This window comes from Quercus lobata, chromosome 7 (genome assembly GCF_001633185.2).
Source record: "Quercus lobata isolate SW786 chromosome 7, ValleyOak3.0 Primary Assembly, whole genome shotgun sequence".
NCBI lineage: Eukaryota > Viridiplantae > Streptophyta > Magnoliopsida > Fagales > Fagaceae > Quercus > Quercus lobata.
This window is the reverse complement of record NC_044910.1, coordinates 7577965-7650053: the sequence shown is the minus strand read 5'-3', so window position 1 is coordinate 7650053 and position 72089 is coordinate 7577965. Positions and strand designations below refer to the sequence as shown.

Sequence of the window (72089 nt, the reverse complement as noted above, 5' to 3'; positions counted from 1 at the left end):
TCCCATCAGGATTTAGTGTCCCTCCCCCTCCTTCTAGTGTGGGCTCTACAAATTCAGCTACTAGATCCGCGAGAACTTGACCTTTCACAGCGGTACGAGGCATGTATCTAATGTTGAAGGCGCCCAGAATCGTCCCCCATTTTGCTATTCTACCCGTGTAGTCGGCGCTTCGGAGTATGGATCTCAGCGGAAGTTAGGTTAGTACAACAACAGTATGTACCTGAAAATAGTAGGAGAGCTTACGCGTGGCTTGTACGATTGCCAAGACGGCCTTTTCGAGGGAGGTAACGGATCTCTACCTTGTGCAGCGATTTGCTTACATAGTAGACGGGCCGTTGTGTGCCGTTGTCTTCTCGGATCAGTACTAAGTTCACTGCGTGAGAGGCTACAGCAATGTAGGCGTATAGCATCTTGTCGGCCTCAGGACTAGACATAATTGGTGGTTGGGTCAGGTATTCCTTAAGTTGCTAGAAAGCTAAAGCGCACTCTTCAGTCCACTCGAAGCCCTTCCACTTGTTTAATAGGAGGAAGAAAAGCCTGCATCTGTCCGCCGAACGGGAAATGAAATGGTTTAAAGCGGCAATCATGCTGGTGAGCTTTTGGACCTCTTTGGGGGTTCTGAGGAGGCTACAGGCTATGGATAGCTCTAATTTGGTCGGGGCTGACTTCGATGCCTCTGTGGGTCACCATGTAACCTAAGAATTTCCCTGATCCCACCCCAAATGAACACTTGGACGCGTTTAGGCGCAGCCTGTACTTTCTCAGAATTCGAAAGATATCGCCGAGGTCTCCAATGTGGTTGGGCACTAATTTGCTTTTTACCACCATGTCGTCTATATAAACTTCGATACTCTTACCCATCTGCTATTCGAACATCCTGGTCATCATCCTTTGTAGGTTGATCTGGCATTCTTTAAGCCAAAGGGCATTACTTTATAATGATAATTTCCGACTAGGGTGAAAAAAGCCATTTTTTCTTGGTCCTCGACAGCCAGGGGTATCTAGTGGTAGCCTTGGAAGACGTCTAGAAAACTCATTCGAGGGTGTCCTACGGTTGAATCCACCAATTAGTCTATCCGCGGCGTGGGGAAAGGATCCTTCGGGCAGGCCTTATTTAGGTCTGTGAAGTCTACGCAGACCCGCCATTTCCCACTCTTCTTTTTTACCACAACTGTGTTGGCCAACCATTCGGGGTAGAACACCTCCTTGATAGCCCCTGCTTTCTTTAATTTTGTGACCTCCTCTCTTATGGCATTTACATGCTCTTTCGACGGTTGCCGAGGAGGCTGCTTCTTGGGTGTTATGGCCGGGCTAACATTAAGGTAATGGCAAATGAAATCTGGGTCAACCCAGGGGCCTCGTAGGTGTCCCAAGCAAACACATCCACATTCTATCTGAGAAAATCAATCAACATCTCCTTCTTTTAGGGCGATAATTCTGAGCCAACTTGAAAAAACCTCTCTGGGTCTGATCCGACAAGTATTTTCTCCAAATTCTCGCAACTTGCTTCCATGGTTGGTCCCCCATTACCCGAAACTGGGGCCGGGGTTGTTAATTGCTATAAGCCATTCTCGGCTGAGGTGGAGGGCTCATTATTTGGTCGTCGCGAGATTGCTGACACTATGCATTGCTGGATCATCGCCTGGTTCCCTATTACTTCTTTCACTCGACCTCCTGACTGATATTTCACCTTTCGGTGTAAGGTTGATGACACAGCCCCCAGGGCATGAAGCCACGGTCGGGCCATGATGGCAGTGTAGGGGGAGTATGCATCTACCACAATGAAGTCCACCTCCACCACGTCTGAGTTTGTTTGTATAGGCAGCCTAATCATGCCTTTCGGGGTGACGGTTTTTCCTTCAAAACTGACCAAAGGGGAGTCGTATGCCGTTAGGTCCTCTGGCTTCAACGTCAGTCCTTTATACAAGTCGGGATACATTACTTCCACGGCACTGCCTTGGTCAACTAGCACCCTCTTCACATTGTATCCTCCAATTCTGAGCTTGACGACCAAGGCATCGTCGTGGGGTTGAAGGGTTCCCAGTTTGTCCTCATCCGAGAATCCGATTAAGGGCGTGGCCATCCCTCTAGCCCTCTTGGATTCCCTGTCGTCAGCTTCAGCCGGGAGCTTGGCCACCGACATTACTTTGAAAGGATTGGAGCCGGTCCTTCCCGATGCGGCAAGAATGACATTTATTGTGCCAAGGGGTGGCCTCAATGTGCTTTGCCTAGTTTCGACGTTTGACTGCTCCTGCCATCCAACAGGCTGATGTAATAGATGTCTCAACTTCCCCTCTCGAACAAGCCGGTCCAAGTGGTTTTTTAGATTCCTGCAATCATCGGTGTTGTGGCCCGGCTCTTGGTGATATGCGCAATACAGATTCTAGTTACGTTTCGAGGGGTCACCTGCCATCCTACTTGGCCATTGGAAGAACGGTTCGTTCTTCACCTTCTCTAGGATCTTATGTAATGGTTCTCGGAACACAGCATGGACTGCCTGCGCCCTAGTGGATCCAGACTGCTCCGAGTAATCCCTTCTCGGCCTATTATTGTTGTTAAAGCGGTCCGACCTGAAGCCCCTCATCTCCTAAGGGACAACCTTCGCTTTGCCCTTCCTCGTTTGTTGGTCTTCCTCGACCCTTTTGTACTTGTCAATTCTATCCATGAGTTGGCGCACACTAGTGACCAGCTTTCCAGTCAGGGACTTTCTTAAACCATGCTCTGTCGGCAGGCCCCTCTTGAATGTGCTAATGGCGACGTCATCATAATTTCCCTTTATCTCATTATACATTTCCCAGTACCTGTCCGAATAGGCCTTCAGTGTCTCTCCTTTTCGCATAGACAAGGATAGGAGGGAATCTAGGGGTTGAGGGACTCTGCTGCTAGTGATGAAGCGGGAACCAAAAGCCTGTGTTAGCTGCTTAAAGGAATTTATGGAGTTCGACTTGAGGCCGTCAAACCACCTCATCGCCATAGGTCCCAAGCTGGACGGAAACACTTTGCACATCAACGCCTTGTCCCTGGAATGGACGGCCATCCTCTGGTTAAACTGGCTTACGTGCTCCACTGGGTCCGTCCGACCATTATATATGGAAAAGGTTGGTTGGTGGAACCGCTGAGGAAGCTCAGCCCACTCTATCCTACGCGTGAAGGGCGATTGGAAGATGCGGTCCAGGCCTTACTCATGGCGTCATTTGCCAGGCCTTGGTAAGATGGGCTTTTGTGACCGCGTTTGCGAGGTTGTTCTTCCTCATAGGAAAAAGGTTTCACTTGGAGGAGTTCTTGATCTCCGCCTGTACTCATTATCTTCCTCATCGCTAATGTCCGAGCCGGGTGAAGGACGTTTTCGTTGTGCTCGGCGTAACATTTCCTTCAAGTCGTAGATTTCTTGCTGTAGAGCCCTGTGATCGTTTTGCTTACGGGATGCGTGACCTTTCCCTTTTGAGCGACTTTTGCTCGTGTGGGAAGTGTTTACACTATCCTCTTGCTGCTTGTCTTGATCTTTCTCCTGTTCGAGGTTCAAAAAATTGTCTTGCTGTTGGGAGTCTGTGTGTTCGGTTTGGCGCGAACCTGATCCTTCCATTTCTAACGTTTTCACTTGTTGAGGCACAAGTTCTTCCCACAGACGGCGCCAATTGTAGGGTCACTCTTTAGGGCCCAGGCCCAACAGGCAGGTGATTCTGGCCCAAGGTGCCCCAGACAATGAATTTGTAGAGAGCGGGTTACAGAACTAAGCCCTAATGAAGTGAGTGTTAGTTAACTTTGGGCCATGCAACGATTGAACATAAGAATATCTCATTCATGTCCACTAGATATCCGATCCGAGGAGACGTGTGGGTGCACTTCTGCTCTTGATCTAAGGCTGTGATCTATCTCTCTCTCTTTCTTCTGTTCTTCCTTTCCCTTTTTCTCGTCCCCTTCTTCATGGGGACTCCTTTCTCTTATATAGCCCCCTTCAAGTCATCAGGACCTTACACTTGTTGATCATCTAGGCCTTCACTTGAGTGCCCGTCCCATCGGACCTCTCCCCTGTCTTTTTGTGAGTTGTTGTGGCCAAGGCAACACTGTTCACCTATCTTCTCCACATTAATGCAGTCAGAAAAGTAGCTGCCCTGCATTTAATGTGGCAGCTGTGGAGTGATTCTTTATTGTTCGCAGGATGCATGTCTGAGCCATATCTGGCACATCCTAGGAGACATCTCTCCTCGGATCGTCTTTAAAATAAGCTTAGGCCCATAAGAATTGGGCTGGGGGCCCTTTCTGGCACCCACACTTTCTCCTCGGACTGGGTTGAACTCTATAGAGGGCCCAAACCCACTGTTTGGTCTGGGGACTTTACCCCTACAATTATTATTATTATTATTATTATGATTATGTTGAGAGAGAGAACTTTGAGATTTCAGTTTGTGGAAGATTTCATGTATAATAGATCTAAGATGAGTTATGAAGTCCCTTTTATGAATCTATAACTCTTTCTCAAATCTCATGTTTTTCTCCTAAATACAAACCAGATATGAATTTTCTTCTAAAAATTACTTTATTTCTTCTAAATAAAAATTGATATTAATTTTCTTCTTAAAACTACTCTTATTTCTTCTAAATAAAAAATAGATTTGAATTTTCTTCTTAGAACTATTGTTTTCTGTTCATAATAAAAACAAATTTGGATTTTCTCTACAGTACACTCTTATTTCTTCTAAATAAAAAATAGATCTAAATTTTCTTCTTAAAACTACTTTTTTTTCTTTCTAAATAAAAACAAATCTGAATTTTCTTCTTAAAACGATTGTTTTTTGTTCATAATAAAAGCAGGTCTAGAGTTTTTCTTTTTAATCAAATCTAATGCTTTCTTCAAAATAAAATAGATCTGAATTTTTCTCCCCAACTTTCTTATGTTCTAATAAATAAAAATAGATCTTGAATTCCTTTTCCAAAATTTCCTCTTGTTTTAAAGAAGGTAGATTCATAAAGCTCACTTCTTGAATTAATCTTAGATTTATCATTTAAACACATGTTGCATTTCATCACTATATGTTAATGGGTACTTAAATGGTCGTTAGAGTCTAGAGGACCAAATTTTATCCAGGTAGGATAGGTGCCTAACACCTTCCCATCTTGTAAGCTAGCCCCTAAACCATAGATCTTAGGTTCGTAGAGTAGTTTTATTGTTGGTAGATTGTAAATAGGACAGAGCTTTGTAATTTTTTTAGTTGGATTGTAATTAGGACCAAAGCCTTGTATAGTTTATTTCTATCAATTGTAATCGTTCAAATGAATGAGAACTTGAAGTTATTCATGTCTTTTTTTAGTTTTTTTTGTTATTTTTTGCATTATAAAATAAAAAAATAAAAAAAAAAAGTGGCAACTCCACAATAATCAAAACCCCAAAAGAGAGGTGCCAATGCTTTCTTTTTTGTTGAGGGCGTGGTCTCTCACAACCATATAGTACCTCTTTTGCATATGGTTTACCGGCCCTGCCTAGTCTCATCCACATACTCAAGGATTTACCTCTTCCTCCCCTGGGCAACAAGGAAGGTCATGTTACACAGTACCCCTTTTGCATGTCGTCTTTTGGCCCTATGGGCAGCAGCCTCACCCACACACTCAAGGATTTACTTGCGTCATGCAAAGTGAGAAGCTCTAATTTGACTCATTGTCACAAAGACGGGGTAACCACATGTCACACAAACGTCATCACAAAGACGATGTAATCACCAATATCATGGTACAATCATCCATAAAATTCTCAAGGTCCTTAAAATCATTCATTGCAATAAGATTTTCCATTATTAGCCAAGGTAAAAGCATCTTTAGAAATTGCAACAATACAATAATTTCATGAAATCCATTATCAAAGATGCTCATATTTCCAAGTCAACAATTCATGCTTTTCCCCATATGCAATACCAAATATGATGCACTTTTCATAAGTAGTCATATACATTAAGGTTATAACACGATAGCTCTTAGGAAAATACAGTTTCCATAAATAGTTTCCCCAAAATGTGTCTAACCCAAAAACAACGTTTTATGCAACATGGTTATATTTTGCAAAAATCTCATTAAAGAGCCACTTACCTTGCTACCTACAAAAAGCATAACTCCCAAAGCTCCAAAGGAGATTAGCTAGAACTTAAACAATACCAAGCAAACCTATCATGATAAACACAAGGCTTGACATTGTGTCTAGCTACGAATTAGAGATCGCTAAATAAGCAATTAATTAGGCAAGCCTAAGTATTTAACCCCACAATTAATGTATATCACTTCCAAAGTTACCCATTAATTTGATTCACAAGGCATAGACTCCAATTTATAAAATTAACCCATTCAAGATCATCTCCCTAATACTAAAATCTTAACAATTTACTAGTAACTTCCATAAGATTTACACATCATCATCAAGAGAGACCTATGAAACAAATTCACAATATCTACCGAGACAGGAATTTTTAAATCTTCAACTAGCTCCAAATAAACTCAATAGTAAGGTTAGACTACTCCATGTTTACTAGAGTTCAAGATGAGATGATCATTGTTATTTTGGTATATGTGGATGACATCTTGGTTGCTATCAACAATCTTCAAGTTGTCATAGATTTTAAAGAATTCCTGCATGATCAGGGGCGGAGCCACATAGTGGCTTGGGGGGGCCCCGGCTCCTGCAAAAAAAAAAAAAAAAAAAAAAATCCATTAGAGTAGGTAGAAAAAAAAATTGGGCCCCCCCAATATTGGACAGTCGGCCCCCCCATGCCCAATTCTCAACTATTCTCCCAAGCCCAACTTAAATTTTCTCCTAAGCCCAGCTTTAGTTTTAGGCCTTATCACCTTATGTACTCCAAATAAAACAACCTGGCCCGCTCAAGTTCAAACACTAAAAACAAAACTTCACTTTCTCTTCATCTCAAAAAATCTACCCACTGACCCACGGAATCCCTTTCTTTACTTCTTATTCTTTTGTTTTGTCTTCTTTGATACACTTTCATTTGCACCGGTACCGTTGCCCACCCAAAACTCCAGTCCTCTGTACTCACAGTCTGAAAAAGAAAAAAAAAAAAAAATCTTGACCAATTTTTTCTTTTTTCATCAATTTTAGTTTTGGAACTTGGTGACTGGTGAGTTTTCTTCTCTTTCTTAAGCATTAGACATTCATCTCTTTTCAGTGTCTTTTTTTTTTTCTCAACTATCTACACCTAAATATTCACATGCTCTTTATATTTTCATAGATTTTTAGAGAAATACATGATTGAAGGCATGAGGAGATTATTTGTGATGGGTCTTGAAGGGAAGATCTAAAGTTGGAGGCAGTCAGGCAGAGACATTAGGCATTGCCACATGGGTGACCCATCTTTGCACTTTGTGAAGACAAAGTTTCTAAGGTAAAATGGTTTTGATTTATTACCTATTTTTGATTAGTTAGATATCATGTGGCTGTGGATGTGGCCTTGGGTGTTGTTAAATTGTTTGGTTTTGTGTACCAATACTTGTGTGTTTAATTTTTGTTTTTGTTTGAGGGGTTATTATTAATTAAAGTTGTATTAAAAATGGGTTGTATGTTTAAATTATAGTGGAAATTTTTTTTTTCTTGAGTATGAATAACATCCATATAACTAAGTAAAAATTTCTAATTAAAATTTTATTTTTTAAACTTCTTTACAGGTTAATTTTTGAGTCATATTCTTAAAGCTAAAAGAATTATGAGCAAATGAAAAACAATTGATGCATTCTTTAAGAAAAAATATGTTAGCAATTCAGAATTTAAGACACCTGTAGTTGTCGAAACAAATGTTGATACTTCGATACCTGATGAACACCCTGACCTCTCCAAATGTTCAAGAATTCAATCTGAAGATATAGATCGTGATCCAGGATCACGTAAACAAATATGTGAATTTCCTATCAACAAACAAGATGAAATCCAACGAGCTTATCTTAAAGAAAGTCCATATCAACCTAAAAATATAGACTATCCATACAACGATGATACTCATTGTCGTCGATTTCAACCTTCATGGTTTAAATCGGCCCCCCATGTAAAAATTCTTGGCTACGCCCCTGTGCATGATCGATTCAAATTGAAGGACCTTGGTTCCTTAAAGTATTTTCTGTGCTTGGAAGTAGCAAGAAGTTCTAGAGGAATTAGCTTGTGTCAAAGAAAATATGTGCTAGACCTTCTTGCAGAAGCTGGGCAACTAGCAGACCCTTCACAGTAAGAGGTTGATTGGAAAGGTGCTATATTTGACATTGACTAGGCCAGACATAGCCTTTAGTGCTCATCAACTCACTCAATTTCTTTCACAACCAAAGCAGCCACACCTTCAAGCAGCTACCAAAATACTCAAATACTTGAAGGGCACACCTGGTCAGGGCCTTTTCTTCTTTGCTGCATCAAAACTACACCTCAAAGGCTATTGTGACTCAGACTAGGCCAGCTGTCCAGACACAAGGAGATCAATCACTGGTTTATGTGTGTTCTTAGGTGAGTCTCTCATATCTTGGAAGTCCAAGAAACAACATACAGTCTCAAGATCTTCTGCAAAGTCAGAATACAGATCTATGGCAGCAGTAGAGAGTGAATTTGTGTGGATGATTGGCTTGCTTAAAGACCTGGGAATAGAACATAGCCAGCTAGCTTTGCTCGACTACCGTGACAGTCAGGCTGCAATTCACATGGCAGCAAATCCAGTTTACCATGAAAGGACAAAGCACATAGAGCTGGATTGTCACCTTGTGAGAGAAAAGATCCAAGACAAAGTTGTGAAGACCTTTCATGTTTCTACCAAGTATGAACTAGCAGAATTATTAACAAAACCCCTTGGACATCAGCAATACAACAATCTTCTCTATGAGATGGGCGTAAACAACATTTATGCTCCATTTTGAGGGGAAGTATTGTGAAAACTGCAACTAAACTGCAAGTAGCTTATGCTATCAAGCAGTATATTTATCTAAACTACATGTAGCCTTCTATTCTATAATAAGTGGCTTTGTTCCTCACGTGCTGGTCATGTGACTGATTAATTAGTAAATCATAATTTGTTATTCTGTTATTAGTGGAGTTAGTTTAGTTTGCTAAGTTGGTTATTTTTTATATCTGTATTTGTGTATATAAGACCATGTTAATCAATAAACATTATGAGGCATTATTCAATCTCTCTCTTCTCTAAATCTAATAAGTTTAATTAAAAATATAACGAACCATTAATTGCATTGTGCACACTCTAATAACATTATTACAATTCATCTCTTGTTGAAAGATTCAATCCATTAACTTCAAAAAACTAAAATCAAATATAATCAAATTTGTAATATCAAAACCTTTTTTTGTTTTTTGATTTTTTTTTTTTTTTTTTTTTTTTTTTTGAGAAACGTAATATCAAAACCTTAATGCCTTAAATATTAATCAATTTCCAAGTCCATAAAAATGAACAGGAATTCAAACTTTTAAATAGAGGGAAATTTCAAAACATGGAATGACTACCCCTCTTATAATTAAAGTTATTGACAATTCGTTCATCAAAAAATAAAAAAGTTATTGACAATTCCTACCGATCCAAATAAGAGCTTTGATCAAATTTTATTATCATGTCTCAATCCCAATGTCACAACGCCCACAGACCTATAAAACAAAACTTGATAGTTTATCATTATCTGATAGCCAATAAATCATTGGTTAAAGACATATCCTTTTTTTTGAGGAACTGGTTAAAGACATACCTAGAAAACTACAATTGACAGAAAAGTTTACAGGTTTCAAATCTTCCAATAATCACTACACATTGTTGTCTGTTAGGTTCTAAGAAATTAGGAACTAATGTATTAGAACTTCAATTTGTATTATGTTGGCAAACCATGATCAAAACATAGAGTCTAGGTTTAGGCTTGCTCAAAGTATGTTTATTTGTGAAATTGGAATCGAGTGATTGCAGAATATATTGGACAAAATCTGCAAGGCTCGATCGATCGAAAATTAGACTCAATCGATCGAACCACTTGCAGATTTATTTTTCTGCAGAATTCCAGTTCAGCCCAAACTCTACTTAAACCTATTAGGGTTCAAGTAAAACTCTCCTATATATAAGGGAAACCCTAGAACGTTTTTTGAAGTGGTTTTTTAGAGAGATTAGAGTGCCTCTTGTGCCTCTTTTTGTATTTAGGGTTTTGTACCCAAAGACTCTCTAAAGGTTGCTCATATTGTGGTTTGTGTAAATCTCTTGTGAGATCTAGAGGAGCTTTCCTTTACACAAACTTAGGGTTTTCAAGGAGGAGATATTTTCTACACCTTGATGATCAATTCAGTTGCTGCCATAAAAGCTTAAAAAATACACAAGCGGGGGTGCTTGTAGCTGGTGGGAATCCAAGAAAGAAGGAGTCCGTGGATTCGGAGCTTGCACGTGATCATGTCAGTAAGTTTTACTGGTTGGTAGCATTAGGAAGTCGAGCGGGGGTGCTTGTAAGTCCTTTTGTATGAACTTCGATTCTTTCAAGATAGTGGATTCAAGTTTACCTTGAGGATAGCTAGGTCAAATCCTCCCCAGGTTTTTACCGGTTTGGTTTCCTGGGTGATCATATCATGTGTTATTTATTTTCCGCTGCTTTGCATGATATGATTGTTTGATTGTGATAACCTAGATTTGGAATTTGGACTAAGTAACAACTTGGCTAATTACCTAGGTTAAATCAATTGTTTTAAGGGGTCTAAAAACTGTCATTGTCAAATCTTAATGATCTTGTCACGTGCACGGTGCACCACCTCAACGATAGCCCAAATTGGCTACACCTCAAAAAGCTTTAAATAAGAAGGAATGGGTGACCTTGACAGCTCTACAAATAACCAAAAGCATATTTATTCTTAGGTTTAGGGTTCATTTGGTTACAACTTATTTTGGTGAAAACTGAAAACTTAAAACACTGTAGTAAAATAATTTTTAAAAGTATAAAAATTTACTATTCCCTTTTTTTTACTGTTCATATGCCTTGGTGCATTGTTCATGTCCCATGAAAAGTGCATTAGGCGCCGATCAAAAAAAAAAAAAAAAAAAAAATGGAGAAAATGCGCAAATGCGCAAACGTGGACGTAGAAATGTGGATCCAAATTCCAACTTTGTCCTTACATTTTGACTTTTTTTCATTTTGGTCCCTATATTTTCATTTTATCACTTTTAGTTCCTAAACCAATTAACACGTGATATTTAAGTCCTTACCACCACCCAACTAACAGAAAAAACTGATGTGGTTGACGACACATTAAAATAATAATTAAGAAAATCTATTTTGGCATTAAAAAATGCCACAAGCATATAAATTAAAAAAATTAATTTATTAATTTTAACTAAATAAAAAAAATTACAAACAGAATTAAAAACAAAAAATCACATGAATTGAGATTAAGAGTGCCTTGAACAAGAACAATAAAAACACAAATCCAAATTTAAGAACATGAATTGACATTTTCTCTTCTTCTTTTTTTCCTAGAAAACAAACCCAAGATTAAGCAAGAACACAATCACAAATTTAGTAAGAATACAAACATAAACACAAATGCAGACAAATCTAGCAAGAACACAAACACAAATCCAGCAAGAATACATACACAAACCTATCAATCCATCTTCAGCAAAACCAACAACAACCCAATTCGCTTACCTCCATCTATGCAAACTCCTAGTACAAACAAGTTCAAATGAAAAAAACCCAATAACAAAAGCCAAATCCCAAACACCGATGGCCAAATAAAACAAAACACTCTCTTTGATCTACCCATAAGCCCATGGCCGAAGACTCCAAGCTCTACCTCTCATGACCACAAGTTGCCGAGACTCGATTAATGAGGACGATGATGAGACGGGGTGGCCGAGGAGTCGTTTCGTGGTCAGGATGGCGTCGTTTGACGAGTAGCTGAGGAGGTGGATTATGTCGTTTTGGTGTTGGGGTTGGTGGTGTGAAACGATGCTGTTGGTTTCGAGGAGGCAAAAATGGCGCCATTGGATTTGCTCCAAACCCAGATTTGCTCCTGATAAGAAAATAAAAAAGGAAAGAAAAAAAAAAAAAAACCATTTAGATCTGGGTTGGTGTTTGTGTACAATTGATTTTTGTGGAAGAATTTGTATACAAATTTTGGAATATTTTTGGCTTCTATTCTTTTGTTCTTGGGATTGAATATTCTAGGTTTGTTGTTCTTGTGTGTTCATGATCAAGATGAATTTGGAATAGGAATTTGATAATTTGAATGTGAAATTAATGAGTTTATGGGTTTTTAATCTTATTGATCTTGTTTAAGGATCTAAGATCTCTATTCATATGATTTTTTGTTTTTAATTCTATTTGTAATTTTTTTATTTAGTTAAGATTAGTAAATTATTATTATTTTTAATTTAGATGCTGATGTGGCATTTTTTAATGCTAAAATAGAATTTTTTTTAAATTATTATTTTAATGTGCCGTCAACCACGTCAACTCTTTCTATTAGTTTGGTGACGGTAAGGACTTAAATGTCACGCATTAATTGGTTTAGGAACTAAAAGTGGTAAAATGAAAATGTAAGGATCAAAATGAAAAAAGGTCGACTAAAAGTACATTTACGCCTTGTTCTTATTCTCCTTTTTTTTTTTTCTTTTTTTTCTTTTTCACTTTTTGGTCCCTTGCCTTGTCAGTTATTCGGCCCTCGTGTGAACGGTTTATTCTAAATTGAAAGGGTTGTCCTAGTTTCAGTTGTATTTCCTTTTTTTTTTTTTTTGGATTATAAGTAAAACAGTATATATATGTGCGTGTGTATATATATATATATGTATAAAATTAATAGTAATATCAAAACTGTACACTAGTATTAAAATCCTTGCACCAAACCGAAGCAATTTTTAGTATATATGATATTGATTCCATAGGATGAGACATTTGTACTTTGCAAAATGGTTGCCAATTATTGGGCTTACGAGTGTCCAAGGAACTTGTCCACCTGCCCGTACTCGACCCACTACCACCCGATCTAACAACTCCGGTAGTCAAACGTGGGTCCCGATGTTCCTAAACCCGACTCTCTTTCAAAACTTGTGAAATCTGACCTGCTTGAATTTTTCAATTATTTGGGCAATTTTTCAACCATTTCGAACTAGACCAGTAGATCATGTCCAAATCCTTCAAGATCTTGTTGTTATTTGACGAAATCTAGGCCATATCTCGACTGATCTAGCCAAATATTGGTCGGATCTCGATGGATCCGGCCATATATCAGCCCCGGTGATAAAACTCAAAACCAACTCGATACAACTCGAAACTGATGAGACATGAACCGACAGATCCAATGAGATCTTTTGGGTCAGTTTCGGGTTATGAATTTATCCACCTGAATTTTTTGGGTTGAGTTCGGGTTGGGCACAAACCCGACTTGTGGACAACACTAGTTGAGCTATATGGAGCCTAGTTGCGTTTGATTCAAATTATTACCTGACCCGAAATAAAAGTGCTACAATACAATTGTTTTAGATTAGGGTATGTTTGTGTTGTTTTGAAAGAAAAAAACTATGGTGTCGCATCTTGTACTTTTCCTTGAAAATAGTGAGATTACTTCAAATCTATGAAATTAGGTAAATTGCCAAATCACATTCATATTATTTTGTATGATTATTTTTCTTTGACACACATTTTCTCTCTATGTTTGCATCTCATAGATCTGAGAGTTTGTGTATATTCCTTACACCAATTACCTTATAAAATCCTCAAATTACAATTATACTCACAAGTAATACTAGAAGAAAATGGGCAAATGCCCCTTTCAAAAAAAAAAAAAACTCCAGCATTTTACCCCATTTTCCAAACTAATTAGGAAATTGCCTATCTTTTGAAACTCAATTTGCTCAAAATCGAGTTAAAAAAAAAAATTCTAGAGCCCTATAGTGGCATTTTAAGGAGCCTATAATGACGTTTTAAGGACCTATAGTGGCGTTTTGTAACTCAATCTCCATGAAGTCGAGTTATAGGTAAAAAAAAAAAAAAAAATTATATGTAACTCGATTTTAAGGACCTATAGTGGCGTTTTTTTTTTTTTACCTATAACTCGATTTCAAGGAGCTCGAGTTTAAAAATACCACTGTATATCCTTAAAATGTCACTATAGGTTCCTTAAAAATGCCACTATAGGGTTTAACTCGATTTTAAGAAAATTGAGTTTCAAAAGAGGGGTATTTCCCTAATTAGTTTGGAAAATGGGGTAAAATGCTGGATTGTTTTTTTAAAAAGGGCAAAGGCCAATTTTTTCCAGTAATACTATGCTTATGAAAATCAAAAGTTTGTATATTGATACCAAACTTGCTAGTTTTGGGAAAAAGGGAGACGACAAACCGAATTTGCCAGAAGCTAAAGTCGTAAAACAGGTCCCAACAATCCCATTATACTCATATAATTATATCAATAAGCTACGACTGTGCCACTGTGGTACCCATGGCGAATTGTTGTAGCATAAGCTATATGCCATTGCTACTGTGAAGCTTGATATAGTAATCGACGACAACAATAAGGCAAGAACAAATTGAATCATGATTTTTAGTATCACCATTTTTATTGTTGATATTGAAAGTTAAAAAACGTGTATAAACACCCTTGAACGTTTAGACCCCCAAATTACAATTTAACCAATTCAAGCATTATGTACAAACAACTAGTGTGCGGAAACTTAACATAAGCTATAATATGGAATTGGTAAAAACTATCTAAGCCAAATTAAAACACAATCCACAGCAGATAATAAAAAGGCAAAGATAGAGAGAAAGGAAGATGCAAACACAAAGACAACACGCGATGTGTTATCGAAGAGAAAACCGAAACCCTCGGCGTAAAACCTCTCCGCCGCCCTCCAAGCGGTAAACAATCCACTAGAAAATACAGTTGGGATACAAGGACAGCAATAGACCCTCCAAGCCTAATCTACCCAGTGCACCTAAGCCCTCCAAGCTTCTTGCTCCAACGAGGTTGCGCCGAACCTTTTTCTTTTCTAGCTTCCCGGATTCCGCTACTAAACCGTAGCATCAACCAATGAAGATTGGTTCCTTCCTAACTGCTTCCTAGAAATCCAAACAGCTCTCTCACAGTAATGATAATGGTGAGAACCAGGTTTGGTATAATGCCTCTCAAGGATTTGACAATGGAGAGGAAGAGAGTTGAGGAATTTGAAGAGACTCTAATGTATAGATTGTGGGTGAATCAATCTTGTTTTTCTTTAGGGTTTCTCTCTCAAAATTCTCTCTGGAAGCTCTCTTACAATCGTGGGTAAAAGGGGTATTTATACTGAAGTGGAAGAGGAATGTGAAACGTCAGGTTTTACAAAACAAGGGTGGCTCACGGCTTGACCTCGCGGCTTGACTAAGTCGCGAGATCTAGTCGCGAGATAACCATATGGCCAGTTGTCCTGTTTTGTCCTGTAGTGCTCCAGCTTGCATGACTGTTCACCTTCCAGCATGCTTGGCACGTGTGCTGCGTCTGGCGGCTTGCAGCCGTGAGTCACCCGCGAGGCCAAGCCGCGAGTCTCTGTTTTCTTGCACACTCTTGAGCAATCTTCACTCTATCTCACTCACTACCCTTACATCAAACCCACCTAAATACAGGGTTACTGATTGTTGAATTACAAGCAAATTTTGCACGGAATAAAGCCAATTAGATGGTTGAATAAATTCAACCTTACAATCTCCCCCTTTGGCTATTCCGTGACAAAACCCTAAAACAGACTCTAGACTTAACATGTGAGTTGGGAACAGTTGAACAAAACTCACTCACACCTAACTCTAGAAGCTGTGAAGCACTTGAATCATATGAACATAATACTCCTGAAACACAACAATACACCATGATCATTGTAAGCAGAAAATCATTAAATGCATATGAAACAGGCAATATGTGATCAAGCAAAGATGGAGTTAAGAAACAAATCATGGCTCGATCAACCAAGTGAACACCACAAGGTAGTGATCACAGTGCTCATTCACACTTGGAATAAACACAAGGACATACAAGTTAACAAGTCCAAGGCAAGACACTTGTATGTTTAACACTCAATCAATGCATACTACACAAGGTATATGCATCTAGGAACAATCCTATAAGGGCACAAGAGTGACAGTACATAAATCAAAATGCAAGACATTTAGATTAAAGTACTGATATTAACATAGCATAAAGGCTGCATTAAGCAAGGTACATACCATAAAGCCTACAAACTATGCATAAAAAATTAACCTTAAAAGCTTACAAAAGCAACATGGGTACAAAGCACATTATATTGAATAAAAACTTAAACAATATAAACTAAAAGTGCTTAAAGTTTCTCCCCTTCAAAATGATGAGAAGCTGTGATGCACTAGGAACATATATACTTGTAACCTGAAACACTTGCACAACAACACATTTGACCCTCAAGATAAAGCAAGTAATAAAATGACAAGTATAATGTAACAAGTAAATTGCGATCAAGTAAACATGATGTGAAACATGTGAGCAACTTGATCATATACCAAAACAGTCATATAGAAATGACTACAATGATCACATAGCAAAGCAAATGATCATACGAACATGCATTCAAAGAAGCACAATAGCATAAGGATATATGCATGTCCAAAGCACAAACATGATGCAATGAGAACAACAAAGCATAACTCAAACCACCATAAAGCCAACAAGAAAACAAACAGAACAAAGTTTCCTAGTTAACACAATGTCTTCTCCCCCTTGGTATATGCATCTCCACTATGGAAAATCTCTCCCCCTACAAATGTGCACGAGAAATAGAATTTCTCTCCCTAAGGATGTGCACAAGAGTCATAACAAGAGTCATATAGAAATGAAAAAACACTCCGGTATACTCTCTAGAGTATACTCTCCCCCTTTTTGTCAGGAATAGACAAAGGGTCAAGGAGAAAAAAAAAGGGCAAGAGATGAATGAACAAACAATAATAATGATGCATGAGGGGTGCAAGATGAATGAGAAAATGAAGCTCAAACCTAAGACAAAGTAACATACTACAAAGCATAAGGTAAACATGACATGCTAAGATGAAGAAATAAGGTAAAGACCAATGCAAGACAAGGGTAGCAAAGGTGTGTGCAAGAGGTGGCTAAGTGCAATGCATGACCAATGCATGAAAAATGCACATGTGGGGTAAGGTGTGTTAAATACACAACCAATGAACCAAACATATTCCTAATGAGGAAACATGAGAAACCCCAAAATTTGGTACTCAACGGAGTCCAAACAAGCGAGAAAATGTCTAAGAGGCATTTTATCAAACACCTAGCATGCACACTATGAACAAAAATGTGAAACAATGCATGAACATCATGAAATCCACACTTAATACATGTTCTTTCTGCCACAAGGGGCCAACATCCAGTGCAAATCAACAAAAGAAACCAATCCCAAGAAGAAATTTGACAAAAATTAAGTTTTCCCAACCCCTATGATAAAAATCCCAACCATGAGTACAAAACTCTCCAAAACATAATCCAAGGATCAAAAATAATGAAAAGAATTTGTAATTACCTTAGAAATGTTAATGGAATGAAAAATCATTCAAATTGGTTGGGTTTTGATGTAAAAATATTGAAAGAGGGGGTTTAGAGAGGATGTGAGAGGTTTAAAACAAGTTTCCCACAAAAAGCCCTTTAAAAAGCTGTTTTTGGGCTTTTCGCGACTGGGCGAGTCGCGAGGTTCAGTCGCGAGAATTTTCGCGAGTCGCGAGTTTCAGTCGCGAAAATTTTCGCAAGTCGCAAGTGAGACGCGAGCAAGCCGCGAGTGAGTCGCCAAAAGCTTCTAGATGAGCTCGCGACTGGTGAGTCGCTAGCTAAGCCGCGAAAAACTCTGACACCTGTTTTTCAATACAGAACATGGTTAAACAATGAAAAACAAAGTAAACACTAAACATGAACATAAAGAGTGATAAAAATCACTTCCAAAAACATATAAAATGATCAAAAAAAATTTGGATTGAACCATATATGATTGAGCACACACACATCACATTTAGACAAGTACAATCTAACAAATGAATAAGACATTCATTGAACATTAGGCAAGTGTGTTATGTGTGTGTATCAAATGTGGAATAGTCCTTAGTCTAGAGTGAAACTTCAATGATCAATTCAATCAAGTCATACACAACTAGTACTAAGTCAAGTGGTCTATCTCAATTATAGAAGTGAACATATATGATCTCCCACAAGAAAACGATTACATATGATGAAGCTTTTCATTTGGTTTCTTTACAATTCATAACATTTGATCATTTTGAATCAAAACATCTCATTTTGAGATCAATGCCTAAAATTTGTGATATTTCAATTTGATGAATAGGCCTTTGGCTTTTTGGGCATCATACAATTTCATTTAAGTCGCTTTCCCTTTTTCCTAGTCGAATACTAGTATGTGTGACGGCTTTTGCAGTTCATTATCTCTTTTCATTTTGAGATTTACATTTATTGAGCTCTTTAAGCAATAAAAATAAAATAGTGAGAAGAGATATAAGCACAAGTCTACGCATGTATCAAAACCAACATGACTATTGACTAATCATTCATGACAAGCTTGAAGATCGATTTACAACAATCACACAAAGATGTCAAGATTTTTTCCACAAAGATATAAGTGCAAAAATAACAAGCTAAACTCGTAAATGCACAAAGCCATTTGTACAAAGGTACAAGGCCAAACTCACATGAGATATGTGCTCAAACATATACAATCAAACTTTTTGAATTTTTCACTTTTTATGTGGTTTTGGATTTTTTACTCACACAAAGTAGAAACATAAAAGTAAGATCAAGAACAAAACAATGCATACAAATAAATGCAAGATGCACAAAATGCATGATGATATGACATTTAATGCATGAAGGGTCCTACAAAGATCGAAAGAATTAGATCAAGGACCAAAAAGAGCACAAGCTTAACCATATGAACCCTTCCTCATCCAAACGGAACGATTGTTTGGAATGAGTGTCTCAAGAGAAGCGAGACGAGGGTTGGAAGAATGAGAACCGGAGATGCACATAGTCAAGGAGTTAAGAGCATTAAACATTTTCTTTAACAACATGTTATTTTCACTCAAAACCGGTTTACTCTTTTTAGCACAACTTCCAAAAAGCTCAAGTTTTTCTCTTCTTTTGATTCTTTTAAAAGCATGAAACTTAGAGCATTGAGGTCTTAGATGACCAAAGACATCACAATGGTGACAAACAATGTGTTTAGGTCCACTAGACTTTTTGGGAAGGGATCTAGCAACATGGTTTTGTTCCCTCTTCAACTTATAACATTGGGGTCTTATATGACCAATCACACCGCAATAGTGGCAAGTTGGAACAAACTTAGATCCATTCAAAACCTTAGGTTGAGACCTAAACTGAAAGTTCAAAAACGTGTATAAAACACCTTTGAACGTTTAGACCCCCAAATAACAACTTAATCAATTCAAGCAATATGTCAAACAACTAGTGTGCGGAAACTTAACATATGCTATCATACGAAATTGATTAAATACTATCTAAGCCATAACAAAATAAAATCCACAGCAGATAATTTAAAGGCAAAGATAGAGGAAGGAAGATGCAAACACAAAGACAACACGCGATGTGTTATTGAAGAGGAAACCGAAGTCCTCGGCAAAAAACCTCTCCGCCGCCCTCCAAGCGGTAATCAATCCACTAGAAAATATAGTTGGGATACAAGGACAGCAATAGACCCTCCAAGCCTAATCTACCCAGTGCACCTAAGCCCTCCAAGCTTCTTGCTCCAACGAGGTTGCACCGAACCTTTTTCTTTTCTAGCTTTCCGGATTCCGCTACTAGACCGTAGCATCAACCAATGAAGATTGGTTCCTTCCTAACTGCTTCCCAGAAATCCAAACAACAGACTCACAATGATGATGATGGTGAGAACCTGGTTTGGTATAATGCCTCTCAAGGATTTGACAATGGAGAGGAAGAGAGTTGAGGAATTTGAAGAGATTCTAAGGTAGAGATTGTGGGTGAAACAATCTGGTTTTTCTTTAAGGTTTCTCTCTCAAAATTCTCTCTGGAAGCTCTCTTTCAATCGTGGGTAATAGGGGTATTTATACTGGAGTGGAGAGGAATGTGAAACGTCAGAATTCTACAAAACAGGGGTGGCTCGCGGCTTGACCTCGCGGCTTGACTAAGTCGCGAGATCCAGTCGCGAGATAACCGTATGGCCAGTTGTCCTGTTTTGTCCTGTAGTGCTCCAGCTAGCAGACTATTCACCTTCCAGCATGCTTGGCACGTGAGGTTGCTTCTAGCGGCTTGAAGCCGCGAGTCACCCGCGAGACCCAGCCGCGACACTCTGTTTTCTTGCACACTCTTGAGCAAATTTCACACTATCTCACTCACTACCCTTACATCAAACCCATCTAAATACAGGGTTACTAAATGCTGAATTACAAGCAAATTTGGCACGGAATAAAGCCAATAAGATGGTTGAATAAATTCAACCTTACAATCTCCCCCTTTGGCTATTCCGTGACAAAACCCTAAAACAGACTCTAGACTTAACATGTGAGTTGGGAACAGTTGAACAAAAACTCACTCACACCTAACTCTAGAAGCTGTGAAGCACTTGAATCATATGAACATAATACTCCTGAAACACAACAATACACCATGATCATTGTAAGCAGAAAATTATAAAAAGCATATGAAACAGGCAATATTTGATCAAGCAAAGATGGAGTTATGAAACAAACCATGGCTTGATCAACCAAGTGAACACCACAAGGTAGTGATCACAGTGCTCATCCACACTTGGAATGAACACAAGGACATACAAGTTAACAAGCACAAGGCAAGACACTTGTATGCACAACACTCAACCAATGCATATCACACAAGGCATATGCATCTAGGAACAATCCTACAAGGGCACAAGAGTGACAGTACATAAACCAAAATGCATAACATTTAGATTAAAGTACTGATTTCAACATAGTATAAAGGCTGCACTAGGCAAGGTACAAACCATAAAGCCTACAAACATGTAAAAGACATAAACCCTAAAAGCTTACATAAGCACATGGGTACAAAACACTAAACATCCTGAATAACATCATCAAAATATATTAAAGTTTAAACCAAGAGTATATGATAAGATTTAGAAACAATACACCAAAAAAAAACATAGTGTATCAAACCCATAAACCACTAAAAGTACTTAAAACATGACTCCCCCTCAACACATTACTCCCCCTTAAGGGCTGCTCTTCTGCTTCTCAGTCCATCCTCAACAGAAACATCTCCCCCTTTTTGTCAGGAATGGCCAAATGGTCAGTGTTCAGGCTGAGTGGTGAAGCTGTCAAGTTTTGCAGACAAAACATCAATCTGATCCTGCATAGCTTTCATCCTCTCAGAGTGCTCAGTCTGGACTTCTCTGATCCCATCAATTCTTTCCAGAATGATTTGGAAAGCATCTGGAGGAGTCTCTGAAGAAGTTGATGCTCTGGGTCTTTTGCCACTCCTCCTGGGTGTTGAGGTTGATGGATGCCCGGCTGCCTCTGCTTCAGTCTCCATTGGGACACCTTCTCCTTCATTACCTTCATCTTCTTCTCCTGGAAGTCTAACACTTATCCTTTTGTAGGTAAGCCTGTTAATTGCAGAAGGTGTGGACATGGGACTGATGTCTTGTGGGATAGGAACACCCTTCCTTCTAAAAATCCTCATAAGCAAACTGGGAAAGATCAGTTTTGGCCTAGAGGTTGTTCTTGTCTCATCCACAATGATGTCATATATGTGGGAACTTATGTCTATGAAGTTCTTTTCTTTGAGATCCATCAGAAAGATTGCTCTAGCACAATTGATGGTAGTCAACTTCTTAATGGGATAGAGGTTAAACATCATGATGATTGTTAGGCACCTCATGTCCACTGGAAAGGTAGTGGTATTCAAACATTTTCCTTCTCTCTGCCCACCTATCCTTTGTTGAACTGTTTCAATGGATACACTCCTATCCTTGTAGTTGATAAACTCCTCATCATCTAATCCTTCAAGTCCTAGTGCCTCATCTATGACATGAGCATCTACAATGAATTCTTTCCCTCTAACCCAGCAGCTTAACTCATTCTCCTTTATCACAGCATTTGAGTAAAATTCCCTAATCAGGGGTTCACAAATTACAGGGAAATCACTCAGAAGTTTTTCCCATCCTCTACCTTCAAAACAACTGGGAATAAAGGTTTGTCTTAAATCCTCCAAATCAACAAATCTCTCTTGAATAATTCCTGCACTCAAGAAGTTATCCCTGTATCTCTCAAAGCGATGAACTGACCTAAAAAGTTTAGAATCCATTTTCAACCTTTTGTCAGCCTTCTTCGCAGTAGTTTTCTTCTTAGGAGGTGAGGGAGCCATCTGTGATCAATCAGAAGAGGCCACAACAATACAGAGCAATATACGTGTAAAACAAGTTAGCCTCATGTAATTATCAAAGAGATATCATCCATACAACTGAACTTGAAGCATTTAAACACAGGCTATTTAGATCAATCACATGGAAAAACAAGCCTAAGATAGGAAATACACATAACAGCATCAGATATAGAAACTAACTTAAAGGCAGTTATATGTCAATGAGACAAAAACTGAAAATGATATGACACATAAACAGTATTGTGAAGCACACATATGCTCCCAAAAGATTAACACAAAAGAGCAGGCATATTTAGCACATTAAACTCACAACCCCAAAAAAAATTGAAACAACTCAACAGCTCAAAGATCAGTGAAAATCAAAGAATCACATAGCTAAGCACAGAATGAAGAGTAATAGTGAAACAACTAAGAACAAATCACTTCTAGCAGCAGCATTCGCAATCTAAGCGTGAACAAGGAGCAAATTCCGAAATATAAACCCATTTCTAAAACACAAATATATGCGAAAGATCAAAGGGAAAAACACAAAATCAAGTAGAAAAGAGTGGCAGAACAGAAACCCCATACCTGTGATTTGAAGATTTTGAGCTACAAGTATGCAACAATGGAGATTGGAAATGGGAGCACGGAGTGTTTGGGAGGGAGAAGATGAACAGTCACAAATATTCGAGGGAAAACTGAAACAAGTTTTAAAACTGCCCTTATTTCTGCAAAACACGCGATTTTCGCGACTGGATTAAGTCGCCACACAGTCGCCAGCTCAAGCCGCCAAAACACACAAGACCAAAAATAAAAAAAAATTTTCTAAGTGTTTTTCGCGACTGGAAGGTCTACCCGCGAGTGAGTCGCGAGCTGAGCCGCGAAAATCTCTGAGTAACCTCGCGACTGGACCTTCCACTCGCGAACAAGTTGCCAGAAATTACCAGCGAAGGTGCGACTGAGGCTCGCGACTTGACATACCTGCGACTGAGCTGCCAAAACAGAGCAAAACAGGATTTTTGAAATTTTCAGATTTTTCAAGCAAAATACTTTCCAAAAACACCTAAAATACTCAAAAATCTTTTTGTGCTTGAATTAACAAAGATTGAGCATGTGAAAACACATTTCATCAAGTACAATCACACAAATGAAAATGGCATTTATTGAACATAAACTTGTGTGTTGTGTGTGGATATCAACAATGAGATAGTCCTTCGTCTAATGTGAAGCTTCAATGATCAATTCAACCAAGGCATACACAATTAGCACTAGATCATGTGACCCATCTCAATTATAGAAATATGTATATATGACCTCCCACATAAACTTGATAACATGATTTGGAGCTTTACATTTGACTCCACTTTCAATCATAACATTTGATCTTTTTGATCTTTTGAGTCAATCACCTCTCATTGTGAGAGTGATATTTGATATTTCACTTTAATGAATAAGCCTTTGGCTTTTTGAATAAACATTCACTTCAATATAAGGTCGCTTACCCTTTTTCCTAGTCAAATACTAGAGTGTGCGACAGGCTTTTGCAGCTCAATATCTCTTTTCATTTGGAGATTTACATTTGGAGAGCTCCTTTTAGCAAAACAAAAATAAAGAGTGGGAAGATATATAGACACAAGTCTATACAAGTCTCAAGATCAACAAAACCATTCACTAATCATTCATGACAAGTTTGAAGATCTATTTACAACAATCACAAAGATTTCAAGATTTTTCCCACAGTGATATAAGTGCACAAATACAAGCAATGCTCGAAAATGCACAAAGCCATTAGCACAAAGGTACAAGGCAAAACAAGTTTTGAGACAAAAACTCAACAAAGTCAATCAAGCTTTTTGATTTTCTATTTTTTATGTGATTTTTGGATTTTTTGACACAAGAAACAAAAAGATCGATAAGACAAAATTAAATAAATGTACAAAAAGACACACAAACAACCAATCAGCAAAAATAGCAAGCAAAACAATCAAACATAGTCACAAAGCATAGGAAGTATTGATGCATGGACATGTTGTAATGCTTATGCATGAGTACCCTTATTCACCCTCACGTCACTTGCGTTTAGGGTGATTTCCTTATAGGATTGGGTACGGGAGTTAGGGCTTTCAAACCTTCGTGAGAAGCTTTCCAAGCAGTTGGTGAATGCACCAATCATCTTCATCACGTTCATCATTCCGGGATCACCATTCTGATCTCTAGATTGATCTCCAGCCCAACTTCTTCTCTCATTTCTAGGTCCTCCTGACCTTTGAGGGGTTGCACTATTCTTTGCTCTCAGCTTTTGGCAATTTGGTCGAGTATGCCCTTGAAGTCCGCAGTAGTGGCACACATAAGTTCCTCTAGGACCTCTTTGTGGTCGAGGACGTGACTTGGCACGAGATTCAAATCTGTCTGCAAACTGATTGCGAGGATTTAACATCTGTTGGTTCACCAAATTCTTCTTCTCCTCCACCTCGAGCTTCTCACCAGTAAGGTTAGCTACAACTGGAGCTTCAGCCTTTACAAACTTCACTCCTTTACTAACATTTCCAGACGAACTACCTCCTCCAGTATATCCCAATCCGGATTTGTCTGAGAAGCTCTTTTGAGATGATATAACATCATCTAGCTTCTTGGTGGTAACCCTCTCTACTTTAGCATTAGCTTGCACAACCTCACTCTCAAGAAACCTTACTTTTGTGTAAGCTTCGGACAACTCTCCATTCAGAGTTTCTATCTCACACTTGGCCTCCCTATATCGGATTAGGAGACTTTTGTAGTCCTCCTCAGCCTTCTTCATTTTTCTCACAGCAGCCTTGGCCACCCTTGTGTATTCCCCGGACTTCTCCAAAAGTAAGTTATAATTCTCCTGAAGGTTCGCGTTGCTTCCATCTACTTCAGCATCCGATTCTTCAACAATTCCTAGTGATTCATCATCACTATGTTCTCCAAGGTCTTGCACAAGCAGATTCAGTTCATCTGACGACTCAACATGAGCAATAGTCATAAAAGCCGAATAGTTCCCCTCTCCATCACAGCTCTCTTCAGACTCTGAGTCAGACGAATCCGAGTCACTGAAGGTCGTGGCATACACTTTACCTTTCGATTTCAAATAATTCGGACATTCCTTTTTGAAGTGTCCATGCCCGTTACATTCGAAACAAGTGACACCTTGTGTAGGTTGGGATTCTTTTCCATCTTTCCTTTTGAATTCCCTTTTCTCCCTTCCAGAACTTTGGAATTTTCTTTTATCATCAAATTTGCCATTATTTTTGAATTTCAAAAACTTTTTGAAATTCTTGACAAGGTATGCAACATCTTTGTCAACCACATCTTCTCCCGATGAGTCTTGATCTTCTACCTTCTCATTAATGGTCTTTAGAGCAAGAGATTTACTCTTCCGTTGATTGGGCAGCGACATCTCATAAGTCTGCAGAGAACCCACCAGCTCTTGCACTTTGATGTCATCGAGGTCCTTGCTCTCTTCTATTGCTGTCACTTTAGCTCGAAAACTTTCCGGCAATGATCGAAGGATCTTTCTTACAATCTTCGAGTCCTCCGTTTTCTCCCTCAAGTTGAACTTGCTGACAACCACTTCATTTAACTTCCCATAGAAAGAGTCAAAAGACTCATCCTCACTCATTTTAAGCTCCTCAAACCGAGTGGTCAGCATTTGTAACTTGGTGTCTTTCACTTTCTTCGTGCCTTCATAGGTAGTTTCCAAAATCTCCCATGCTTCTTTGGCCACGGTAATATGAGAAATCCTGTGAAATTCATCTGGAGACACACCACAGAAAATAGCATTGAGTGCTTTACTGTTAGCATTAGATGCAGCAAGTGTTGCCTTATCCCATGTGGATTTTGCTGCCTCTGGTTTGGTCCAACCAATCTCAACAGCATCCCAAACGGATTCATCAATAGAACACAGAAAAGCTCTCATTCGAACCTTCCAAAAAGCATAATTACTACCATCAAAATATGGAGGTGCATTTAGGGATTGAGACCTATCCATCTCAAAAGGGAGTCAAGGATCACACAATGGTAATGAAACCAATATCAGTGTACCCGCTCTGATACCAATTGAAAGTTCAAAAACGTGTACAAAAACACCTTTGAACGTTTAGACCCCCAAATAACAACTTAATCAATTCAAGCAATATGTCAAACAACTAGTGTGCGGAAACTTAACATATGCTATCAAACGAAATTAATTAAATACTATCTAAACCATAACAAAATAAAATCCACAGCAGATAATTTAAAGGCAAAGATAGAGGAAGGAAGATGCAAACACAAAGACAACACACGATGTGTTATCGAAGAGGAAACCGAAGTCCTCGGCGAAAAACCTCTCCGCCGCCCTCCAAGCGGTAATCAATCCACTAGAAAATATAGTTGGGATACAAGGACAGCAATAGACCCTCCAAGCCTAATCTAACCAGTGCACCTAAGCCCTCCAAGCTTCTTGCTCCAACGAGGTTGCGCCGAACCTTTTTCTTTTCTAGCTTCCTGGATTCCGCTACTTGACTGTAGCATCAACCAATGAAGATTGGTTCCTTCCTAACTGCTTCCCAGAAATCCAAACAACAGTCTCACAATGATGATGATGGTGAGAACCTGGTTTGGTATAAAGCCTCTCAAGGATTTGACAATGGAGAGGAAGAGAGTTGAGGAATTTGAAGAGATTCTAAGGTAGAGATTGTGGGTGAAACAATCTAGTTTTTCTTTAGGGTTTCTCTCTCAAAATTCTCTCTGGAAGCTCTCTATCAATCGTGGGTAAAAGGGGTATTTATACTGGAGTGGAGAGGAATGTGAAACGTCAGAATTCTACAAAACAGGGGTGGCTCGCGGCTTGACCTCGCGGCTTGACTAAGTCGCGAGATCCAGTCGCGAGATAACCGTATGGCCAGTTGTCCTGTTTTGTCCTGTAGTGCTCCAGCTAGCAGACTGTTCACCTTCCAGCATGCTTGGCACGTGAGGTTGCTTTTGGCGGCTTGAAGCCGCGAGTCACCCGCGAGACCCAGCCGCGACACTCTGTTTTCTTGCACACTCTTGAGCAAACTTCACTCTATCTCACTCACTACCCTTACATCAAACCCACCTAAATACAGGGTTACTAAATGCTGAATTACAAGCAAATTTGGCACGGAATAAAGCCAATTAGATGGTTGAATAAATTCAACCTTACATAAACGAAGGCTTTGACTTAACAGCCTTTCTCTCCACATTTTGATTTCTTTTATGTGGAGGAATGTACACCGATTTGTCCTTTAAGGTAGAACACACATTAGGCACAAAATCGGGTATCACAACATGATTGCACCAAATATTATCATCCTTTTTAGCAATAGGTTCAGCAATCAAACACTTGGCATGCATCTTAAGAGATTCATTTTCACATTTAAGATCATCAAAAAGTTTGTTAGACAAAACAAGTTTAGCATCCAAGTCCATATTCAAACATTCAAACTCTTTCAGCTTTTCAAGAGAAATTTCAGCAAATTTTTTATATTTCTAAACCAATTTGTTGGATTCATTGAGCTTAGCAATCAAATCATCATTTTCACAAAACAACTTGCTTAAATTCTTTTGAAACTTCTTAGCATTTTTCTTCAAGAGTTTGTCAACAACACCCATAGATTCAAATAACATGTCATCACACTTATGAGAATTAACACTCATAAAGGCATTTTCACAAACACGTGGCATGTTACATTCATCACCAACCAAATCATGTAAAGAGTCATACAAAGCACAATCCATGGCAAATAAATACAAGGGGTCAAGGATCACACTTAGGTATTTAAACCACAACAAGTGTACATGCTCTGATACCAATTGAAAGTTCAAAAACGTGTATAAACACCCTTGAACGTTTAGACCCCCAAATTACAACTTAACCAATTCAAGCATTATGACAAACAACTAGTGTGCGGAAACTTAACATAAGCTATAATATGGAATTGGTAAAAACTATCTAAGCCAAATTAAAACACAATCCACAGCAGATAATAAAAAGGCAAAGATAGAGAGAAAGGAAGATGCAAATACAAAGACAACAAGCAATGTGTTATCAAAGAGGAAACCGAAGCCCTCAGTGTAAAACCTCTCCGCCGCCCTCCAAGCGGTAAACAATCCACTAGAAAATACAGTTGGGATACAAGGACAGCAATAGATCCTCCAAACCTAATCTACCCAGTGCACCTAAGCCCTCCAAGCTTCTTGCTCCAACGAGGTTGCGCCGAACCTTTTTCTTTTCTAGCTTCCCGGATTTCGCTACTAAACCGTAGCATCAACCAATGAAGATTGGTTCCTTCCTAACTGCTTCCCAGAAATCCAAACAGATCTCTCACAGTAATGATAATGGTGAGAACCAGGTTTGGTATAATGCCTCTCAAGGATTTGACAATGGAGAGGAAGAGAGTTGAGGAATTTGAAGAGACTCTAATGTATAGATTGTGGGTGAATCAATCTTGTTTTTCTTTAGGGTTTCTCTCTCAAAATTCTCTCTGGAAACTCTCTTCCAATCGTGGGTAAAAGGGGTATTTATACTGAAGTGGAAGAGGAATGTGAAACGTCAGGTTTTACAAAATAGGGGTGGCTCGCGGCTTGACTAAGTCGCGAGATCCAGTCGCGAGATAACCGTATGGCCAGTTGTCCTGTTTTGTCCTGTAGTGCTCCAGCTTGCATGACTGTTCACCTTCCAGCATGCTTGGCACGTGTGCTGCGTCTGGCGGCTTGCAGCCGCGAGTCACCCGCGAGGCCAAGCCGCGAGTCTCTGTTTTCTTGCACACTCTTGAGCAATCTTCACTCTATCTCACTCACTACCCTTACATCAAACCCACCTAAATACAGGGTTACTAATTGCTGAATTACAAGCAAATTTTGCACGGAATAAAGCCAATTAGATGGTTGAATAAATTCAACCTTACAGATATTATAAATTAATTTATAATTGACACGTGTAGTTAGATTTTTTAAATATATCTTATGTTCGTAACAAATATATCTTATATATATACTTCTTCCGTAAATTATTTATTTATAATATGACACACAATATGATATACAAAAATAAAAAATTAATTTACGCTATGATTCACTTTCTAAAAACTATATTTTTGTTGATATTTCGAATATATTTTTCTCATTTTGATTGTTATTTGTGTGAAGTTATTTGACTTTAATGGGTCAATTCTATTAATCTTGTAATATTCCACTTTTTATTATTCTTCACATATTACTAATGTTTGAGTAAAAAAAAGTAGGAAAGGAACCCACGTCTGATTCAAACTCGTGACAGATCTTAAAATAATGACCAGTTTATAATTTCAACCTTTTGAACCCAAATACTATCCAGCCCAATTTGTTGCTTGGCTACTCCACATGTTTGCCGTAGATGAAACTTTTTTTTTTTTTACCAGAAAAAAGATTTAATTTATTGGTGATCAAGTTTGATTAACTAACAAATATTACATCTTGTTATTGTCTAGAGACTAGTAGTTCAATTGGTTGTCACCTTCTAATGTTTCTAGAGTTCAGATGAAGGAGACTTATGTTCTAAGTTATAAAATCCTCCCCCCACCCCCCTTTATATATATATATACCATTATATATGATCATATTTCATTTAGTAATACACCTTAATTAAAAATAAAAAGCACTTATACAAAATATCAATGCCTTTTTTTTTTTTTTTTTTTTCTTATAAGATTCACCTTTTTGTCATATTTCACTCATTAACTTTAAGGGGGCTAAAAACTATCATCATGTTTAGTGCTTACTTTGTTTTTCATTGTCTAAACATGTTCTGTGTTGAAAAACAAGTATCAGAATTTTTGGCTACTCCTTCTGGCTACTTGCGCGAGTAGCGAGCAAGCTGCGAGTTTTGGCTACTCGTTTTGGCGACTTGCAAGTCGCGAGTCCAAGCCGCGAGTTTACATAGAATGGTTTCATGACTTAGCTCGCGACTCACCAATCGCGAAGCGCCTAGAAATAACTTTTTAAAGAGCTTTTTCATGGGAAACTTGTTTTAAACCTCTTCCATCCTCTCTCAAACCCCTCTTTCAATATTTTTACATCAAAACCTAATCAATTTGAATGATTTTTCATTTCATTAACATCTCTAAGGTAATTATAAACTCTTTTCATTAATTTTGATCATTAGATTATGTTTTGGATAGTTTTGTACTCTTGGTTGGGATTTTCATCATAGGGGTTGGGAAAACTTAATTTTTGTCAAATTTTTTCATGGGATTGGTTTCTTTTGTTGATTTGCATTGGATGTTGGCCCCTTGTGGCATAAAGAACTTGTATTAAGAGTGGAGTTCATAATGTTCATGCATTGTTTTACTTTGTTGTTCATAGTGTGCACGTTAGGTGTTTGATAAAATGCCTCTAAGGCATTTTCTCACTTGTTTGGACTCCGATGAGTACCAAACATTGGGGTTTCTCATGTTTTCTCACTAGAATCATGTTTGGTTCATTGGTTGTGTATTTAACACACCTTGCCCTACATGTGCATTTTCCATGCATTGTTCATGCATTGCACATTTCATGCATTGCACATAGCCACCTCATACACACACCTTTACTACCCTTGTCATGCATTGGTCTATACCTTGCTTCTTCACCCTAACATGTCATGTTTACCTTATGCTTTGTAGCATTTTACTTTGTCTTAGGTTTGAGCTTCATTTTCTCATTCATCTCGTATCCCTCATGCATCATTATCATTGTTCATACCTTCATCTCTTACCCTCTTTTCTCTTTGACCCTTTATCTATTCCTGACAAAAAGGAGGAGAGTATACTCTAGAGAATATACCAGAGTGTTTTTGTCATTTCTATATGACTTTTGTGCACATCCTTAGGAGGAGAAATTCTATTTCTCATGAACATTTATAGGGGGAGATATATTCCATAGGGGAGATGCATATACCAAGGGGGAAAAGACGTTGATTTAATATGAAAACTTTATTTTGTTTGTTTCTCTTTATGTTTGTTTTCTTGTATTGCATCGTGTTTGTGTATTGGATATGCATACTTCCTTATGCTATTGTGCTTCATTGAATGCAAAACAGTCATTTCTATATGACTGTTTTGGTGTATGATCAAGTTACTCACATGTTTCACATCATGTTTATTTGATCGCAATTTACTTGTTACATATATACTTATCATTTTATTACTTACTTTACCTTGAGGGTCTAATGTGTTTTGTGCAAGTGTTTCAGGTTACAAGTATAACATCACAGCTTCTCATCATTTTGAAGGGGAGAAACTTTAAGCACTTTTAGTTTATATTGTTTGAGTTTATATTCAGTATTTTGTGATTTGTACCCATGTTGCTTTTGTAAACTTTTAGGATTTGTTTCCATGTGTTTTGTAGGCTTTTATGATTTGTATCATGCTTATGTAGCCTTTATGCTTTGTTGCCTAGTACTTCTAGCTAAATGTTATGCAGTTCCTTTAAGTACTTTCACTCTTGTGCCCTAGTAGGATCTTGTTCCTAGATGCATATACTTTCTGTATTGTGCATTGGTTGAGTGTTGGGCATGCAAGTGATTTGCATTGAGCTTATTACCTTGTATGTTCGAATGTTCATTCCAAGTGTGAATGAGCATTGTGATCACTATTTTATAGTGATTGCTTGTTCAAGCCATGGTTTATTACTTAATTCCATTTTGCTTGATCACATTGTGCTTGCCTCATATGCATTACAAGTTTTTCTACATACAATGATCATATTGTGTTGATGTGTTTTAGGAGATACCTGTTCATATGATTCAAGAGCTACGCAGATTCTAGAGTTAGCTGTGAGTGAGTTTTGTTCAACTGTTCCCAACTTATATGTTAAGTCTAGAGTTTGTTTTAAGGTTTTGTCATGGAATAGCCAAAAGGAGAGATTGTAAGGTTGAATTTTATCAACCATCTTGTTAGCTTTATTCCATGTCAAATTTGTTTGTATTTTAGCAATTAGTAACCCTGTATTTAGGTGGGAATCATGTAAGGGTAGTATATGAGAGTGTGAAGAAATGCTCAAGATTGTGCAAAGTAGCAGGGACTCGCAATTGGATCTCGTGGGTGGCTCACAACTTACAAGCCGCTAGAAGTTGCACACATGCCAAGCATGCCAGAAGTTGAAGCGTCATACCAGTTGGAGCACTGCAGGACAAAAAGTATAGACTGGCTGTTCAGTTACCTCGCGGCTGGAACTCACGGCTCAGTCAAGTCACAAGGCTAAGCTGCCAACTAGCTCTGTTTTGAAAATCTTAACTCTTCACATTCCTCTCTCACCCTAGTATATATACCCCTTATACCCACGAAATATAGAGAGCTTCCAGAGAGAATTTTGAGAGAGAAACCCTAGAGAAAAACAAGATTGACTCATCCACAATCTTCACATAGAGACTCTTAAAATTTCTCTACTCTCACTCTTTCCATTGTTACATCCTTGAGAGGTTCATTATCAAAACATTTTCTCACCATACCCACATCTGTAAGAAAGCCATTTGGTGTTTGGGAGGCAATTAGGAAGGGACCAATTTCATACTGGTTGATGCTATGGTCAGTAGTGAAATCCGGTAAGCTAAAGAAGAAATAGGTTCGGCGTAACCTTGTTGGAGTAGGAGCTTGGAAGGCTTAGGTATACTGGGTAGATTAGGCTTGGAGGGTCCTCTGTTGTTCATGTATCCCAAATACATTCTTTAGTGGACTATTTACAGCTTGGAGGGCGGTGGAGAGGTTTTACACGGAGGGTTACAGTTTCCTCTTCGATAACATATCGTTGTGTTGTCTTTGTATTTGTATCTCTCTTCCCTTAATCTTTGCCATTTAATTTCTGCTGTGGATGTGATTTTATTTGGTTTAGATTGTTTATCAATTCTATATTAAGCTTATGTTCATATTCCGCACATTAATTGTTTGATATTAGGTTTGAATTGGTAATTTGTTAATTGGGAGTTTAAACGTTCAAGGTGTTTTATACACTAATTGAACTTTCAATTTACAAAATGATGTATATTGATATATTTAGCTTGGGCTTCCTTAAATAAATTTCTTGTTTCGCCATTATATATATAGTCCTAGTTAATTTTTGTGGTTAAAATATAAATAAAGAAAAATACAAGATGTAAAGAGAGAAGGAGACAATGGAAGTGAGTAGAATTATGTGACGACCTATGTCCATAATACAAAGTTCTTAGTGGCTATATCTTTAATATTTAAGATTATTTTTTTATGTTTCTATAAAAAATAAAAATAAAATAAAATAAAAAAACACATTATTGTTTTACAATGTCTCCAAAGTAAGGTATATATAGGAACCAAATTTGACTTTGGTTAATCTCTTGGTTGGACTAAAATCAAGAACACGTAAGTGTTTCGTATTGTAAATATCAAATGATTAAACAAATGTTGCTTTAGCTGCAAGGGCCGAAGAATGGCTGCACTAGTGACCAAAGAGTTACTATTAGGACGCAAGGATTTCTACTGCAATGGCCTGGGGAATATTGGCAAAAGACGACGGGCAACAAACAAAGCTTGTTGCCTATTAGTAGTAAAAAAATGAGACCGCGTCAACTATTTAGGGCCCGTTTTGTAATATTGTTCTAGTAACATTGTTTAATGGCATGTTTGGAAGTTTAGAGAAGGAGGAGAGTAGAGGGGAATAGAGGAGAGGAGAATAGTGGAGAGGAGAGTAGAGGAGAATGGTTATCCTCCACCTTGTTTGGATGTTTTTAAAATTAGTAAGGAGGAATGGAGTAATTAGCACTTTCTCTTATTTGGATGTTTTAAAAATTAGGATGGAAAGGAAAGGAAATGATTTAAATAGACAAATTTACCCCTATTTGAAAATAGACTTGTGCCCAAGGTGAGCCACATTAGTTTTTTTTATTTTAATAATAGGAAATATTTCCAATTTTTAATTTAAAAAATTCAAAAACTAAAAATTTGTACAATTAACTAAAACGTTTTAAAAAAAAATTGGTAGAAAGGTTTTAATTGAATAAAATTAAAATTTTAACAAACAAAAATAAATGAAAACAAAATTAAAGAATTGAAATAAATTCAAATAAAATATTAAAGTAAAGTTTTGCAATTTAGCCTATTAGCTTCTTTAAAAAAAAAAAAAAAAAAAAAAATACTTTTCTTGTTCTCCTAAAAAATAATGTTAAAAAGAAAGTTCTCCCACTAAAACCCTAACGTCACGTCTGCCATGGCATCGACGTCGTCGTCTTGTGCCCCCGATCAACGACAAGTTTCTGTGTAGAGTTCTGGCGCCGACAAACAGTGCATTTTTGTTGTCGAATTGATGTGAGGGATTGAAGAACCGTCCAAAGATTTGGAAACTTTGAAGCATATTCTCGAAGCTCTGCAACTCAAAGGCCTTTTGCATTCGAAGAAAGCTAAAAACCAAATGAGCCACCAGAACTTTGTTTACGATCGGAACGGCGAGTCTCCGATCATTGTAATGAAGCCAGTAAGGTCTCTGACGAGCCGCATTAGTCGCGGTGGAAACAAATCGCCGCCTTCAAGCTTCAAATCAAGGCCTAGTCCCCGCCGGAATGCAAACGAGGTGTTGCAGGCAATGAGTCCGAGGCGCATCTAGCAGGTTTCTGTGTAGAGTTCCGGCGCTGACAAATAGTGCGAATGTACAACTACAAAAGGTGTGAAGTCCTGTTTATTAGCAATTTATTTTTATTTTTTTCATTCACCTTACATTTTCTCAGGAAACAAACAAAGATTATTTATGTAATCGGTTTGTAATTTTGTTAATTTAGACAGGGTAAATTAGGGAATTCATTTGGTCAATAATTTATCTACTCTACTCTCCCTCCAAATCTCTCCAATTTGGAGGAATTAAAAATGAGGGGTTTGAGGTAGTTGAAACCCCTCCGAACCCCTCCCCCTCTTTCTTTAAAAAATTTCCAAACAAGGTAATTGAATTACTCTCCCTTTCTTTAATCTACTCCTCCTTTTTTTAACTTCCAAACAGGCCATAAGTGTTATGGAAATACATGTGAGTGAAAAAGTGTTATGAAAATTCGTGTTGTGTTGTTTAAATAACAAAAACTGTTGTTCAAATAATGTTATCAAATAATCCCTTAGTTTTTTGGACAGAGAGATCTGCGCTATGATCAAGCACGTGGTGAGTTGACGAATTTCGCATAGATTGAACCAAAAAAGAATATATTGCTAAATTGTGTGACTAAAGAGCCTCAAATAGTAAAATGTATCCCAACTGCGGTTAATGGCTGAGCCATACATTGTGGTAAAGTGCACTATCCGAAGAAACATAGTGATCGAAAGTGGCTAGACAATGGTTGCCAGCAGTGGTCAAAGGCAGTCAACGACTTATAGTAAAGCCATGGTTGGTGGTGGGCTGCTTGAAATCTAGTGAATGCCATATAAATGTCTGGCTCCGATGTCATGTCCTATTTTCAATTCTCCCAATAGTTTAAACAATGGTTAAAAAAAATAATGAATTTAATAATGTAATTAGTATTTTACAGTATGGTAACAAAGTCTGTCGTTGATCTGCACGGGCAGTAACACACCTATGGAGCTAAGATCCATTCGGGATGAGGAGGTCATGCCAATAATAAAAAACAAGTAACAGAGGCAGAAAGTACTTATTGCGAAAGTCCCACAAGTGATGAGACTGAAGGAAAGAAGTAAGCATTATTATAATCCCATGACTATTTCTTTCGGCCCTTACCACCATGGCAAACCTGAACTCCAGGCAGCAGAGAAGCTCAAAAATTATGGCATGAGGACTTACATTTCAGAAGCAGGCAAATCTATTGAGGACTTTTTCAGTAAGGTACTCGAAGCGAATGCCCCTGCTAGAAGCTGTTATGTTATTGGTTCAACGGACTAATATGATGATGAGAAATTTGCAATGATGATGCTTCAGGACGGTTGTTTCTGTCTATATTTGATTGAAACCTTGGTACATATATAAGAGGAGAACTTGAGAATGATATGTGGTCATCTAGGCTTCTTAACATCAGGATTTATATTTCCGGACATGTTTTTGCTGGAGAACCAACTTCCTTTCACTCTTCTGCAAGTTTTGCTGAGCTTTAAATACCAAGAAAATGAAGGGTTAAGAATAATAAAGAAATTCCTTAAAATGGGTTTTTCCGGAAAATTGTGGATTGGGGATGACAAAGAGGAAGCTGGAGATGAGAATGAGCAGCCACCGGTTCATCTCGTTGATCTTCTACAAAGAGAAATATCCGATTTTCAACATGATCAATGTTCTCGTTTTTCTAATATATGGAAAAGCAACTGGAGAAGGTACCATCAAGATTTAACTGATTATCTTGAATCATTCCGTTTAGCTAATAAACTCAAGGAATCATTCCGTTCAGTTACTGAACTTAAAGCTAGGGGGATCCACTTCAAGCCAAGCAAATCCGTTTCTCTTCGAGATGTTGATTTCAAATCACACTACGTATATGGAATGCTTACACTTCCTCCTACTTACCTTTATTATCAATCACAAATATTCTATACAAACTTGATAGCCTTTGAATTGTTTTCTGCTCCTTATAATGATTTAGCAGTTACGACTTACATCAGCTTCCTGAATTCACTCATTGACAATGCTGAATATGTGAAAGAACTGAGGTCAAAGCGTATTCTCATTGACGATCTAGGCAGTGATGAGGAGGTGCTTAAAATGTTTAAGGAGATTGCCACATACTCGACAGAGAATACAGAGATTTACCAAGTGGTTAGAGATGGCATTGAAAAGCACTACGAAAGCAAGATGAAGACCTGGATGGCTGAAATCATTCACAAATATTTTACCAATCCATGGGCTGCTATCGGTTTAATCATTGCAACCTCTATCATTGTGTAAAGTTTTGTGCATACTCAGGGCATGTTTGGTAGACTGTAATAGGCACTGTACTGTAATAATTATTCCTATGGTTTAGTTATTCTTTAGTTTGATTATATTTTTATTACAAGGAGTAGTTATTCCTTATGAATAGCTATTCATAAAAATGAGGAATAATTATTCCTCTTTAAAAGGTTGTATTAGCTATTCCTTAGTAAGTGCAATAATTTCAAAACTTAATATATTTCCAAATAAGCAAACTTTCCATATACATCCAACAATTATAAAAATAAAAAAACATAAAAAATAACACATATCTCTCTTAAATTTAAAAATAATAATTTTTAAGGAGATATAGTTGTATGAGTAAGATATTTCCTAAAATAAATGTTAAGTTTCATTCTAATGTTATAATTCACAACCAAACTAATGGATATGTTTAGTTATTACATTACAATACACTTTATTACTAGTAATAAAGATTACAATTCTTATTGTAATCTTCATTCAGTGTACCAAACGTACTCTTACTTCACTGTCTACCCTCCCAAGTAGCCAATCCAAAATGAATACCAAACACTGCTAGCTCAAAATTGGAGTATGAATTCTACACCTAATATATGACTGTTGTCATTAATAAAAACATGAAAAAATGTTATACTCACAAACAAATTTTCAACATTTTCTTACAACTTGTTGAGGTATGCGGTGAGTGGTTATTAGAAAATGAAAAAAAAAATGATATTATTGATTGGCCTAAATGAAAACCAATAAAAATTAATCACACCAACAGTTTATAAAAAATATTATAAAATAATTTATGATTGTAATATTACCAAATAAAAAAACATGATTGTTTTTTCAATTATTCGTTGGTTATTAAGTTATTCTGTATTTCCCTTGATTGTGTTTAATGGTCGCTGGATTTATTGTTTCTAAATTTATTGGGCACGTTTACATTGTCGTAATACCCTTGCACTGTCCTTTTGTTCTTAACTAGTGGATGCCCCGTGTTTTGCTTGTATAATGAACGCCTTTCATTTAGCTAAGGAGCAACACACCAGCACCCACTTTACACACACGTACAGACTCACTTGTTTTTAACTGAAATAATGAAAAAAGAGTTGGGAGTATAAAAGTTCAAACAGTAGTTACTTGTGAAAAACATTTGTAAAAAATTAGTTCAAATAATTCACTATTGTAGGGAGAAAAAAACTTTCCTTCAATGGCTAGCAACTAATCTCTTGGGTATGACATTTAACTTGGAACTGTTTGAGGCATGAATGAAGCAACATTGCTCTTAACTTTTTCGGGAAAATATAGCACATTGATACTTAAGCAAATTGATTGAGGGGAATTAAAATATTTTTTAATATTTTATGTTGTTTATCCTTTCTTAGTTGAATTAAGATTTTATTTCTCTTTTTTAGTGGAGTTAGAATCCTTTTCCTAGTTCAATTAGGATCTTATTTAATTTGTTTGTCTTTTCCTAGCTAGTTATGTTCTTTTCATTTTTCTAGTAGGTATGACTTTGTTGCTGTTATTATTATTATTATAGTAGGAGAAATCTCTCTTCCAATAAACACTAAATACTCTGAGGTGATAATTGATGAAGTTGTTATTAAATTAAAAGCTCTTTTTTTTTTTCTTTCTTTTTTCTTTTTTTTTTCATGCATGCTAACCGACTGTTCATGTAGAACATAGGTTTTCTAGAAGAATTGTAGTTATTGTACTTATGTTTGATACCAAGCTTGATGAAAGAAAAAAAATAAACAGCATTTTTTTTCCCAAAATAAGCTTATTTTATGATTTAATTTTGCAATTAAAGAAAATCATTATAGACACACTTCCCTCTGCGTGCAACGTATTATATATATTGCAAATGTTTGAAATTTCTTTTTTGGTGTCAGCAAGTTTAAAATCCATAAATTGACAAGTTTAGACTCTGCTTGACTTTTATATTTTTCTTAAAAAAGAGTGTAAATGAGGAATTATGCTAGTACCGCATAATTTGGCACAACTTTGTACTACATAATTGAGCACAACTTTGTACCACAACTTGCCACATGACGAGTTGTGATTGATAAAGTGCATTAGTGGGCCATGTGGAGACACACCTTTACCAATCATAAGTAGCTATGTGGCAAGTTCTGCCACAAAGTTGGTACTACTATACCAATATAATAAACAAATGGTTGAATTACACTTATATGACATTCCTTTGGAGACAATGATTTTCTCATGGAGTTGAATGTAGTATTCCTTGTATCAAACATATCTATCGTCATATCTATTTAAAAGCCTTTTGTACTAACATTTGTAGTATCATCAGAATTTTCTTAAAAATTTTATTACCTTTAGAAAAATTTTAAATTAAACCTTGAAGTCCTTAATTCATTGATAACTTTGGACATAATTTGATTTCCTGTGTTTCGAATTTTTATTTTTATTTTATTGGCACCAAGTGTCCAAGACTGTATCTTGACTAATCCTAGGGGTGCACAGACCCTTGGCAAGGAGTTTTTCGCAAGTGCACCTCGGGTAATTCAAGAGGCAATTAAATTCCCCCAGTTCGATGGCCCCAAGGGAGTGAATGCACGTATGCCTGTTCAAACCCAAGACATCATAGTTTTACTACTTGTTCTAGAGTTCACCTATACTCCACAACCCTTGGTTTCCATCTTAGTTACCTGTTGAAAGATATTTTTTCATATTAGTTTACATACCTTACTTTTGTAGGGAAAAAATCTCATTTGCCATGGGCAGCAATTAATCTTTCATGTATCACATGTAACTCTTAGAGGGTGTTTAGTTTACCGTAATATTTATCATATTAAGGTAAGACTATCATAATTTTAGATTACAGTATTTAGTTTGTTACTTTGTGCATTGTATTTCGATAATTTAAGATTACTAATATTTCACATTACAGTAATGTCATCACCTTATGAAGTTGTGCTAATCTTATATTACCTATTTATGAAAATGCAATTATTTTTTTCAATTGAGAAAATTATCTCTACTCATAAATTTTTAATTACAAACCTTAGTCTCTCTCTCAAGGAAGTCAATACCGTACCGGAAGCTATACCGGTTTGGCCAGTGGTACGATATATTTCGGATACCGGTCAATACCGGTGTACCGTTTCGGGTTTATCGCTATTATTATTATTATTATTATTATTATTATACATACTTGATTATTTATTTAGAATTATTTATAAATCTATATAAGAATCCTTAAATTTATAATAGCATATTTCTCTAAAATAATTGCTTATTTTTAATATGATTAATTTTTGCTCAAATATCAACCCAATAATGTAAATTGACATACTAGATTGTAATAATAATGAAAGATAAAAAGATGATATTAATTATTAAAAAAAAAAAAAAACATGAAATTGCTTACCAAATGTGAGTGGCAGCCAGCCTAAAAGTCAAAGCATGTTGGAAATTTGAACTCATTAGAGTTCACGTGGGTGTGTCAGACCTCACACAAAACAACTAAATAAGAGCCACACACACAAAACTAAAACTCACACAAAACAATTAAACAAGAGCCACACACACACAGCTAAAACAGAAAGCACAAGAAGAGAGTTTAGTCTCGGTCAAAACTGAAGAAGAAGAAGAAAAATAAGAAGAAGAAGAAGCGGCTGGATGTCTTCCCCAGTTTTTCAAACACAGAGTAAAGCAACAAATTATTTCTCTCTCACAGCTTTGGCCTTCACTTGCTCTACCTCTTTCTCTCCCTTTCTCACTTTTTCTCATCTTCTTCTTCCTTTTCTTTTTCTTTTTTCTTCTTGTTTGTACCGGTCCGAAACATTTTTACCGGCCGAAACAGCCGGATTTCGCCGGTAAGCCCGGTACGAGGCCGGTACGACCGGTATTTTTTCCGGTACGAAACAATGGGTGTACTTGTACCGGTGCACTGGTCGGTACGGTATATACCGGCCATACCGGCCGGTACGGTACGAAATTAACATCCTTGCTCTCTCTCTCTCATGCCATGGCTTCAAATCTAAATCCTTAGCAACAATCAATAGTGGCGGCTCTATGAATTTTTTTCAGGGTGATCATTAAGAAACTTAAATTAAACAAGATTTAATAAAAATAAAACTTGAATATATTAACATAAAAGAATCTCAGATACATAAATTTTTAAAATTTCCTCCTACAATTTCCTTCTAAGATTTTTTTCATATTTAAAATTGGTGTATGATAACTTCATTATTAATGCTATCGGTTACATCATTTTCAATACATACAACCAAGTAATCATTAACCACTGATCTCCCATTCAATTACCAAAATCATGCCTAAATAAGTAACAATATAAACAAAATGCATCATCTTTTTTTATGATACGTTCCAACCAATATTTTGCATTCTTTAAACTAATCAAGATTAAATCAATGCAATGCTAGCTCCACTAATTTCTTTTTTTAGGGAAATCATGGTTAAGAGGTTGACAAGAACATCTTTATAAATATGCTCTATTTACTTTCTCTTTATCATTAGGATGAAAATATGAGACATTTTCTTATAGCCTAAGATATGAAAGAAGATTATTCAAATGAAAGAAGATACATTAGGTATTAAACAATTACAAATTTGATAAACTATAAGTTCATTCAAAATATTCAACTTAGGTATTAAACCGTCACATTAATGATGTTTAGTAAAGTATTGGAGCATTATTTTAGTTCATATGTGTATGGACAAGATGTATCACACAAATCCAATAAATTCAGCAAAAGACTAAAGCAAGCACTAACCAACAAGCTATTGAAAAATATCTATTTATATATATATATATATATATATATATATATATTTATATATATAAAAATAGCAATTCAAAAATACGTCTTTTGAAAAAATAATTTAAAATATCACAATTAAACATTTGGTTTGATCTTTAAGGCTAATTTATTTGTTTGGACAATATTTGAGATATTTTATTTCCACAAAATTTTCACAACAAATCCTAGTTTGCAATTGTTATTGGTTCTAATTTACATATCAATGGAATTTTTTTTTTTGTTCACCAGTAACAACCTACTACTTAAGATTTGTTGTAAAAATATTGTGAATATAGGCATTTTTCACAATTTTTCGGTTCAATCTTTAATAGACCAAAATTTTAGAGAAGTCAAATTTTATTTTTAATGGGCTCAAATGTTTGTTTAAGATGTTCATTTTTATTTTTATTTTTATTTTTTTGGTGGAACAACCCATATTAATTTAGAATTCATTTTTTTGAGGTATAAAAAAAAATAAAAAAAATTTCCCAAGTTCACCCTGAACCATACATAGCACCGCCCCTGGCAATCAATAGAGTCATTGTAGAAGACTGATCGAATTCCTATTTCCTCTCAATCAACCAGCCTTACCCTAGAACTCCCCTCTTCTCTTTGCGACAAATGTTCATGGCCAAATTAAATTCCTAGTGTTATCCTTTGGAAATTCCATGAATCTAAGATCCCAAGAATATGACATTATACGAACTGAACACCTTGTAACATGATTGACATACCATTCTTCTAAATCTTTTTTGGAAAAGATAACCGTGACTAAGTACATTAGTACAATGAAACCATAGCATAGAGTAATGTTTGATACTAGGCTTGATGCAAAAATATAAACAATTTTATCTCAACAGTTTATACCAAACTTGCTGAGCAGATAAAGACTCTTGAACCTCTCACAATTTATCATAGAAAATGTTGATGCGAACTACGTTCTAGGTTCTTATCATAGCAAAACTTCACTAAAGTGAGCTACACTAGATACCAATCTTGCTGCATAAACATGAAGGTATAACCCACATTAATATATAGGGAAAGTGCGTTCAATTTGAAATTTGTGCATCCCATGCCATGCTTGCTTTAGTAAAAGGTGAAAAAAATGGTTTGGTTTGTGCTTACGCATTGCTTCATCAAACCGGAATAATAAAACAAGTTTCAACTACACAAAAGTATGTAAAATTGATTCCTTGATATATGAACAGGCTCTTCCTTGATACTAGCTGAGCAGGCTCTTCCATTTGAGTACTATGGCAATCGTATAATGCCCCCAAGTGGAAGAGATGGTCCCATGAATGTTATATTTATACGACCATATTGATATATATATATATAACCAAAGTCTCTGAACCTCTCACAATTTTTCACTTTAGCACAATATTTTATTTAAATAAAATTATTTTTGTTTAGTCCAAACTTAACAATGAGTGAAATTCTATCTCTCTAACAAGTTCAACTTAAACCCAAATTCATTATTATCTTCTTCTTTTTTAAACATAATTATTTTTGTTTAATTCAAACTTAACAATGAGTAAAACGTTATCTCTCTAATAAGTCCAACTTAAACTCAAATTCAAACATTGATAATTTATCTCCAAATTTGCGAGGTTAATTATGAACCCTAAAAGTAAAGCAAACCCCAATATATATATATATATATATTTTTTTTTTTAAAGCCAAGTAGAGGTATGAACTTTTCTTATGCTATTTTCTTCTCCTCTATTTTATTAAAAAAAAAATTATTTTATGGTTTTCATGTATTTTTTAAAAAGTAATTTTTGTACATGAACCACCAAACTCCCTTTAGCTTTTTTTTACAAGATAAAAAAGATTGCAATAATTGAAATTCTTTTGAATGTAACTTATCTTTCTCTTATATTTCTCTATTGTTTAGTAATATATATATTTTGTTTTGTTTCAATAATTTCTAAGCCATTGCACGTTCAAGTAATGACTTCTTCATCAAATTGTAACACAAATTGAAGTCATACATGCAATGGTGTATTTTCTTAAATTTTTTATAAAATTATTTTAGTCTACCTTACAAATAGGTAGGTTTTTGTGCATAACACAGGTTAGCGACTAGTATATAAACTAATTCTCATACCCTTTTTTCTTGGAAAAGTTGTCCATTTATAGCTAAAAGAAGAACTCTATATACCTTATTTATTTATTTATTTATTTTTATTATAGTTCTCACTCTAAATTGAAAAAAAAAAATGTAGTTCAATAATTAAAGAATTTTGTGTATAACATCCACAGTCCATAAAGATAGAGCTTGTGTGTAAAGCTCAAGCGGTTTTTGCAAACCCATATGTGTTGACCTTGATGCTGTGAAAGAACGTAGATCAAAGTCAACATGCCCTCCTTTCACATCTTACAAGTTGGATTCAAAAAGCCCAGCCCACATCAACTAATGTTCATTGGATTCTAGAACCGCATATATTGGGCTCCCAATGAGTTTCACATATATGCTAGGCTACATGGTTGATGGAAATCCTAGACAGAATAGAGAGCAAACAAGAAAGAGAGAGAAAGAGAGCCCTAGTTAGCAAGAGTGGTCTCTCTCTCTCTCTCTCTCTCTCAAGATCATTAGATTTATATGGAGTCCTCACCTGATTTACTTATTATGGACCAAAAAATAAATAAATAAATAAATAAAAAATATGTTACAAGATGCTGTAGAGAGGGAAAATTCCTAACCTATCACAAGCTGACACATTATACTATAAAGTCCACAAAGTATGGCCAATTACAAAGCGCCACATACTGCTACTAGGTTTTGTTATCACTATTCAAAAACCAATAGAAATTTTCTAAGTGTCGTTGAAATAGGGACATAAAATGCATACAAAAACCAATCATACATCGGCACGTGTAAGCAATGACATAAGCAACCCGACACGTGCAAGCAATGACACAGGCAGTCCAATCGGGTGCTGACATGTGTCACCTTAAAAATCAAAACATTTCGGCCAATCAAAAGATGCCATGAATTAGACTGTGACACATGTCCCCAATCAAACATTGCCTTGTGTCGCTCGTCTATCCCCAAACTCTTATAAATAGAAGCCTTCCTAAGGCATTTCTATACACCAAGACATCCAGAGTACAAGTAGTATCAAAGAAAATTTAGAAGCACTCAAAAGTACAAAAGTTTTGCTAGAATCAAGCCCTGAAGCCTCTAGGAACTTCAAGAACTTTGACCTCAAATGTGAGGAACATTCAAAGCAGAATAAAGCCCGTGTGATAAGTCTAAATTAAAATATCATGTTCATTTATTATAACTGGATTGTTTTACATTCATCAATGGATATACAAGGAATAGCATCTATCCAAAATTATAAGCTATACATATATACCCCGTAGTCAGTGATTCTATATCTAAATATTCCAAGCTTGATGTTGGGATAAAGTCAAAATATAGGTCTTTCACAAAAGTATGGTTGTTTAATAGACTAACGCGGGACTGGAGTAGCATAATGTAAAGACATGCTCAAGAGTCAAGATCCTAATGCTAAAAATTCCTAAATAGCGTAAAGACCAAATTCTTAACTCTAAAATGCTAATAAATGATATTATTAATCATAAACCTTAACGCTATACAATAGATATGATAAACTTTCTTTGAAATCTTTTTTTTTTTTTTTTTGATAACCTAGTTTTTACGTTTCATCTTTACATCAAGCAAGGTATCTAAATCGCATACATGTGTGTGTTTATATATGAATACAAATCCTCTGTACCATTTTTTATATTTTACTAATCACAACTTGTCATGTATTTGTTTACTTTTCTTTATAAAATAGGCAAAGTTTAAAATGGGAAAAAAATAAAATTATAACAAGTTATGATTGATGAAACATAAAGTGAAACACAAAATATGGTACAGAAGATTTGTATTCTTTATATATATACACACACGAAAGAAATCGTATCAAACTTGTTATGTAAATAAAGTCCGAAGGAAATGCTAGGTTAATCACGAAGGGGATCATATCAAACTTGTTATGTAATAAAGTCTGAAGGAACCCACTTTTTCTTGTGTGACAATTAACATTAAAAAAAAAAAAAAAATTCTGGGCAAAGATGATTCGATAATTAGCAGATAGCATAAAGCTAGTATAAAAAACAAAGAATTCCCTGAAACTAATTCCTGTTCGATGGATTAGAACAGAAAGCTAGTCATAATTCATAGTTTATTCAAGAAGTGTGCAATGTAATAAAATCCATCAGCTACTTTCACTTTCTACTATATTTTTTCCACATATCTTGTAGATGAATATATTCCATACTTGCGATGCCTATCAAGTCATAAAATGTAGCTGCTTCATAACACTGTACATTTAATACCCAAGTAATTAAATAATCGACTAAGAGCGTAAGTCCTAAATTTCTCAAGCTTAAGTTTCCCCGTACTATAAATGACTGTAAATATACAAGCACAGCTAAGTTCCAAAATTCAATTGCTTTCTTTGCAGCAAACTGGTTATGCATTCTGTTTCCATGGAGTCCTGTTTGAGTAACGCTGTCACAAGAGAAGCTTGCGAAACAAGTAGAGGTGCCACTGAGGAGGCCCAAGTGCAAAGCATTTCAATAGAAACCAGTACCCTGGAGGCAAGGTTTGAAACTGTAAAGAAGGCAAGAGAAAATGCAAAGAATCACTCTCCATCTCCAAAGATACAAAAGGTTATATTCTTGCTGCGAGATCAAGAGGATTTTAAGAAGTACTATGAGCCGAGGGTGGTATCACTTGGTCCCATCCATCATGGTAAAGAAAAGTACAAGCTAGCAGAAAAGTACAAGCTTGTGCTGACATATGAATTCGTCAATGGTAGCGGCAAGGAGATAAAAGATTTATATAAGAAGATTGAGGAGAACATCAAGGAACTCAGGGAATGCTTCGAGGAGGAGGTGACCAAAAAATATGATGATGAGGCCCTCGCTTGGCTGTTGTTCGTGGATGGTTGTGCAATACTACAATACATATACTGCGCTACTAAAAACCAGTTCAAACAGTTGAACATAAAAACTGACAGTGTTACATTCGGACTACAGGATTTGTTCTTGCTGGAGAACCAACTTCCTTATCGTCTTCTCAAATGGTTGATGGGCTTGAGTAAGATGGAAAAGGAGTTGAAGGTATCAATTGGAACTTTTGTTGCACACCACTGTATGGTACCAGATGACCAGCAATTGAAGCAGCAACAAACAAAAGGCAAGAGAGGCGATGCATTTTGTTCAGAGGAGAAGCTAAAAGAACAAATAATATCAATGGATGAAGAGCCCGTCCATCTTCTCGATCATCTGAGGACAAAACTCTTGGGTGAAGCACCACTGGAATCTCGGAAGGGAAAAGCAGTCCAAGATTGGCAATCCTATCGCAACATTCAGGAGCTTAAAGCAGCAGGTATCCGTTTGAAACGTAGTGACAGTAGTAGCTTGCGTAACATACGTTTTAGTAAACAAATCCTTCACTTTGGGCACCTTTATCTTCCACCAATTATTGTGGATGACTCAACGAGGCCGAAGTTCTTGAACTTGATAGCCTACGAAATGTGTCTGGATTTTGAAAATGATTTCGGGATCACATCTTACATATCTTTTCTTGATTCACTGATCGATGAAGCTAGCGATGTTAAGATGCTAAGGAAAGCACGGATACTCCACAACCTCCTTGGCAGTGATGAAGAAGTGGCTCAGCTCTTCAATAAGATAGGCACCGACTTGGTGCCTAACCCCGATATATATCTGAATGTCAAGTCCGATATTCAGGGATTCTATGACTGCAAATGTACAACATGGATGGCTCAATTCATCCACGACCATTTCAGCAGTCCTTGGACATTTCTTGCTTTCTGTGGTGTATTACTAGGACTTGGTCTAACTGCCGCTCAGACTTGGTATGCTGTCAAGTCTTCCTGGTCAGGACCATGAGATGACTCACGCAAGAATTTAACACAAACCTTTCAAAAGGTAAAGTTTTATCGATTTGCTTTCTCTTTCCAAGTGTCTAGCTAGCTAAAGTACATGGTTTCTATGCCTTTCAGTCGGTGGTTGCCAAATAAAAACACTTTAATAAGAATTCAACGCTAGTTATGTTTTCAAAGAATTCAACATTGGTTATGTTTTGTTTTCACATGGGTCATCATCCGAAGGCCACATACTGTATAATTTTTTTTTAACTTTTTTTAATTTTATTATTATTATTATTATTTTTAATTTGGTCTTGATGTATTTGTGAATGTATGAAATAAGTCAGAGTGTGCGTTCCAAATTGATGTTATGTGTGTGAAATGGAAATAATTATGCCGAAGATTTTGTGGGCAAATTGTGTTAAATCTATATGTAAATAAGTTTGAGATGAATACTTGATCCAATACGTCGCCTATATTATGATTTAATCTTGTAAAGCAAAAGGTGGAAATAGACTCAAATATCTCTGTCCTCTCTTTTCTACATGCATGGGGCAGTTGCAGTAGCTTTTGTGAACTCTATATCAACTTGTTGCTACATTCTCTTGTCATTGCGCAAGAGGCCTGGGATCTCATCCCATCTATCAAGGAGGGCAGTTTGAGTATTGGGTGAGTGTTAACTATTGTGAATGAAATAGAAAATTGCAGAGATTGTAGAGAAGAAGCAATAGGAAAGAGAAGGAGAGGACTCAAGGGTTATGTGTTTCAAAGTGACAGCCTACACCCATGGAAGAAGTCCTTGATGGCTACATCTTCACTTTCAGTAGCATTAGAATGATCACAAAATAGATGAGAATCAAAAGGAGGTGCCATAATGAATAATCTAAAGAAAATGACGAAGGCAAAACAAAGGAATGAGTACATGTCATATAAGGCTATGCAATATGCTCATTAATAACCCTGTATGAACATAGTGCATGCCCTAAGCTAGAGTACACGAAGCGAACACAATGATTTATGCAATATGAACTTGTGTGTGGCATTCTAACAAACAATTTGTTTGCAATAGTGAAAAAGGTAATTTCAAACGATTTGGGTAATGTCTAATTTCCCAAATTTCTCACACACAATATAAACTACTCGAAGAGCAGAAGACACTGCCAAATTGCCAATATGAACCAGTATGAAAGCAACAAAGCCGCCATTCAAGATTTTGTTCATAATACATGCGGGAATATGAGAGGTCAATAAAATAAGGAGGCTTGATGAATTGAGTATTTTGGAATTTTAGCTTGAGAGAATCGAGAGCGAGTCTAGAAACTGTTTGAGAAAAAGAACACAAATGATCGGGAAAACTAATAAAAATATTTAAAATCCCAACTTTTGATCGATTGAAGGTCAGTTGGACATCAATCGAAATTGATTTCGATCTGTTGAAGTTCAATTAAGGGTCGGTCGAGAAAGCTGAAAGTCCAAAAAAAAAACTCCTATGAAAAAGTTCGATCGATCGAGAGTTCGAGACACAATCGAAGAAAAGTTCGATTGATAAAAAAATCGATCGGAAAATTAGAAATTTTGGCAAACAAGTTCGATCAATCGAAAAGCGACTGAAAATTACAGAAATGATGCCACTGAAGTTCAAAACCCTCTCTAGATGCAACAAACTATAATATGATCAACATATACTCTTGCAACTAGACATGTACACCTCTTCTCTAAACAAAAATTACTCACTTTTTTTTTATTAGAAAAAAAAAATTAATCACTTAATTCAAGTTCAAAAGAGTTAGTAAATTCAAGCGCATTAGAATCTGAACACATATGCACAAAATTAGTGACCAATAACAGGACATTCTTGCAATGTACAATATGTAGTAAATCGTGCGTGGGTGGAACAAGTCGGTGAGCTAGTTACGTAAAATATTTGAGGTGACTAAGGGCGACAAAAGAAACCTTAAAACACTACTTCTCTTAAGCTACTTCTTATACAATTGATCTCAAATGTGGGATGTGAAAGCATCAAGAAGCAGAACACAAAAAAACAAAATACATTTGTTTCTGAAAATAGCGTCAAATCCATGAGAGGTTTCTTGACAGACAATAAAATATATTCTAAAATAACCCCTAAATAATACTTAACCGTAACAGGACTCAAATTTGATCTAAAAAACATTAAAATCACCCAAAAACAAGGAAATAAATGCCCTAAACCTAAAATAACAAAAATTCCAAATTAAATACCAAAATTAATAAATTACAGTAATTAAATAGTAAATTGTGTCCTACATCAGACCCCTCCACTTGAAACAAACTCGTCTTCAAGTTCATCTTTGAAATCTAAAATCTTCTCCTCCAAATAAACAAATACTTCGAATGCTTAAGCCCCTTGATGTTCTTTCCATACTTGCAACTCATCAATGGAATAAACAAATCAACTTGAGTTTCTTTTCCTTAGTCTTCATACAATTGTTGAAATTTACCAAATTAAAACTGATAATTGAATAAAATCTATCAACCCCAATAAAATCAATAAACTTTGTTTCAGTGTCTCCACCAAAATAATAGGAGCTTGAACATTGCAATCATCTAACTTGATTTCATCGAGATCGTTGACAACGTCCTTTATAATTTCTTCTTTAATGGTCTCTACTATCTTGACCTCAAGATCTTTCTCTATAATAGGGTTTTCATTAATCTCCTCCACAATCTTGATTTTAGGTTTCTCTTCTATAACAAGGCCTTCATTAATTTCCTAAAAAATTTCTATATTTTCTTCTTTGAATTCTACATATTCTTCAAGAAAAGTATTTTCTCCAACATGTAATTCTTCTCTTAATGGTGGAATACATGTCTCTTTAAAATAATTTAAGTGTGAACTTCTTGGCCAATAATAATCTTGTTTCTTATACGACAAAAGTTCATCACAATCCAAAGGATAAAATCTAATAGCAAGCATCTTTTTCATCCTTGGCCATGAACAAATTTTCTTTTTACCTCGTATGAGTCTATCAAACTGCATTCATTCCCACCAACATAAGGTATACTCTCTAAGTTTATACAGAGCAAGTTCAAATTTTCTCTCATCACAAATATTCTCATAGTCAAATAAATCATCTAGATCAAGTAACCAATCAAGAAAATCTTCTTTATAAAAATAATTATTAAAACTTACAATTCTTTTATAAGGCCTATATGAAATTTGTTTACCAATAGGTTGCTTGTGATTTAAGTCTCTGTGACAGTTATCCTTATTGTTTCCACACTCCAACAATGGCATCCAAGCAAAGATATTGTGAGTGCTAGTTGTACGTCATGTAATACTTGCTAAGTTTTATATCACCGGAATTGCTACTGTCTCATACGTTAGCCATCAAACCAGGATAAGTCAAGGCTCTGATACCAACTGATGTGGAATGCGAACATGTCAAGAAGCAAAACACATCTACTTTTAGAAAATAAGAAACAAAACACGTTTGCTTCGGAAAACAATCTTGAATCCATGAGGGGTTCCTTAAATTCATAAGGATCCTTGAATCCACAAGGAGAAAGGGTTTTGGAATCCACCAGAGAAATAATAGACAAAAGTTTGAATTTTTGTTAATATCAATAATCTGAAATACGTTCGCAGACCTGGAGGCCTATTTAAAGGCTCCATAAAACTTGACAGACAAGAAAATATATTATAAAATAACTCCTAATTAATAACTAATCATAACAGGACCCAAATTTGACCTAAAAAACATTAAAATCACCTAAAAACAAGGAAATAAATGCCCTAAACCTAAAATAATGAAAACTACAAATTAAATACCAAAACTAATAACTTACAATAATTAAATTATAAATTGTGTTCTACATCAGAATGCATTATAGCCTCATTTGAGAGTTGCATTGTCATAGAATTTACCAACTAAAATCGAACATTATACATACAAGGGCAAATCCAAGAATTTTTGTTCGGGAACCAGTTATAGCATTTATACATCAGTCAAAACAAAACTCATATATATATATATATATATATATATATATTAAAGTAAGTCATATATATAATTACAATTTCTTAAGATTAAAAAATAAAAAATAAAAATCTTTCTTTTAAGTATGAGTACAAACATTGTATAGTTTCATAGACATGTACAAAATTATGGTGAAATTATTTATCTTCGTTATTCTAAATAATAATCTTTCTTAGAATAAAATTTATCTGTCATCACCCATCTCCAAAGTGTAATTCTTAAAATTTTCATTGTTATTACTTATTATAAATGATCAAATTGTCTCCCAGAGTGCAAAAAAACATTACGGTGGATCCAATGAAATCTTTAAAACCACAAATGGTTAAAAACTTTAGCAAATGTAAAAACAAAATTTACAATAAGAAACAAAATTAAGGAAAAAAAAAAAGTCTATATAATCTGTGGGGCTAGAGAACTTATGATCCGGCCTACGCTCTACTAGGGCTCAGGGCCCGTGCCAAGGAAGGTATTTGCCGAGGACGAATAGGGAAAGGCCGAATAGCCTGGGGGCACAGTTGAGGATGACCCTGTCCTCGGCATTCCAAGACTTCAAAGGGAAGAGCAATATCTCGTTAAAAGCTGCCCCCAAAAAGCCCCCTGAAGAAGAGTCGAGTAAAATGGGACCCACGTGGGGGTATGATGTGGAATTGGTTTAAGGTAAATACGTCCCCTCCGCATTAAATGCGCCCGCAAACGTCTTAACCATATTAATGAGAAAAGACGCTTGAACAGGGTGGCTTCGGTCATCGCAACTAACAAAAAGCAAAGGGAGGCAGCCGATGGAACGGGTACTTAAGTAGGCACCTGCTTGATCAACAAGTGGAGGGCTAGGATCAACCAAGAAGGGCTATATAATGTGAAGGTTGATGCGCCAAAAAAAAGGGACTGGGAAAAAAGGCCAAGAACCAGAGCCTCCCAAACAGTTTCGAGGAGAAAGACTCCACGAAGCGAACATGGCTTACTTTTGTATGAACACCATGGTTATCCACCGACCGGTGACCAAGGCCTAACCTTTCAAATTCACACTCTGTAAATGATATTGTTTGGGCCCTCTCTACGTATGAGCCCAGTATTATCTTGGGGTCGTCACGAATTGAATCCTTACAATTGGCGCCGTCTATGAGAAGGGCTTGTGTGTTGACACAGGCGGTGGGTTGAGACAATCCCCCCATCATTTCCAACAGCCAGTTGTAATGTCCTAGCATAAAGTTCCACTAGGGGCTACGTTTCTTCGATAGGGGCTACGCTTCGTAGTGTCAGTAGTGCGGATGGTTCTAAGGGCTTGGCCGAGGAGCTAATCCCCCAAACCAAGGTCCTACGCCATAGCCGAGGGGTTAATTCCCCCAACTACTTAAAAATCAAGTTTTGGACAGAACCAAGGTATTGCATGGTCCTCGGACTCAATCCTATGGGGAAACCAACTACTTAAAAAAGCTAAGTTTTGGACAGAACCAAGGTATTGCATGGTCCTCGGACTCAATCCTACGGGGAAACCAACTACTTAAAAAAGCTAAGTTTTGGACAGAGTCAAGGTATTACATGGTCTTCGGACTCAATCCTATAGGGAAACCAACTACTTAAAAAAGCTAAGTTTTGGACAGAACCAAGGTAATGCATGGTCCTCGGACTCAAACCTATGGGGAAACCAACTACTTAAAAATCAAGTTTTGGACAGAACCAAGGTATTGCATGGTCCTCGGACTCAATCCTAGGGGAAACCAACTACTTAAAAAAGCTAAGTTTTGGACAGAACCAAGGTAATGCATGGTCCTCGGACTCAATCCTATGGGGAAACCAACTACTTAAAAAAGCTAAGTTTTGGACAGAACTAAGGTATTGCATGGTCCTCGGACTCAAACCTATGGGGAAACCAACTACTTAAAAATCAAGTTTTGGACAGAACTAAGGTATTGCATGGTCCTCGGACTCAAACCTATAGGGAAACCAACTACTTAAAAAAGCTAAGTTTTGGACAGAACCAAGGTATTGCATGGTCCTCGGACTCAAACCTATGGGGAAACCAACTACTTAAAAATCAAGTTTTTGACAGAACCAAGGTATTGCATGGTCCTCGGACTCAATCCTATGGGGAAACCAACTACTTAAAAAAGCTAAGTTTTGGACAGAACCAAGGTATTGCATGGTCCTCGGACTCAATCCTATGGGGAAACCAACTACTTAAAAAAGCTAAGTTTTAGACAGAACCAAGGTATTGCATGGTTCACATTATAGGGATGGCAATGGGGCGGGGTGGGGCCGAAGGATGAGATCTTCGCCCCCGCCCCGCATGGATTTTTCTTGCCCCATCCCCGCCCCGCCCCGCATGATAGGGAAAATTTCTTGCCCCATCCCCGCCCCTTAAGGCCCCGCGAAGACCCGCGAAGCCCCGCCCTACACCGTAAAACTTTATTTCTTGTTAATTTTCCCTACAACTATTACCATTTTTTCAAATAAAATGACATGTTTCAATAATAAAAATATACTTAAAATTATAAATAAATTTATCCTATCAAATCAAACTAGTTTTTAGCAAAAACTAAATAATATTATCTAAATGTTTAACAAGACAATATCACAACAAAAATCTCATAACATGATAAAATAAAATTTTAACAAGCTTAAAGAAGCAATGTTGTTAAGTAGCCAAATGCCCACACAAAATTACAAAAACAATGACACAGACACATATTTAGAGCCACAGACCCGTAACTCATTAAAAAAAATTATATTATGTTCATGATGAAAAGTAAGTTGAGAAAGACCGTATGAATCATGAATGAAATCATCAATTCAATAGTATATAAATTTGTTTCCAATAAAGACAAAAAAGAAGAAGTTAAAATTGGTACCTTATTTCCAACTTTGGTAGAGAGAAAAAAGAGGTAAAGCCACGTTAGGTAGAATAAAATAAGCTGATAATATTTTTGTTTAAATAGTAGGGTTTTAGGGTACAATAAAATTACAATTTAACCCTTATTAATGCAGGGCGGGGCGGGGATGGGGCGGGGTGGGGTGGGGTGGGTCTAAAAAGTGTAAACCCATCCCCGCCCCGCCCCATGGTGTGGGTCTAAAATCTCGCCCCATCCCCGCCCCACCACCTTTGCGGGGCGGGGAAAACCCGCATGGGGCGAAGCGGGGAGGGGCGGGTCAAGCGGGGCGGGGAAAAATTGCCATCCCTATTCACATACTCAAACCTATGGGGAAACCAACTACTTAAAAATCAAGTTTTGGACAGAATCAAGGTATTGCATGGTCCTCGGACTCAAACCTATAGGGAAACCAACTACTTAAAAAAGCTAAGTTTTGGACAGAACCAAGGTATTGCATGGTCCTCGGACTCAAACTTATGGGGAAACCAACTACTTAAAAATCAAGTTTTTGACAGAACCAAGGTATTGCATGGTCCTCGAACTCAATCCTATGGGGAAACCAACTACTTAAAAAAGCTAAGTTTTTGACAGAACCAAGGTATTGCATGGTCCTCGGACTCAAACCTATAGGGAAACCAACTACTTAAAAAAGCTAAGTTTTGGACAGAACCAAGGTATTGCATGGTCCTCGGACTCAATCCTATGGGGAAACCAACTACTTAAAAATCAAGTTTTTGACAGAACCAAGGTATTGCATGGTCCTCGGACTCAATCCTATGGGGAAACCAACTACTTAAAAAAGCTAAGTTTTGGACAGAACCAAGGTATTGCATGGTCCTCGAACTCAATCCTATGGGGAAACCAACTACTTAAAAAAGCTAAGTTTTAGACAGAATCAAGGTATTGCATGGTTCACATACTCAAACCTATGGGGAAACCAACTACTTAAAAATCAAGTTTTGGACAGAATCAAAGTATTGCATGGTCCTTGGACTCAAACCTATAGGGAAACCAACTACTTAAAAAAGCTAAGTTTTGGACAGAACCAAGGTATTGCATGGTCCTCGGACTCAAACTTATGGGGAAACCAACTACTTAAAAATCAAGTTTTTGACAGAACCAAGGTATTGCATGGTCCTCGGACTCAATCCTATGGGGAAACCAACTACTTAAAAAAGCTAAGTTTTGGACAGAACCAAGGTATTGCATGATCCTCGGACTCAATCCTATGGGGAAACCAACTACTTAAAAAAGCTAAGTTTTGGACAGAACCAAGGTATTGCATGGTCCTCGGACTCAAACCTATGGGGAAACCAACTACTTAAAAATCAAGTTTTGGACAGAATCAAGGTATTGCATGGTCCTCGGACTCAAATATTTGGGGAAACCAACTACTTAAAAATCAAGTTTTGGACAGAATCAAGATATTGCATGGTCCTCGGACTCAATCCTATGGGGAAACCAACTACTTAAAAAAGCTAAATTTTGGACAGAACCAAGGTATTGCATGGTCCTCAGACTCAATCTTATGGGGAAACCAGCTACTTAAAAATCAAGTTTTGGACAGAACCAAGGTATTGCATGGTCCTCGGACTCAAACCTATGGGGAAACCAACTACTTAGAGGAAATTTGGACACAAAGTTGGTCCTAACGACACATATGACATTTCAGGTGATGCCTATATCCCCACTGAAATAGGTTCAGACACGAGTTCAATACCTTATGGGTGCGGGTGAGCTAGCATTCCAAAACATGATCCTAAACATGTTATATGCACAACCATTCATACATGTTAAGATAATTAGCTCAAAACTCATCAGCGATAGTAAGCATCGACGAGGGCAACTAACATGTAATCAAACGGAAAGAGGAAGAAAAGAATTTCATATGCGTGTTCAACAGGTTCAACTACAGGCAAACTACAAAGTTTTCAAAATAAAAGAAAAACTAGTTAATCATCGAACTAAAAATAAATACGGAGGCTGGCCGGGTTTTCTACTTCTTCAGTTCTGTGTCGGCCACATCCTAGGAAGGCAGAACAGGACTGGCTTTGATGCCCTGGAGGATAGTCGCTTCTGGGGAAGGCTGAGCGGGATCGGTGTCGGTACTCTTGGGGACCTCAGTAAGGGGAATTGCCTGCAGGGGCTGGGCAAGGATGGCTGGCTCTTCAACATTAGGGATCTGAGCGCTGACAGTAGGCTCGGCATCTTCTTTGGGCACCTCGGGATCCATACTTTCGGGTGCTTCTATCACATCATGGAGCTCTCCCCCTTTAAGTGACTCGCCAGGAGGGACGCTGACCTGTGCAGCTTCCGACTGAGTGACCCCTCCCTCATGTTGATCGCTCACAGCCTCGGAGCTGGTGGAGGCGGCCTCACGGATGGCTGTAGGGTAAAATATGCTCTCCGCTTTCCACAAATCAGACGAAACATCCACCCCAGCTCGCTTTAAGGCCTCTTCCCAAACCTGGGAGTAGTATAGCCTGCACACTCCGGGAATTTGGGCTTTAAGGGAGGCTTGGGTTTCAGCTACCCCCGCGTTGTAACCCTCTTCCTTGGCCGTTTCACTGGCAGCCTCAGCCTCGTTTCTGGCAAACTAAGCCTCCTGCTTGGCCCTCATGGCTTCGTCTCGAGCATACTCTACCAAGCTTTTAGCATTCTCTGCCAAGCTCGGTCTTTTCTTTAAATCACTGATCTGCTCCTTGACTATTTGCAACTGATCCTCGGCTTCGAGTAGACGTTTTGTCTGTTCCTCGGCCTGTTTTTTAGCACCATCTAAACCCGCCGAGGCACTATCCCTTTCTCGGATAGCCTCCTTTAAGGTGTCCTTAGCCTTTGCAAGGTCATACTCGGAAGCTTTGAAAGTCCGCGAGGCGTCTAGGCGTTTGGAGCGTTCGTTCTCAGTGGCCTTACTCTGCTTGTTAACTTCCTCCTCCATTCTATATGTGGCCTTGAGAGCCTGTCAAGTGAGGTAAATACATTATGAATGACAAACCGGGAGCAAGAGTTAATAAAGTTTTAGGTTTCAAGAGCCTTACCATTCCCAAGTACCTCTTCGTACTGAGGAAAACCTCCTGCATCCTCATTTTCTTCAACTCATCCACCTCATTGGGAAGCAGCATAGTTCTCCCTAATGCGTCGACCACATAACCACCTTCACCATCTCCAAGGTCCCTTATGGACGTGGTTTCCAGCAGTGGCCCCCCGTGGAGCATTGGGGCGGGAAGCCAGGCGCTTGGTGAGGTTGGACTTCGATCCCCTTCCCCTTGCTTTGGGCGGATTGGGCTTCGGTTTCTTTACCCTTGCTTTGGTGCCCGATCTTTAATTGTTTTACATGCGAGGCTTCATCCCTCTTTTGAGGAGATTGGGATTTTCCACCGTCCATGGGTTCCTTATCCTTGGGGCTCCTCTTTCTCTTTGGGTCCGTGGGCTCCGGCCGAGGAGGCAGAGCTGGTTGAGGAGGAGCAGGAAGTTTGGGGCGGGGAGATTGTGGCTGAGACTTAGTGGAGGATGACCTAGTCTGGATGGTCTAGGGTTGAGGTGGTGGAGACGGAGCGCTGGACTGTGGTGTTCCCTGCGCACCCTTCCCCGGTTGACCCTCAAGGAGGTCGAGTAAGCTGGTCGGGGGCTTTCTCTTAAGTCCTATCTCGGTTTGGGAAGATGTGCCTACTGATGACAATTCCGCCTCGGATAAGGCCGGGTCACCTATATCACCAGAAGGATCCTCGGATTGGTTGGCTAGGTCAAATACCCCAAATCCCTCCTCGGATTAATCTAACTCGCCTTCGTCCTCCGCTGCTTGGTGAGATGAGGAAAGGTCCACCAGTGGGATGCCCTCTGGGACAGATGATCCTTCGGAGATTAAAAATCCTGATTCGACCACGGTAATTTTTGGAAGCTAAGGACGGCTGGTGCTGATCACGTGCTTGGGGTCGGCAAATGACTTCTGAAGGGGAGCGTACCCTAAGATTTTGTGAGCGGCTCGGACTTGACCATCCTCGTTATTTACGAAAACTGCCGCTTGAAGAACAGTCTCCAAGTCCACCCGGTTAACTAGGTGAAAGTGTCGGTGAAAAGCGTGTGGATCTGCAAGAAAAACACATGCGCATGGTTAGTAACCGAACCACATCAAATTAAAATGGCACAAAGGATCGGCACCCTTCCATTCTCTATACCCCACCTGGTTCTCCCTCTACCGTGGGGCATGGATCGCCATCATGCCATTCACCGGATACGATAAGGAAATTCTTGTTTAACCCCTTGTTGGAATCAGGGAGGTATTGAATTAGTCAAACCCTCTCGTCTCTCGTCTTCATATAATATGATTTCCCCTTCAAATTTTGGAGATTATAGCACCAATTCACGTCGTGGTGGGTCAATCTTAGCCCCATCTTTTCGTTTAAGGCATCGACACAACCCAAAATCCTAAACATGTTGCCGGTGCACTGGGTGGGGGCTAATCGAAAGTCCCTGAGGTAACCCTTTGTTACCGGCCCCATGGGGATTCTCATACCCCCTTCTACGAAGGCAAGGACAGGAATTACCACCTCGCCCGTTCTCCTCAGAAAATGCCACTCCCCCATCTTACAATGCCTCAGACTCACGTTGGGAGGAATCATGTAGTCGGCGATGAACTTTTCCATCGCCTCCTCAGTATCAACCAATTTCCTCAGTCTCAATTTAACCATCTCTACAAGTTACTAAACAAACTCAACCAGTGACGGGAGAAGGAAGGGAACCAGAGAAAAGTAAACCCAGAAAAGAAAAAGCACAAGTTAATGGAGGCAGGGAACTTACAGAAAAGAGGAAAGACGCCTCGAACGGGCTTTTTGTGCTGGAGATAGACTTGAGTTTGGACGAAAGTTCAAATGAAGCCAGGGTATATGCGCTAGAACTCTTAAGTGCAAAACTGAAGAGACAAATCCGTTCCAAAAATCATTTATGCCTCCCATTGAGAGTAACTGCATGAATTTTCCCGCCCATAAAGGCAAGGAAATCCCCACCGTTAGATCTCCATCATGCCGTAGAAAGTGGGAAACACAGAGCCGCCCGCATTTAATGAGGCCACGTTTCACCTTCCAAAGTCTCCAGGAACGTGTCTCGGGCAGACGAAAAGTCTCGGGAACCGATAGGTGATAAGGATTAACAGGCATTGACAGATGTCTGATGTCATCAAAACCCTTATATCCGTCTGAGGAGCCGAATAGCAGGATTTTGAGGGGCTATTGTGGGGCCAGAGAACTTATGATTCGGCCCACGCTCTATTAGGGCCCAGGGCCCATACCGAGGAAGGTATTTGCCGAGGACGAATAAGGAAAGGCCGAATAGCCTGGGGGCACAGTCAAGGATGACCCTGTCCTCGGCATTCCAAGACTTCAAAGGGAAGAGCAACATCTCGTTGAAAGCTGCCCCCAAAAAGCCCCCTGAAGAAAAGGCGAGTAGAATGGGACCCACGTGGGGGTACGGTGTGGAACTGGTTCAAGGTAAATACGTCCCCTCCGCATTAAATGCACCCGCAAACGTCCTAACCATATTAATGAGAAAAGACGCCTGAACAGGGTGGCTTCGGTTATCGCAACTAACAAAAAGTAAGGGGAGACAGCCGATGGGACGGGTACTTAAGTAGGCACCTGCCTGATCAATAAGTGGAGGGATAGGATCAACCAAGAAGGGCTATATAATGTGAAGGTTGATGCACCAAAAAAAAGGGGCTGGGAAAAAAACCAAGAACCAGAGCCTCCCAGACTGTTTCGAGGAGAAAGACTCCAAGAAGCGAACATGGCTTACTTTTGTATGAACACCATGGTTATCCACCGACCGGTGACCAAGGCCTAGCCTTTCAAACCCATGCTCTATAAATGATATTGTTTGGGCCCTCTCTACGTACGAGCCCAGTATCATCTTGGAGTCGTCACAAATTGAGTCCTTACATAATCTCTAAGGCAATCACTCTCTTATTTGATTTAAAGGTTTATTAAACTATTCAGTTTTTTTTTTTTTTAGATGAACGGGGCTTCTTTTTTTTGTAAACCAAACCATTCAAATGCTCCCACCCCTCTCTTTCCCCAAAGTATATATATATTGTCTTTTCATGGAAAAGATGATCCACGACTTGGTATATTAATAATAGCAATCATTGTATAACCTAGAATTACAAAAGAAAAGTATAGGATTATAATATAAAAGAATAAAAAAAAAATTACAAAAGTAAAGGCTTCCTGTTTTCTCAAAAAAAAAAAGGTAAAGGCTTCCTTGAAATTAGGCATGTTTAGAGCTATCTTATTTCAATCTATTATGTGTCTATTAAACAATCATTTATGTGTAGTTTTAATTATATGACTTTTTTAATGAGTCATGTGACTTATTTAAATTATACGTATGACTAGTCTTATAATAGCATATAATAGGTTGGAAAAAATAGCTTTAAGTATGTTTGGAACCAAATTTTATCATTTTCAATATACTAAACAAGGGTAGCCACATATATTATTTTATGTCATTCTATCTTTCAAAAATAATACTCTTTATTACCTCTTGAATTGACATGTCCTTTACTATTTTTACTAATATTATTTTAGGTATTACTTTATCTTTTGTCTGTTCTATCAACTACAATCAAGTCGTACACCTCCTCACTACTGCACGGACATTTCTCCTTTGCATATGGCCAAACCATTTCAAACATCTCTCTCTCTCTCTCTCTCTCTCTCTCTCTCTCTCTCTCTCTCTCTCTCTCTCTCTCTCTCTCTCTCTCTCTCTCTCTCTCTCTCTCTCTCTCTCTCTCTCTCTCTCGATTTATATGGAGTCCTCACCTGATTTACTTAATATGGACAAAATCAAGAAAGCATAAATAAAAAATATGTTACAAGAAACAGTATTCCAATCTATAAAATAAATATTAAAAGACCTAATTTCCTAGTTTCAATATAGGGAATCCAAATAGATCACTTTGCCTCTTAAGTATTTTTCAAACAATCATTAATCTGCATTACTCGATCAATTTAAGTTTTGAGGTTAAATAATGAGATGTAAAGGTGTTAGATACCCTCTTTGTTCAATATGAAGACTAGTCTCATAGTACTTAATGGTCTCTAATAATTACCATACACAAATATCAATAAAGTAACAAGCAAAACTAATAAAAATTCAAAACTTCCTTTGCTAGTACATCTAAAAAAATAACTAACTAACTAAAGAGCATCATAAATAATTGAAAATTCAACCATAATCAAATGTCATGTTGGATTAAATCTTGAGATCACGAGCAAATAAAAAGTCAGATTCAAAGAAGTGAAAAGTTAATTAATTATATACATTAAAAAATGAAAAAATAAAAAAACTAATTAATATTCTACTCCGAATCCTATCCAATCTAAAAATAAAGTCACACAAAAAATATACATTTTTCCTGTTGGACGTATCTTGTATATTCCAAGCTTGTTATGTTTGTCAAAGTCATATAGTTGCTTTCGAAAAGTTTCTATATTATGTCCCCCAACTTACAAATTTCAATTGCTTTCTTGGGTGCAAACTTGCTCTGGCTTTAATGGAGCATGTCTTTTCCACGGAGTTCCATTCAAGGAAGGCTGTCGGAAGAGAAGTTGGTGAATCAAGCAGACGCATCACTGAGGAGGTCCCAATACAGATCATTTCAACCCAGACTACCTTGTCGGAAAGGTTTGAAATGGTAACGGAGGCAGGGAAAAATGTGAAGAATAAATCTCCAATGCCAAAGATAGAGAAGGTTATATTCTTGCTGCAAAATGACAAGGATTTTGAACAAGTGATATCACTCGGTCCAATCCATCATCATGGTAAGCCAAAATACCAACTAGGAGAGAAGTACAAGCTTGTATTGACATCTGAGTTCATCCAAAGCAGTGGGAAGAGAATGGAAGAAGTACACAAGAAGATTCAGGATAACATCAAGGAACTCAGGGATTGCTTCGAGGAGGAGGTGACGATGGACAATAATGATAAGGCACTGGCTTGGTTGCTGTTCGTGGACGGCTGTGCAATACTACAATTCATATATTGCGCTAGTACTAAGGACAAGTTCAAAGATTTGAGTATAAAAGATGACAGTGTAGCCTTTGGACATAGGATTTGATTTTGCTGGAGAATCAGCTTCCATATTCTCTCCTCGAATGGTTGATGAGCTTAAGCAAGATGAAAGGGCAGCTGGAGGATTCGATTGATAAATTCATTGAAAGGTTTGTCATGGTACCAAAGGATCAACATTCAACTTGCTGGCTAAATTGGTTATCAACGAAACTCTGGCAGCAGAGAGCATCGGAGTAGCCACAACGAGATAGCTGTAAGGCCCATAACTTAGAGAAGAAGTCACAAGATCAATCAATATCACTGAATATTAGAGAGCCCCAAGCGCATGCACATCCATCTTCTCGCCAAACTAAGGACACGTCTATTGGCTAATCATGGTGGATAAATGGTTTATTTAATCGACCAAGAGACTCAAAATGACCTTAATTGGCAATCATATCGCAACATTCCGGAGCTTCAAGCAACAGGGATCTATTTGAAACGTAGTAAAAATAGAAGCTTGAGTCTGAGTGACATATTTTTTAGTAAATTCCTTTGTTTCGGATTCTTTGGTGGCTTCCTCCAATTATAGTAGATGACTCAACTGGGCCCAAGTTTTTCAAATTGATAGCCTACGAGATGTGTCCAGATTTCAACAATGATTATGGTGTCCCCTCATACATATCATTCCTCGATTCTCTCATTGATGAAGCCAACGATGTTAAGGAGATAAGGAAAACTGGGATAATCTACAACCTTCTTGGCAGTGACGATGAAGTGACTCAACTCTTCAATGAGATAGGCACCGATTTGGTACCTAACAACAAAATATATAGCGATGTTAGATCCAGAATTCAGAAGTATTACAAGAACAAGGTGAAGACCTGGATATCTCAAGCCATTCATGACCATTTCAGCAGCCCCTAGACAATCCTGGCTTTCCTTGGTGCTTTATTGGCACTTGCTCTCAGTTTTGTACAGACTTGGTACACTGTCCCTTAGCTTAATACATGAAATTCTATCCTGCTTCTTCTGTTTCCTAATAAAAGACACACAGAAGTACATCACGAGTTGTAAAATCAGAAAATGCAAAGAACTTGCAAACAGCTTTGAGAGAAAAAGAACTCTGTATTTGTTTATCAAATTGTTACAAGCAGTTACTGAATAATTAGCTACAGAGTGTTTATATAAACACAGAAAACAGGGGCTAGTCTTGTAAGTAACAACCACCAATGAACTAATGACAACCGGCACAAAATATAACTAACTGCTACAACTAATGCTTAAATGAAATGGTGCATTTTTCCTTTAATTTCTTTCTTGCCGTTTTATACTTGCGCGCATCCTCTGTTCCCATTGTCATTTTGCTTATCTCTGTTGCTACTGTCGTTTAGCTCATCTTCAACACGAGTTCTGCACCAAAGTTCTAAACAGGATCCTCGGTTTACTTGAGATGAAGAAAATCCGTTTAGCCATTAAGATTTTATTTCATGCATAGTAATGTTGGTTATCTCATTTGTGGTCCGTTTAGACTGAGGGAGAGGGAGGAGGAGTAAAGTAGAATAAAAATGATTTCAAATTAACTTATTTTTAGTCAACTCTACTTTACTCTCCTCAACTCCCTCTCCTTCTCCCCTCAATCCAAACTGGCTCTTAGTTTGTTTATTTTTATTTTTCGTTTGCATGGAAGTATAAAATAAGTATGGATAAATATACCTGATCTCTTGTTTTGGTATAAAAATGATTAATTAATGTGTAATAAAATTTAATATATAATTTTATCCCAGTTATTCCCATATTCTATGATTTAGGTTTGAAATTAAAGTAAATCACAATAGATACTCTTCTCTCTAGGTGCAAAAAATTATATTGCAAATGTTTGAATTTTCATTTGAGATACCATCAAGTTTAAAATCCATAATTGGACAAGCTAAGATTTTCTTTTTCTTTTATATTTGTTTTAAAAAGTTTGAGTAATACTATAGCTACTATAAATTTTATTACATGAATTTCATAAATTAGTGGGCTTCAATTAGCTTAACATTTAAAATCTCTTGTCATCAAATAAGAAAACTCTATTGAAATGGTTCAAATCTCTCCTATATAAAAAATCATTTGGTATTTTAGCTTGTACAGATGCGATACGTTTAAACTTTATCACATCTATTAAAAAAATGGATGATATGTCACTAATTATAAAAGTTAATTTAAGTACTTATTTCTACCTTAAAAAAAGTAATTTTTTTTTTTTCTTGAAATGCGCTTTTATTATCATGTTAGTTTGTTAGTCTTTCATATTGAAATCGGTGGTAGCATTAGTTCCCTAAAAGATTTTAGCTTTAGAAGAAATTTAGATTTAAAATAATAAGCCACATAATAGGCATAGGCTTGTTTTAGAGAAATAAACATAGATTTTAAATAAATTTTATTTATGATTTGAGTTAATACTTTTTTGATAATTCAATAGTTATAATGAGAAGATGGGATTAATTTGGATATTGAATGTTATGGATACACCAAGAGATGTCAACCAGTTAAATGTCATGACCCTTAAGCAATCACTTTTAATAAAGCAGTCACAGTTAGTAATAGAATCTCAATTAAAAAAGTAATTTAAACTTTACAGACTCTTGGTACTAAAATTTCACCTAAAATAAAATCATTTCCATGAGTTTCCCTCCAAAATATATATATATATATATATATATTCTTTAGTTTAATAATGTACTTATGGTTGTGGTGGTGATTTTATTATTATTATTTTGGCCAAAATGCAAAACTCACATTCTAAGTTTCATCACTTTTTATTTCAGTCCTATAAGTTTGCATTTTGTCATTTCAATCGTTTAAGTTTCAATTCTCCTCAATCCAGTCTTCCATTAACATTCCATCCATGTCTACCATTAACCATATTTAATTTTTATTTAATTATTTATGTCTTAAATTAAAGAAAAAACGTTAATTTAAATTTTTTTTTTTTTTAAAACCTAGAAATTAACCCCCACCCACGTGGTCCATCACTCCATCCCCACTTGGAAGAGAATATGGGAGAATCTAGACCAATTATTGATCGACACTTGAACCTCACACCCAACATTTTTTCTTTAGAAAATCCGATTTTTCTTGAGTCCCACATTGCCTAGAGACTCATCTTTGACTCCTAGCATTCAGTATAAATACCCTCTCTAGCATCAAATCAAAGCACATTGGATTTCAAATGCAAACTCTCTTATCTTTGTCCCTATTCTCTAGAGTTAGTAGTTGGAAGGTTTTTTTGGTGTTTTGGTCCTCTTGGTCTCAACTCACTAGAAGGGGTAACTCAGTCCTCTTTGTTTCAAACTATCAACTTCCTATTAATGAATCCCCGTCCTCCCCCCCCCCCCCCCCCCCCCCCCCTCCTCTCTAAAGAAGATTTATTTCTTGCTTGGAGTGCTAGTGCATGCAGATAAGGTTTCTAATTTTTTTTTTCTTTTTAATTATGCCATAGTTCTTTTTATTCAAGCATGTTTCATTTTCAAGTTTTTCACATATTCTTGATTGTTAGCATGCTAGATTTAGGTTGTTCTTTTTTTTTTTTTTTTTGGCATGTTTTAGGATTTCAATTCAATAACATGTTCATATGCTCTTAGATTAGGGTTCAATATCATGTCACACACATATTCACCCTGTCTTTCAATTTCATTCTTTTCAATTCATGATTGCATTCCTAGATTAGGTTTTTCACCATGCCTATCAATGTTTGTTTCAATATGCAATATTTAATCACATGTTCTTGGATGCTATAATTGTTTGAATGACATGCGATGATTATTCTCCACCAAAGTCTAGAAGAAGATGGGTGCCTAAGACCTTCTAATCTTGTAACCAGTCATTCGAACTTAGATGAAGGGTTAGTAGATTATGTTTTTCCTTGTAATTTTCAATTTCTAATTTGTAACTAGGAATCAAAGTCATGTGCTTTTCTTAGATTGTATCTAGGACCAAAGCCATTTAATTTCTTGTTATTTTCAAGAGGTCTACAATTTTAATTTCAAGTCATCAATAAGAGATGTGTGTTTTTTTTTTTTTTTTTTTTCAATTTAATAAGTGACAACTCCATTGTAAAATCCTTGACCTATGAGGGATGATAACATCACTAGAATCTCCACTGTCTCTTGAGAGGTACCAAAATAACTCCACCCATTCACGTGGGTTTTTCCTAAACATTTGGAAGGGTTGAGCCGAGGCATGGTCTCTCATCGAAAGGGAGGAAGATATGACGATGTAGTATTTTGTTGTGGCTTTTGGCTAGTGTTTGATGGGAAATACATATGTTTAGATCGAAAGGAAGAATAACAACCCAAAAAAATGAAATCCAAGAAAAAAGAAGATAAAAATGAAACCACAAAAGCATAAAATCGATGTACATAAATATTAAGACCCTTAGCACTAACATCAGGCATGCTAAATGCTAAATTTTTAGCATTTAGCACACAAAACACCCAAAAAAGCTCCCACATCAAATGTTTTAAATTCTAAAATATTTAGCATTGATAAACAGTAAAATTCTAATAATAGAACTATACAGACAAAAATGGTAAACTTTTAAAACTTTTTTATTTAATTTTCTCTCTCCTCTTTCACCCGTCTGCTTCTCTCTTTCAACGTCTCCTCTCTTCCTCTCTATAGAGTATGCCGGCCGCCAATCTCACCAAGCCGTACATGCTGCCAATCTCACTCCTAGATTCCGTCGCTAATCTCGCTAGCCACTAATCTCGCCTGGCCACTGTTGATCTCACCCAGCCTCTTCTCCCCAAGCCATTGCCAATCTCTCTCTCTCTCTCTCTCGGGGTAGTTGTGTTTTTTTGGGTTGCTGCAATGGGCTTATTTTGGTGGGTTGTGGTGGTTGTAGGTTGATTTTGATGGTTGTAAGCTGATTTTGGTGGTTGTGTTTATAGCAACCAGTGATGGTTGGGTTGAATATGGATTATGGTTACAGTGGCCAGTGGTTGATTTTGGGTAGTGGTTGGTGGCAATGGGTTGCAGTGGGGGATTTTGTATTTATTTATTTATTTATATATATTGTAGGAATTTTTAAGGTTATTTGAATGTGTTGTATATATTATTTTAATGTGTTGGAATTTAGCATAGCATAGGCAATGCTAACAACTAACCCTGAGCATATGGCCTTAGGAATATATGTCATTTAGAATTGGCTAATCCTACGACAAAACACACTTTACTTGTAATTGGGTAGATTTAGGATGTGTTTAATACTTCAAGGAACAAGAGTTCAAGTCCAAGTGTTAAAGTCATGCAAATCTGTCCAAGAAACAAATGAAAAAGTGTTGGATTTTAAAGTTCGACAGCTAGCTAGACAAATAGCATCTATTGAGTTTTAAAAGGCAAACTTAGCCCGATGTTCGACAGCTGTTTGATAGATAACCTATCTATCGAGATTTACAAAAATCACTTTTTCAGATCTAATTTCACACAAATCCATGTATAGTTGTTTAGGCTTTCTTTTCTTACAATCCTAAATGTATATAAGGATTATTTTAAAGGCCGTCACAGATGATGCAAGTGTGTACAACTTGATACAAAGGTTTTTCACTAGCATATTGTGACCGAAGACATATGCCCTAGTTCATCTTTCTCTTGAAGAAGCTGTTGCGTTTGTACGCCATAGAGTTTTGTGACCAAGGAGCTTCGTGATCTTCATCGTGTGGATGAACTGAAGAACTTTGCAACCAACATCCTTCTCAAGTTGGTGTGTTAGTCACGTACTTAGATCCATGCATCGATTGGTTAGTCATGTACTGGGAGCCGTGCACTGAAAATGAGAGATTGTCACTACAAAACAAGTCCAATTGGATATTGGGGTAAGGGTTCAATTTTATGTTGGTATAAGGTACTGAGATTTCTTTACTTATAATCGCTTGTTATGATAATAGTGGATTCTTGGGAGTGGTGACCTTAAAATTACCCGGTAAGGTTTTTACCTTGGAGGTTTTCCTCATTCGTAAACAAATCATCATGTCAACTTTATTTTCTACTACATATTAACTTCGTTGGTGATTTGTTTGTGTTACCACGCATATTGCATGTTAATTGGAGTAATTAATTAACTTGACTAATTAATTGGTTAATTCATCACAAAGGGTCAATACATTCTTGGCCTATCAAGTTCAAGAAAGTGTGATAGCTTATATTATATTTAATTTAAAATTTCCATATTTATTATATTTAATAGTTAGCTCGAAATTAGGCTTAAAAAAAGAAAAGGCATTTCTGATCCAAATGAGAATGGTTATTGCAAATTAAGGGCCTCCTAGTGGTGAATGGTTATTGCAAATTGAAATCGTGATATTAGTGGTAGGTCCAAATGAGAACTAGTAATAATTGGCCATAACAACAATTTGTAAAAATATTGTAAAATAGTTTCTGATCGCAGCATTACGTCATGTAATAATGCTCATGGCTAGGCAAGGGTTGGAGCTTCCTCAAGGCCCTTAGAGGATTAGCATCCAGTTTCTAAAAGATATCCCATTTTACCATCTCAAAAGTTATTTTATTATACCGTACCACTTTACAACACACCCAACATCCTAATTTTTATTTTCCTATATAACACAATAAAATAATTTATCTACCCATTAATTAAAATAATATACAACACATTAAAAGAGAGATTTAAAAGAGAGAAAGTGAGTAAAATAAAATTTTTTGTATTTACTATCTTGCTACAGTAGTTTCTAAATTTAAGAGGGTATTGTAACAAGATTGTAAAAAATTTAAGAACCCAAACCTGGATAAAGCTTGCATTTTGGTGTACTTCGGATTGTAAAATACAATTTTTTTGGGATTACACACCCGGGTACTGATGCTCTTAGTAGTTAGCACTTCTGGTTTTAAAACAACCTAAGCCACCCATGATTGATCAAGAAATAAAATGAAATTGGCAGTCAAAGTAACAACTAGTTTTAGTCAAAATAGTAAATTTCCTGTACGGCCGAAATATTATAGCGTGTACTGGTCACCAAGCCAGCATATTAAGCCCCAGGAAACATATTCCGGCTTAAATGCCTGCATGTTTCGGAATGTTTAGGCTTTTCTAGCATATATATACTAGATTAGAATATATAAATCTTTTCAGAACAGTAAAGAAAACTTTACCATGTTGACTAAAACAAAGAATCTGACTAAAAACTCGCTGGAGGTTATGCAGATTGCAGTAGCTCAAGAGAAGAAAGAGAAATGGAATGACAAAGAAGTTCAAGGGGAAAAAGAATTCATATAGGGAGGAAGAAATAAGATGAAGAAGGAGGACTAGAGAATCTTGAAAGAGATCAAAGAAGAAGCAGCAAAATGGCTGAAGAGTGCAAAAAGCAAGACAGAAAAGGGGTAAGGCATGTGCTACTGCCTATTTGTGGATAGGATTCCATGTTAATATGTTAACGAAAAGGTCTAGAATACAAAAATTATCGCAAGTTCTTGCCACATTTGTGATTTGATAGTGTGTGATTGGTGAAAAAAAAAATAGTGGGTCTACGTGTAAGTGATTGATAACTACTTACGATCTACAATGTCAGAGTTGTGACAAAAAAAATTATGGAATAATTTGTGGTCTTAGAATTACTCTATTTTATCTTTGGTATGTAAGAGTGGAAAAAATAAATAATAAAAAATAGATAAAAAAATTAAGAATCGGATCACTAACATTAATTAATAAATTATTTGTTTATGAATTGTCGAAGTGCAAACCATTGGACTAAAATCCGTTTAAATTATTTTATATTATTTGGTCTATTTCAATTTTTGTTTGATATTTTTTATTTCTGTAGATTATTTGAATGGTATTTATTAAAAAATATATATATATATATATTTTTTTTGTAATTTTCATGTTAATATGTTTATTTTTTTTTATTAAGAAACTAGAAGTTAGATTATTTGAAAAATCATGGTGCTGGATTTGGGCCCAATTTTCTTTTAGCAACAGATTGGGACCATTTGGGCTTATTCAGGCCCAACCCTCTTCAATCTGAATTGAATTCCTGAAGTTTTATTGGTTTGCTTACTTGGGTCCATTACTTAGGCCCTTGTGGATGTTCAGCATGGGGCGTGGTTTGACAAGCCTAGACCTGCAAGCCCGTTTTGCATTACTAGCTCTCGTCTATTTGCCTTCGTTAATCTGAATCATGGCTTGGGTTATGGCTTGCCTGTGGGCCTGTTTAGCTTGGGTGGTCTTGGGCATGTGACAGCCCCCAAAAAACTAACCCAGAATGAAAACCTAACAGTAACGCAGTACACAGTTTTTATGGCCAAAATGGCCCATTAGCATTAATTTTTGAAATATTTAGCAACAGAGCACTGTTTCGGAAATAATTAGGGAAATACCACTTTTCCCGAAAACGCCGCTATAGGGTCCGAAAACGTCACTATAGGGCTTTAAAAACGCCACTATAGGGCCCCTTGAACCTGTTATGGGAGTTATAAAAAAATTTTGCAGGAAAACGCCGCTATAGGCCCCAAAAACGTCACTATAGGGCTTAAAAACGCCACTATAGGGCCCCTTGAACCTGTTATGGGAGTTATAAAAAAATTTTGCAGGAAAACGCCGCTATAGGGCCCAAAAACGTCACTATAGGGATTAAAAACGCCACTATAGGGCCCCTTGAACCTGTTATGGGACTTATAAAAAATTTTTGCAGGAAAACGCCGCTATAGGGCCCGAAAAAGTGGTATTTCCCTAATTATTTCCGAAACAGTGCTCTGTTGCTAAATATTTCAAAAATTAATGCTAATGGGCCAAAATTAACGTCACAAAGTTAATAGGCTTAACGCAACAGAGTAATTGAATAAAAAACAGTTTTATTATTGTAACAGTATATACCAAACTTGCTGGGTAAATAAAGTCCTTTCTATGTGTATCAAAAGTGTACTTGGTTCTTAATTTTGTTTGAGGCACGATTCATCATCATGTAAAATGCATTCTCCTTTCTTTAGGAAATGTTGGTGAGAACTATTAAAGGTTTTAATCACAGCAAAACTTTCACAAAATTGAGGTACATTATATACCAACCTTGCTGCATAAAGATGATGTAAGCCACAATTTATAGGAAAAGTGTGCACAGTTTGAAACTTGTACAACATACCACTCTTGCTTTAGTAAAAGTGAAAATATAGTTTAGTTTCGTGCTAGCTTCATAT

At 37.0% G+C, this 72089-nt stretch overlaps 2 protein-coding genes and 1 pseudogene across 2 annotated transcripts; all 3 read left to right on the top strand.

Moving 5' to 3' along the window:
• Positions 1 to 36525: 36525 nt before the first annotated feature.
• Positions 36526 to 37260, top strand: LOC115951499. Its single transcript, XM_031068685.1, has one exon. It carries the CDS (start codon positions 36526 to 36528, stop codon positions 37258 to 37260), a length of 735 nt encoding a protein of 244 aa, XP_030924545.1.
• Positions 37261 to 46394: 9134 nt separating this feature from the next.
• On the top strand, positions 46395 to 48205 carry LOC115954141 (UPF0481 protein At3g47200-like). The gene is made up of 2 exons (XM_031072043.1): positions 46395 to 46431; positions 46532 to 48205. The coding sequence occupies exon 2, from the start codon at positions 46542 to 46544 to the stop codon at positions 47985 to 47987; it is 1446 nt and encodes a 481-aa protein (XP_030927903.1). The 5' UTR covers positions 46395 to 46431; positions 46532 to 46541; the 3' UTR covers positions 47988 to 48205.
• A 15098-nt stretch (positions 48206 to 63303) lies between these two features.
• LOC115951498 lies at positions 63304 to 63899 on the top strand (annotated as a pseudogene).
• Positions 63900 to 72089: the final 8190 nt, after the last annotated feature.

Coding starts and splice junctions, on each gene's coding strand:
- LOC115951499 (XM_031068685.1), top strand. CDS start 36,526: ATGGGTTTTTCCGGAAAATTGTGGATTGGGGATGACAAAGAGGAAGCT.
- LOC115954141 (XM_031072043.1), top strand. CDS start 46,542: ATGCATTCTGTTTCCATGGAGTCCTGTTTGAGTAACGCTGTCACAAGA.